We start from the raw sequence: 63250 nt of genomic DNA on the forward strand, positions 1-63250 counted from the left end.
GGTTCAAAATTGGCAACTTGACCTCTGGTTGCTCTGTCTTTTCTAAACCCAGCTGTGTATCTGGCATTTCTCAGTTCATGTACTACTGAAACCTAGCTTGAAGGATTTTGAGCATAACCTTGTTAGCATGTGTAATGAATGCAACTGTGCAGTAGTTTGAACATTCTCTGGCACTGCCCTTCTTTGGGACTAGAGTAAAAACTGATCTTTTCTAGCCCTGTGGCCACTGCTGAGTTATCCCAATTTGCTGACCTATTGAGTCTAGCACTTGAAGAGCATCACCATTTATGATTTTTAAACAGCCCAGTGGGAATACCATCACATCCATTTTGTCATCATGGCATCTGGTCCTATCACTTCATGGAAAATAGATGGGGAAACAGTGGAAACAGTGGCTGAGTTTATTTTCTGGGGCTCCAAAATCACTGCAGATGGTGACTGCAGCCATGAAATTTAAAAAAGACGCTTACTCCTTGAAGGAAAGTTATGACCAACCTAGACAGCATATTGAAAAGCAGAGACATTACTTTTGCCAACAATGGTCCATCTAGTCAAGGCTATGGTTTTTCCAGTGGTCATGTATAGATGTGAGAGTTGGAACAAGGCTGAGCACTGAAGAACTGATGCTTTTGAACTGTGATGTTGGAGAAGACTCTTGAGAGTCCCTTAGATTGCAAGGAGATCCAACCAGTCCATCCTAAAGCAGATCAGTCCTGGGTATTCATTGGAAGGACTGATGTTGAACCTGGAACTCCAATGCTTTGGCCACCTGATGTGGAGAGATGACTCGTTTGAAAAGACCCTGATGCTGGGAAAAGACTGAGGGCCTGAGGAGAAGGGGACAATAAAGGATGAGATGGTTGGATGGCATCACCAACACAATGGACATGGGTTTAGGTGGACTCTAGGAGTTGGTGATGGACAGGGAGGCCTGGCATGCTGCGGTTCATGGGGTCGCAGAGTCGGACACAACTGAACAACTAAATTGAACTGAAATGAACGTTTTCTAAGGCCCACTTGACTTGTTTATATATAACTGCTAATTGTCCAACACATTTTCTATAATCTAACCAGTTTCTATAATCTAAACAGAACTATAGTTGGATACATGCCTCTGCAACTAAATCATATTTCCCAATCTCTAAGCCATCTGTCATCAGAAAAGAAAATTCTAACAATACATGAGGTAGAGATTTTATGTCTTTTCAGGCTACTGCTGTTAAAATACAGAAACTTTGATAAATCCCACTTTTTGTTTCTTTTTGCTGTTGGTTCTAAGTAGCTATTTTCATTTTTTCATTCCTTCTCTAAGTAGTTAATTATTTTGGTGTATTCTTAAATTTTTATATTGGAGTCAGGAAACTGCTATGTTTTCAGTGTATTATTCATGTCAAATGATAGCATTTGAAGCCAGAGACTGTTATCTTTATCACTGTTACTCAAACATGCTGCTAAGAATCACTTTCAATTTAATTGATCCATTTTTTAATTAAAGGATAATTGCTTTACAATTTTTGTTCAGTTCAGTCAGTCGTGTGCAAGTCTTTGCGACCCCATGAACCATAGCACACCAGGCCTTCCTGTCCATCACCAACTCCCAGAGTCCACCCAAACCCATCTCCATTGAGTCAGTGATGCCATCCAACTATCTCATCCTCTGTCGTCCCCTTCTCCTCCCACCCTCAATCGTTCCCAGCATCAGGGTCTTTACCAATGAGTCAGCTGTTCACATCAGGTGGCCAAAGTATTGGAGTTTCAGCTACAACATCAGTCCTTCCAGTGCACAACCAGGACTCATCTCCTTTAGGATGGACTGGTTGGATCTCCTTGCAGTCCAAGCTTTCTGTCAATTATCAACATGACTCAGCATAGGTATGCATATGTTAACAATCTCCTACAGGCTAGGGATTCCTGTCTGAAAATATTGTAAAATTAATAGAAGTGAACTGAATTAGAATCAGCAGACATAAAAATACACTGCCAATGGCTATTACTTTCTAAACTCATAGTCTCAGTTGTTGCATAAGCTTGCCACTAGTGGACCAGAAGACTGTTCCCTATCATCCCATTAAATAGCGAGTTTCAGCAGCATCATTTAATACTAAATAATAAATTTAATACATTTAGTATTAAATGATGCTGCTGAAACTTAATACTAACTTATCCTGCATGATGAAAGTTAACAGTTTCTGCCATTAAGACCTCTTTAAAAAGTACAACACTTTTGGAAAAGACAATGACACTTATGCGTATTTCCTCCTTTCATTTTTATGAAACATGTCTTCATACTAAGAATAAAAGACCAAAGTATGGTTGTGGTGACTGTTCATATAGATGTGAATATACTAAAATACCACTTTTTTGTCTAATTTAAGTGGGTGAATCATATGATATGTTAATTTCAATAAAGCTATTTTTAAAAAGTTTCCTATGTCTTAAGAGAGGGGAAAATATGCAATTAGAAAAGAGACTTCAATATACCTCACAAAAAGTGATAAACAAGTAGGTAAAACATCTGTAAGAATATAGATCTGAATAGAGTTTTCAGTCAACTTTGACAAGTAAAGAATTATTTACTTAGGTTGTCAGCGTAAGTGATAACATCTGAGGGCTGTAGCTCACGCGTCTTTCTGCTCAACATGCCCAGGACTATACCATTCAGTAAATCACTTCTCTGTTGTCAGAAGCTTAATACATATTGTTTACAATGGCTCTTACAATGAAGACCTTTGCTGATGTATCCCCAGTACAAACCAGGTTAAGTTCAGTAGTTCAGTCATGTCCAGCTCTTTGAGACCCCATAGACTGCAGCACATCAGGCCTTCCTGTCCATCACCAATTCCATGAGTTTACACAAACTTATATGTCAATTGAGTTGATATGCCATCCAACCATCTCATCCTCTGCAATCCCCTTCTTCTCCAATCATTCCCAGGATCAGAGTCTTTTCCAATGAGTCAGCTCTTCACATCAAGTGGCCAAAGTACTGGAGTTTCAGCTTCAACATCAGTCCTTCATGAAGAGCCAGGACTGAGCTCCTTTAAGATGGACTGGTTGGATCTCCTTGCAGTCCAAAGGACTCTCAAGAGTCTTTCCAACACCATAGTTCAAAAGCATCAATTCTCTGGTGCTCAGCCGTCTTTATGGTCCGACTATCACATCCATACATGACTATTGGTAAAACCACATCCTTGACTAGACAGACCTTGTTAGCAAATAATGCCTCTGCTTTTTAATATGCTATCTAGGTTGATCATAAGTTTCCTTTCACGGAATAAACGTCTTTTAGTTTTATGGCCACAGTCCCCATCTGCAGTGATTTTGGAGCCCCAAAATATAAAATCTGCCACTGTTTCCACCGTTTCCCAACCTATTTGATGGGACTTAGTGTTCTTAATGTTGTGCTTTAAGCCAACGTTTTTACTCTCCTCTTAAACTTTCATCAAGAGACTCTTTAGTTCTTCTTCGCTTTCTGTCATAAGGGTGGTGTCATATGCATATCTAAGGTTATCGATATTTTCCTGGTAATCTTGATTACAGCTATGCTTCATCCAGCCCAGCGTTTTTCATGATGTACTCTGTATATAAGTTAAATAAGCAGGGTGAAAATATACAGCCTTGATGTAATCCTTTCCTATGTGGAACCAGTCTGCTATTCTGTGTCCAGTTCTAACTATTGCTTCTTGACCTACAAAGAGGCAGGTCAGGTGATCTGGTATTCCCATCTCTTTCAGAATTTTCCACAGTTTACTGTGATCCACACAGTCAAAGGCTTCGGCATAGTCAATAAAGCAGAAATATATGTTTTTCTGGAAATCTCCTGCTTTTTCAATGATTTAGCACATGTTGTCAACGTGAGCTCTGGTTCCTCTGCATTTTCTAAAACCAGCTGTATAATCGCAAGGTATTTGACTTAGGTCATAACTGCATGGTCCACTGGTTTCCCCTGCTTTCAATTTAAATCTGAATTTTGCAATAAGGAATTCATGATCCAAGCCACAGTCACCTCCCAGTCCTGTTTTTACTAACTGTATAGAGCTAATCCATCTTTGCCTGCAAAGAATATAATCAATCTGATTTCAGTATTGACCATCTGGTGATGTCCATGTGTAAGAGTCTTCTCTTGTGTTGTTGGAAGAGAGTGTTTCCTATGACCAGTGTGTTCTCTTCACAAAACTCTATTAGCCTTTGCCCTGTTTCATTCTGTAATCCAAGGCCAACAACCCGTTATTCCAGGTGTTTCTTGACTTCCTACTTTTACATTCCAGTCCCCTATAATGAAAAAAACATCTATTTTAGGTGTTAGTTCTAAAAGGTCTTGTAGGTCTTCACAGAACTGTTCAACTTCAGCTTCTTCATCATTATTGGTCAGGACATAAACTTGGATTACCATAATATTGAACAGTTTGCCTTGGAAACAAACCGACTGCATCCAAGTACTGCATTTCAGACTCTTCTGTTGACACACCAAGTTAGTCACCCATTTGTAAATACTGGAATCTGGGAATGAACATCCTGTTTCCAAGCTCACAGTCCTACCACCTAGATTTACTATAAAACTGTCCCAGTATCTCCTCAGGGGTGCAGCCTGCAGCTGCAACTGTTTCAGATCATTACTCATCTGATCCAGGCACCACTTTCTAAGTTACCCTACATAAACTTACCTACTGATGATTTTTCATGCGTCTCAGTTCAGTAGGCACTTTAGTTCCCCCTATTCATCAAATGTATTCCCGCCTAACAGCAGTAAACAAACAGTTTTTAAGTGCACATAGAACATACAAAATATATCAAATTCTAGACCATGACAAACAAAATTCACAATTAAAACTCAGAAAATGGACTTTCTTGGGCTACAAAAAAATGAACTGAGAAACCAGTAAAAGAAAGGTACCTGAAAAAAACTCAACTATGTGGTATCTAATCTAATACTGCTGAACATTCATTGATCAAAGTTTCAAAGGAAAAATTTTTATAAAAATTAAATATGAAAATAGTATGTTTTGCATCTGTGGGATCCAAGTAAAGTAGAACATAGAGGAAAATTTATAATACTAAATGGCTGTTAGAAAAAAAAAAAATTAAGCTTCCACCTGAAGAGAACAGTCACTTAGATTCAGAGACAGGAAATGGACCAAAGAAAATTATTTTTTAGTGCAGAGATCAATATTCAAAAAGGAAAATAGAGGAAAAACACTGGTCATTTGATAAGACAAATTCATAAACCCCTAGTCTAGCTGAGTATGGGCGGAAAAGGGTGGAAATTTAAAATTAAACATGTTGTAACACTGAAGACTCAAATGTAGTATGAAGATAATGGATCTCACAAATAGTTTTTGCCAACAAATCCACAAATTACATGAAATGAATAAATTTCTGGACACAAATTACCATAACTTCCTCATGAAGAGCTTATACTTAAGAAAGCAACTTAAGTTGAAGGTTAAAATATTTCCATAAGTGCAAAAAATAAAGAGCTTTTATGGCTTTAAGTAAATTCTTCCACTCACTTCAGCACAAAATACTATCAATTCTACACAAATTCATCAATTCCAAAATACTGCTAAGGGAATACATCTTCAGTTCATTCTAAGTCAGCATATCTAATTTTAAATTAACTGAACAAAATCATCATAATAAATAAAACCTCTCAATAAACTCCGCCCCAAATAAAAGTGGTCTAAATTTAGTCTAAATACTTAATTTACAAACAATATTTCTGAACTCTTGGTACTTCACAATTCTACTAAACTACATTTAGTTTTCCATTCTACCAAAGCACTTTTTTCCAGGAAGAACTTCTTGCTTCCACTTTTTCCTCTCCCAGTACTAAAATCTAGTTTTAGACTCATATCATTTAAAAGTAAAGTAATAAAGAAGTCCTTCTTGGTAAAATTTTACTACCCTGGATGGCTCAGAATCTAATTACCACCACTGCTACCATTTGAAAAAAAGAAGTGGCAACCCTCTCCAGTATTCTTACCTGGGAAATTTCATGGACAGAGGAGCCTGGAGGGCTATAGTCCATGGGGCTGCAAAGAGGTGGACATGACCTACACTTTCAATTTCATGCTACCATTAGCAGCAGAAATATCCTTTGTCTATTATTACTTTCTTTTACTTAATTCTTTGTGTTTGGGTCTTCTGCATGTTACCTGTATGAGCCCTGAAAGTTAGTGCTACTTATGTCAGAAACAGGCAAATGACACATTAGAAATCAACATCCCATGTATAATTTTCATCATTCATGACTTTCCAAAGAAAGCATTAAAGTATAAACGTTAGGAAAAGCTATTCCCCCCACCCCCCTTGATTATCCTTTGAAATTGCTCCTTCCAACCCACTTCATTTTAAACACTGGACTGCATGATTTTGCTTTAATTTTAGAAGGAGCAACAGACCTTTTGATTCCTGTTTCAACTGCACGAGTTTCTCAGACAAAAATAATACATACAGAATTAAATTCAGAAGAATTATTGAAAGATTATTTTTAAAAGTTTTGCATATTCTCCCAATGATCTTACTGGGCTAAGTATTACTTTAAATACTGAGCACCTGATCTATATAGCATGTCTGCAATTTGTTTGTAAAAAAAAAAATCATAAGCTATGTCCTAGTTATGATGTAGAAACCAAATTTAAAAGCGTTTGTTCATTATAGTCTGTGCTCACTCAAATGTGAGTATTCTCTGATCTTTTATGGAAATAAAAGTTGTAAAATCTCCTAAATGCTTTACTTCTGACTATAATTACAGTTGAAACCAAAGGCCAAAGTTATGCTAAGTAGATACGAATCAAAACTATGCTGATGTAACCATACTAACAGCAAATAAGTCTTACTAGCCAAAAACAGTATTACAGACATTTATTTCCTTAGTTAAATGATACACACAGTCTACTTTCCCTAAACTTACTCTCAATATATATAAAGCAAAGACAGATGACCGAAATAAGGAAATTGAGACTCCTCCCTCATAGAAGAAAATCTTATAACTAGCATTAATATAAAAAGCAAGTAAAATAGTATGAAAACTAATAAAATGAGCAGAGGAAAAAGACTGAAAAAATGAATACCTCTTGAAAGAGATTTAGGAAGTTCTATCTTGATACCATGGCACCCACAACTGGAAAATGTAGCTTCCAAAAGAGATGTGTAATTTCACAGTTAAGGGTATAAACTCTGAATCCAGATAATTTAGATTTGAATTCTAATTCTGCTACTTATTAGCTGCAAGGCTTGGAAAACTTTCTTAGATTCCTTATGCCTCAGTTTCTTCAACAGTAAAATGGGCATAACAGTGCCCAGGCTCAATGGAATTTTGTTAACAAATTGCTATATAGAGAGAATAGAACACACCAAAGCACAATCAAAGTACGCAATAAAAGTGTACGTTTTTCCTTATAGGCAAAGGTTAGTTTATAGGAATTGCTAAAATGAATTAAATTCCTTTTGAACTTTACCAGCTCCATGATGCTACTGAAATCATCACGTGCACAACTTTAAAGCTGTAGATAAACCTGTTCTTGATCTTAAATTTATGACCTATATGCCTCATCAGCTTAAATGTTAATATTGCCTTTATATTTCTTTAAAAACAACATATTCAATATTGTAATACATTTAAGTCTCCTAGCCTACTGTATCTCAAATTATTAATTTTTAAATATGATTGGCTTAAGTCAATTTAAAATGTATCTGGGCTAAGGAAACATCATTATTTGCAAACTGCTTACATCATCAGCTCTGTGTCTTCTGCAAGTTCTAATTTTCTTCAAAAGTGAATTAAAATCATGAGTATGCCAATTTTAACAATTATTACTTATAATGAATTTTTTCACACCATAAGGTAAATAAGATCTTACTTCTTGACTAGACTGAACTTAATGCCCCTTGTTGTGGGAATACTGAGTCTTAACCACTAGACCTTGGAAGCCCTTCTAGTGAGTATTTTAAGGAAGAAGGAAAAAGTGGGGGTGGGGAGAGAAAAACATGCTATTTGAAAAAAAAGGAAAAAAAAGGCTAGTAATTAGAATCCATATTATGCTATGCTATGCTAAGTCGGGTCAGTCATGTCTGACTCTGTGCGACCCCATAGACGGAAGCCCACCAGATTCCCCCGTCCCTGGGATTCTCCAGGCAAGAACACAGGAGTAGAAGTGGGTTGCCATTTCCTTCTCCAATGCATGAAAATGAAAAGTGAAAGGGAAGTCGCTCAGTCGTGTCCAACTCTTGGTGACCCCATGGACTGCAAGCCTACCAGGCCCCTCCATCCATGGAATTTTCCAGGTAAGAGTACTGGAGTAGGGTGCCATTGCCTTCTCAAACAACTGGGGTCAAACATAAAATTGGCTTAAGCTTCCTGTGTTTCAGTCTACGAAAATAGTAAAGGGTGAGAAAGGTCTGTCCATGTAATTAATCCCTTATGCTCAGTCACATCTGACTCTGCAATCCCATAGGACTGTATAGCCTATCAGCTTTTCTGTCAATGGGAATCTCCATGCAAAAGCACTGGAGTGGATTGCTATTCCCTACTCTAGGGGATCTTCCCCAACCAGGGATCAAACCTGAGTTTTTTGTACTGCAGGCAGATTTTTTACCATCTAAGTCACCAGGGTATCCCCTAGTTTAAGGGACAATTCAATTTGAACCTAATTCTCATTCTACATTTTAAAAAGAAGGTGACAAAATATGGGATTAAAAAGAAAACCTGGTTTTGAAGGAGACTATGTGTGAAGGTTTTGAATGGTGTGACAGCCCCCAGAAATACTCAAAGGCAAATCATGAAAAACTAAGAGAAAAACTTTATTTCAAACAGGTTCAGTGGTATGTGTACACTAGCAAAGGCTGGTTGTAACAGCACCTTCATTTGAAACCTGAACTGATACACAAAAGTGACATTGCTAAAATGTGGGTTGAACCCATCAACATGCTAATTCTGACATTTACCATAAACCTTATTATTTATTTTAGAATAAAAACTAATTCTTATTAGAAAAAAATGAAAACTTTAACAGCTCTACTAGTGAAATGAAATATATTTGCTGGTACTGCTTTGAAATTATACCACTAGCTTGTTAAGAGAAATTCTGACTTCATCCAAATATATTATTTAACTGATAATCTTCATTCATCATCTACTGTTGGCTTGACGGTTACTCCTCTTCTTATCTGACCCCAACCAATTAAACTGCAAAGTGAAAAATAAAAGAAATTATGAATTTTAAGTCCATTTCATTAGCATAAGTATAAAATTTTGACATAACTGTTCTTACTACATTTTCCTCTAAATTCAAAATTGCTGTTCTATAAAGAAAAGTCTGTATATTACCTTCTTAGAATCCCAGAGCCTCATACATGGATTTTGGCCACCACGAATGACAAGAAAAGCAAACAAGAATTTGCTATAACACATATACTAACGTCTCTCTAAAAACAACAAAACTACCCTTTCAGAATTAGGAAACAGGAGCACTTCAGGTCCCCCTAGGTATAATGTCCCAAGACAAAAAAAAAAAAACAAAAAAAACACACACACCAACTTATTTAAAAACAAAAGAAGTCATTACCAATTTTTCCCTTGAAAAATGTATCTTTTATAGCACCTCAAAGGAATATAATAGCTTTAAAGGAAAATAAATGAAGAGAAAAAAGTGAAGAACTGGAATAGAGAGTCTATAAACAGATTATTCTCAATAGCACAGTCAAACACCACACTGGATGATAATTAAAGTTTTCCTTCTAAAAGAAAACCACCTAACTATGATTAAAAAATATAATTCTAAAGAATATAAAAGAGAAAGTTAGTAAAAATGGGTGATATAGGTTTCAGATATAGAACATCAAGTAAGTAACATTCTGACCAAAGCAGCAGCTAAGGATAATACTAACAAAACAAAGCTACAATTATAAGAGAAAAAACTTTTGTGGCATTTTTGCTCACGCAGTACGTTATAGCCAAGTAGAAGCCAATCAATACACAGTTCCCCTCATGAGACACAAAGAAACAAACAGCACTTGTTTTCAAAGGTCTGTCCAGTTTCAGGGCTGCTCAAAAGACTAGTTTCTGCCTTATTGGACTCGGAATACCTGCAGAACTCTGGCACAGTTGTACTATGATGTTGAAGATGCCTGAAAGCAGTTGTGTGAGACCAGGTGAATAAAAGTTTCAGGAAGACTGTAGGCTAAAGGTGCCTGAGGGATTAAGGAATATGAGCAAAGGAATATAATAAAATGGGGGTCACAGAAGAAGCAAGAGTGAGACTCAGGGATATTAAGACATAAAACAGTTGTGTGCACAGACAAATCAGACAAAGGAACACAGCTCCAGGGAAGATGAAGCTTAGATACTAGGTTGATGTTTTCTTTCTGAAGTTTTTCAAGACTAGAAGAGATGCCTGTTTTTATGTTTTTTACTTTTCTTCAAATGCCTAATCTTAAATAAAACAAGGCATATAAATATACGGGGAAGCAAGATCACAGTCCATGTAACAGAACAAAATAAAAGCCAAGATATTAAATGCAGAGGCCCTGGACTTACTTCAGAAGGACTTTGAAGCAAATGTCTTGAATAGTTTCAAAGAGCTAAAGGAGAAACAGAGACCTAAAAAAACATTAGGAACATCATACATAAATAAAATAAGACTTTACACATAGAGAATTTCTAATACAAAACAAATTATAAAAAGTATTTTCAAAACAGGAAATGAATAGAAAACAACTATATTCAAGTTCTAAAGCCAGAAAATGCAAGCACAACTGGGAAATTCACTAGATTAATAAATCAGTAGATTCGAACAGTATCAGCAAAGACGAACAAATCTTGAAAACAGGTAATTTAAATTACTGACATTGAGAATAAATGAAAAAACAAAAAAGTAACATCAACTAAATAACCTAAAATATATCATTAGAATCATAATTATGAGAGTCCCAGAAAGGAAGAGATGAACAGTTTATCTGAAGAACTAATGACTGGAACGATACATGAATATGTAATACAAGAAGCTCAAAAATTTCCAACTAGGAAAACCCAAAGAGATAACAAGACAAACTATGATCTAACCATCCAAGGCAAAGACAAACATAAAATGTTAAAACAGCAAGAATAAACAGTCAGTACATAATAACAAATGTTCTATAAGATTATCTCTGAATTTCTTAGCAGATATCTTGCAGGCCAAAGGACAACAGGATGATACACTGAAAGTATTAAAGCAAAAAAACTACCAACCAAGAATGTTAACTTTAAAAATACTTCAATATTAAGAAATGAAGGTTTTTCACAGATAAAAGCTTCTTGAATTCATTCTCAGTATACTTGATTTTTAAATAAATGCTAAAGGAAATCCTTCAAGTTGAACTGAAAAAATAGTACATAGCAACAAAAGATCTCTGAAAACATACTGCCCTCTTGGTAAAGCAAAGAATATAGACAAAGAAAACTGCAATACTTCATTCTGGAGCACAGAATCTATATATTCAATATGTAAAAATTAATAAGAAATACCGTATACAAAGATATAATTTATCTATCATATCAAAAGCCATTAACTGCACAAATAGATCTTTAAAAGAGAGGGTGGCATGAATTGAGAGACTAGCAAAGAAAGATACACTACCATACATAAAATAGATAGCCAGTGGGTACTTGCTCTATGACAAGGGGAGCTCAAATCTGGTATTCTGTAACAACCGAGAAGGGTGGGTTGGGAGGGAGTGTGGGAGGGAGTTTACTGAGGAAGGGGACATATTTCTATCTATGGCTGATTCACAGTAATGTATGGGAGAAACCAGCAAAACACTATAAAAAAATTATCTTCAAAATAAATGAATTAAAAACAAGAAAAATGTGTGCTTTTGATGTTTACACCAGTTGCGATATAGAAGCAACCTAAATGGTTGTAGAAAAGGCAGAGGAACTAGAGATCAAATTGTCAACATCCACTGGATCATCAAAAAAGCAAGGAAAAAAAAAAAAAAAGCAAGACAATTCCAGAAAAACTCTTTTTCTGCTTTATTGACTATGCCAAAGCCTTTGACTGTGTGGATCACAATGAACTGTGGAAAATTCTGAAAGAGATGGGAATACCAGACCACCTGACCTGCCTCTTGAGAACCTATATGCAAGTCAGGAAGCAACAGTTAGAACTGAACATGGAACAGACTGGTTACAAATAGGAAAAGGAGTACGTCAAGGCTGTATATTGTCACCCTGCTTATTTAACTTATATACAGAGTACATCATTAGAAACACTGGGCTGGAGGAAGCACAAGCTGGAATCAAGAATGCCAGGAGAAATATCAATAACCTCAGATATGCAGATAACACCACCCTTATGGCAGAAAGTGAAGAGGAGCCAAAAAGCCTCTTGATGAAAGTGAAAGAGGAGAGTGAAAAAGTTGGTTTAAAGCTCAACATTCAGAAAACGAAGATCATGGCATCTGTTCCCATCAATTCATGGCAAATAGATGGAGAAACAGTGGAAACAGTGTCAGAGTTTATTTTGGGGGGCTCCAAAATCACTGCAGATGGTGACTGCAGCCATGAAATTAAAAGATGCTTACTCCTTGGAAGAAAAGTTATGACCAACCTAGATAGCATATTCAAAAGCAGAGACATTACTTTGCCAACAAAGGTCCATCTAGTCAAGGCTATGGTTTTTCCAATAGTCATGTAAGGATGTGAGAGCTGGGACTGTGAATAAAGCTGAGCACCAAAGAACGGATGCTTTTGAACTGTGGTGTTGGAGAAGACTCTTGAGAGTTCCTTGGAGTGCAAGGAGATCCAACCAGTCCATTCTAAAGGAAATCAGTCCTGGGTGTTCTTTGAAAGGAATGACGCTAAAGCTGAAACTCCATTACTTTGGCCACCTCATGCAAAGAGTTGACTCACTGGAAAAGACTCTGACACTGGGAGGGATTGGGGGCAGGGGGAGAAGGGGACGACAGATGATAAGATGGCTGGATGGCATCACCACCTCAATGGACATCAGTTTGAGTGAGCTCCAGGAGTTGGTAATAGACAGGGAGGCCTGGCGTGCTGCGATTCATGGTGTCACAAAGAGTTGGACACAACTGAGTGAGTGGACTGAACTGAAGTGTCCATCAACAGATGAATAATAAGGAAGCTGTACTGTATATACATATAAACATATGGGGAAGGGGAAGGAGAGGGTGAGATGAATAGAGAGTAGCAAGAAAACATATACATATGAAAGGGAAAACAGATAGCCATTAGGACAACCTAGAGGGGTAGGATAGGTGGGAAGTGAGAAGGAGAGAGGTCCAAGACAGCAGCGACATGTATATACCTGTGGCTGATTCATGTTGATGTAAGGCAGAAAACAATACAACACAGTAATTATCCTCCAATTAAAAAAAAAAAAAAGAGTAAGACATTCCAAGTGATTTAAAATTAAGCATATCATTTGGCATAAAATGTTCTAATGGTGTTATATGTAATTCCATAACAACAACAAAATACACAAATGAAAAGGATGGGTTACTTTTAAAAGAGTTTAGGAACAGGACTTCCCTGGTGATCCAGCAGTTAAGACTCAGTGCTTTCACTGCTGCAGGTGTGGATTCAATCCCTAGTCAAGGAATTAAGGACCCCACAAAGAACATGGAAATAGGGTGGTCCTAAGAAGGTGGATGAACAGGATGGGAAGGCCACTTTCTCCCCCACAGATTCAACAAAAGAGATCATCTGACTGCTGACCAACTTCCACAAAACAACTTCTGAATGCGAGCAAAAGACACCAGGCACCCAGAAAGGCAGTCCATTAGCTTTGAAAAGAGGTAGGACAAAATATAAAAGACAAAAACAGAGACAAAACAGTTAGAGACAGAGACCAGGCCCAGGGAAGGGGGTCATGAAAGAGGAGGTTTCCAAACACCAGGAAACCGTCTCACGGGCAGGTCTGTGGGAAGTTTGGCAATCTCAGAGGGCAACATAACCGGGAAGAAAAAAAAAAAACATGGATTATGGACCTAATCATAACTCCCAGTGAAGTAGTAGCCCAGACACTTGCATCTGCCACCAGTGAGTGGGGGCTGAACAGGAGGCTTAGGGTAACATCCTGAGGACAACTTGAAAGAACTAACGTGAGGTAGCAACCCAAACTGAGGTACAGCCAGAGAGAGGGCAGAAGAAAAGAAACAGAGAACTTTCTCCTAAAAAGCTCTAACCTGAGGTAGAGCCTGGCCTGTTCATAGAACAAAGGACTGAGTGAATACCAGAGGAGAGCTAGCCAGCTGTGGACATGCCCATTCCCACGCTCGAGGCAGACACACAGGCTGGCAACAACCAAAGCCAGAAGGCAAGGGGCAATCTTGGCCCCATAGATGTCATGCTCCACAAAACCATGAGCAGTCTCCCATTTGCTAACCAACTCTTGGGATCCTGGACAGTTGACATATGCCAGGAGGGCTGCAGCCAGAGATCAGCTCCCCAGAGAAGACATGTGAACACCTGAGAAGGCAGTCTTGTTGCGCACCCAAGCAAACAAGTGGCTGGGACCGGGGAGGTGATCAAGATGCACCACCCACCTGGAACAGTGCACTAGCCAAACACCAGGTCACCCGAGCTGCTCAGATCTGGAAGGGCACAAAATGCATGCCCAACTAAGTCTGTGCCTTTGTGGAGTACACAAGAATCTGAACTTGAGTATCTTAGATCTGAGAAGGGCACACAACCCAGGGCCTACTTTGGACAGTTCTCCTGCAGAGCAACCTGCAGCCTAAGCACTGTAGACAGGGAAAGTACACACATTGTGAGAGGGTCAAACCCAGTGTGGTCCATGTACGGCGAGCACTCCCCACACATTTAATTTTCATATTTATAACCTATTATGGCTTCCCTGGTGGCTCAGAGGTTAAAGCATCTGCCTGCAATGCAGGAGACTTGGGTTTGATCCCTGGGTCAGGAAGATCCCCTGGAGAAGGAAATGGCAACCCACTCCAGTACTCTTGCCTGGAGAATCCCATGGACGGAGAAGCTTGGTGGGCTACAGTCCACAGGGTCGCAAAGAGTCGGACACGACTGAGCGACTTCACTTTCTTTCACTTTTCTTTCTTATGGTTCTTCCAGTGGTCTTGTATAGATGTGAGAGTTGGACTGTAAAGAAAGCTGAGTGCCAAAGAATTGATGCTTTTGAACTGTGGTGTTGGACAAGACTTGAGAGTCCCTTGGACTGCAAGGAGATCCAACCAGTTCATTCTAAAGGAAATCAGTCCTGGGTGTTCTTTGAAAGGACTGATGCTAAAGCTGAAACTCCATTACTTTGGCCACCTCATGCAAAGAGTTGACTCATTGGAAAAGACTCTGGTGGTGGGAGGGATTGGGGGCAGGAGGAAGAGGGTAGGACAGAAGATGAGATGGCTAGACTGCATCACCAACACTATGGATGTAAGTTTGAGTGAACTCCAGGAGATGATGATGGACAGGGAGGCCCGAGGTGCTGTGATTCATGGGGTCACAAGGAGTCAGACACGATTGAGCGACTGAACTGAACTGAACTGAACCCTGCCTGACCCTATTTTTAAAGCAAATTTCATACATATTTTTAAATAGTTTTTGTGATTGATCTTGTTTTGTACTTTTAATATTGTGCTTTTTAAAGTCTAACCTCTAGATTTTTAATCTTTGCTTTTTGGTATTTCCTATCAATTTTCTACCCTTAAAAATCTAATCTTCAGTACCCATTTCTGCCTAGGGGTATGACTGCTGGCTTTATTCCTCTCTCCCCCTTTGACTCTCCCTTTTCTCCCCCAGGTCACCTCTATCTCCTCTCTCCCCCTTCTCTTCTCTATTTAACTCTGTGAATCTCTCTGGGTATTCCAGGCTGTAGAGAACATTTATGGAACTGATCACTGGCCAGACTGGCCTCTTCCCTTTTGACTCCACCCCTCTTCTCCTACTAGTTAGTTCATCTCCCTCCTCCCTCTATTCTTTTCCGTGTCACTCTGTGAACCTCTCTGGGTGTCCTTCACTGTGGAGAATCTTTTCATCATTAACCTAGATGTTCTGTCACCTGTGCTGTATGCATGGAGAAGTCTTGACACTACTGCAAGAGTAAGACTGAAAGTCAGAGGCAGGAGACTTAAATCCAAAACTCGAGGACACTAGAAAACTCTAACTCTGGGAACATTAATTGATAAGAGCTCAACCAAAAGCCTCCACACCTACACGGAAATCAAGCTCCATCCAAGAGCTACCAAGTTCTAGAGCAAGACATACCATGCTAATTCTTTAGCAACCCAGGAATATACACCTCAGCATTAAAATACAGGCTATCCAAAGTCATACCAAACCTACAGACATCGCAAAACTCACTATTGGACACTATCTGCACTCCAGCTAGAACAAATACAACTCCACCCACCAGAACAAAGACACAAACTTTCGTAACCAGGAAAACATGATAAGCCACTAGTCCAACTCCAACCACAGGGAACAATCTGAACAATAAAAAGGAACTACAAACTTCCAGCATACAAAAAGGCCACCCCAAACCCAACAATCTAAACAAAATGAAAAGGCAGAGAAATATTCAGCAGGTAAAGGATAAATGCCAACCAAACCAAACAAAAGAGGAGGAGACAGGCAGTATACCTGAAAAAATTCAGAATAATGAGAGTAAAGATGATCCAAAATCTTGAAAACAAAGTGGAGTTACAGATAAACAGACTGGAGAAAAGGATTGAGGAAATGGAAGGAATGTTTAACAAGGACCTCGAAGAAATAAAAAAGAGTCAATCAACATTGAATAATGCAGTAACTGAGATCAAAAGCTCTCTGGAGGGAACCAACAGTAGAATAAGGGGAAAGAAAATAGCATAACCGAGGTAGAAGATAGAATGGTGGAAGTAAATGAAGCAGAGAGGAAAAAAGAAAAAAGAATTAAAAGAAATGAGGACAACCTCAGAGACCTCTGGGAGGATGTTAAATGTCCCAACATTCGAATCACAGGAGTCCCAGAAGAAGAAGACAAAAAGTAAGGCCATAATAAAATACTTGAGGAGATAACAGTTGAAAGCATCCCTAAAATGGAGAAGGAAATAGCCATCCAAGTCCAAGAAACCCAGAGAGTCACAAACAGGATAAACCCAAGGCAAAACACCCCAAGACACATATTAATCAAATTAATGAAGATCAAACACAAAGAGCAACTATTAAAAGCAGTAAGGGAAAAGGAACAAATAACATACAAGGGGAGTCCCATAAGGATAACAGCTGATCTTTCAATAGAAACGCTTCAGACCAGAAAGAAATGGCAAGACATACTTAAAGTCATGAAAGAGAAAAACGTACAACCCAAATTACTATACCCAGCAAAGATCTCATTAAAATATGAAAGAAATCAAAAGCTTTATAGACAAGCAAAAGCTGAAAGAATTCAGCACCACCAAACCAACTATTCAAAAAATGATAAAGGATGTTCTCTAGACAGGAAACACAGAAGAGGTTTATAAACTCGCCCCAAATCACAAAAGGACTGGATGTGTAAAGATAAAAAAGCAAGACCCCTACATACTCTTTCTACAAGAGACCCACCTCAAAACCACAAACTATTACAAACTGAAGGTGAAGGGCTGGAAGAAGATATTTTGTGCAGATAGAAACCAAAAGAAGGAAGCAGTAGCAATAGTTATATGTTACAATAGACTTTGAAATAAAGGCCAAGAAAAGAAACAAACAAGGACACTAAATAATGATCAGAGGATCAATCCAAGAAGATATAACAATTATAAATACATATGCACCCAACAAAGGAGCACAGCAATACATAAGGCCAATGTTAACAAGTATGAAAAGGGAAGTTAACAGTAAAACAATAATAGTAGGAGATTTCTTTAATACTCACAATGTGGACAGAAAACCAAGAAGAAAACTAGCAAAGAAAGACAAAATTTAAATGACACAAAAGACCAGTTAGACCTAACTGGTATCTATAAGACACTTCACCCCAAAACAATGAACTTCACCTTTTTCTCCAGTGCACATGGAACATTCTCCAGGATAGATCATATCCTGTGCCATAAATCTAGCACTGATAATAAAATCATTTGAAGTGTAGTTTCTGATCACGATGTGGTTAAGATTAAATGTCAACTGCAGGGAAAAGACTATTAAAAATACATACATATGGAGCCTAAACATCAAGCTTGTGAAAAAAAACAACAACAACAAATCACAGAACAAATCAAAATATACATAGATCAGATGAAAATGAACACGATAACCCAAAACCTATGGGATTCAGTAAAAGCAGTGCTAAAAGGAAGGTTCGTAGCAATACAAGGTTACCTCTAGAAACAAGAGAAAAATCAAACAAATAACCTAACTTTACACCTAAAGAAAAAGAAGAAGATCCCTAGGGTTAGCAGAAGTTTCCTTCTAAAATTTAGTGAAGTTTCCTTCACTAAAAATTATAGCAGAAATAAATGCAAAAAAAAAAAAAAAAACAAGAACCAAAGGAAACTATAACAAAAGTCAACAAAGCTAAAAGCTAGTTCCTTGAGAAGATAAACAGACAAACCATTAGCCAGACTCATCAAGAAAAAAAGGGAGAAGAATCAAATCAACAAAATTAGAAATGAAAATGGAGAAATCATAAGAGATTAACACAGAAATACAAAGAATCGTGAGACTACTATCAGCAACTATATGACAATAAAAGGGAAGAATAAATAAAATTTCCAATAAAACTTGGCAGAAATGGAATTCTTGGAAAAGTATAACCTTCCAAAACTGAGCTAGGCAGAAACAGAAAATCTTAACAGACCTATCACAAGCACAGAAATTGAAACTGTAATAAAAAATCTTCCAACAAACAAAAGCCCATGACAAAATGCCTTCACAGGTAAATTCTACCAAAAATTTAGAGAAGATTTAACACCTATCCTACTCAATCTCTTCCAGAAAATTGCAGAGGAAGCTAAATTGCCAAACTCATTCTATGAAGCCACCATCACCCTAATACCAAAACCAGACAAAGATGCCACAAAAAAAGAAAACTACAGGCCAACATCACTGATGAACATAGATGAAAAATCCTCAACAAAATTTTAGTGAACAGAATCCAACTACATATTAAAGAGATCATACATCATGACAAAGTGGGTTTTATCTAAGGGATGCAAGGATTCTTCAATATTCATAAATAATCAATGAATATAGTAAAGTTGCAGGATATAAAATTAACATGGAGAAATCCTTTGCATTCCTATACACTAACTAAGAAAAAACAGAAAGAGGAATTAAGGAAACAATCCCATTCACCACTGTGATGAAAAGAATAAGATACTTTGGACTAAATCTACCTAAAGAAACAAAAGACCTATATATAGATATAAAATACTGATGAAAGAAATCAAAGAGGACACAAATAGATGGAGAAATAGACCATGTTCATGGATAGAAGAACAAATACAGTGAAAATGAATATAATACCCCAAAGCAATCTATACATTCAATGTAATCCCTATCAAGCTACCAATGGCATTTTTCACAGAGCTAGAACAAATAATTTACAATTTGTATGGAAATACAAGAAACCTTGAAAAGCCAAAGCAATCTTGAAGAATAAGCATGGAATTGGAGGAATCGACTTGCCTGACTTCAGGTTATACTACAAAGCTACAGTCATCAAGCCAGTATGGTACTGGCACAAAGTCAGAAATATAGATCAATGGAACAAAACAGAAAGCCCAGAGATAAATCTATGCATCTAAGGACACCTTAACTTTGACAAAGGAGACAAGACTATACAATGGAGAAAAGACAATTACTTTAACAAGTGGTTCTGGGAAAACTGGTCAACCACTTGTAAAAGAATGAAACTAGAACACTTTCTAACACCATACACAAAAGTAAACTCAAAATGGATTTAAGATCTAAATATAAGACCAGAAACTATAAAACTCCTAGAGGAAAACATAGGCAAAACACTCTCTGACATAAATCGCAGTAGGATCCTCTATGACTCACCTCCCTGAGTAAAAGCAAAAATAAACAAATGGGACCTAATTAAACTTAAAAGCTTTTGCACAATGAAGGTAACTATAAGCAAGGTGAAAAGACAGCCTTCAGAATGGGAAAAAATAATAGCAAATGAAGCAACTGACCAAGAATTAACCTCAAAAATATACAAGCAGCTCATGCAGCTCAATACCAGAAAAATAAAAGACCCGATCAAAAAATGGGCCAAAGAACCAGACATTTCTCCAAAGAAGACATACAGATGGCTAACAAATGCACGAAAAGATGCTCAACATCACTCATTATCAGAGAAATACAAATCAAAACCACAATGTGATACCATTTCATGCCAGTCAGAATGGCTGCTATCCAGAAGTTTACACACGATAAATGCTGAAAAGGGAATGCTCTTACACTGTTGGTGGGAATGCAAACTAGTACAGCTACTATGGAGAACAGTGTGGAGATTCTTTTAGATGTGGCATACGACCAAGCAATCCCACTGCTGGGCATACACACTGAGGAAACCAGAATTGAAAGAGACATGTGTACCCCAGTGTTCATCACAGCACTGGTTACAATAGCCAAGACATGGAAGCAACCTATGTGTCCATCAGCAGACAAATGAATAAGAAAGCTCTGGTTCATATAAAAATGGAATACTACTCAGCTATTAAAAAGAATGTATTTTAATCCATTCTAATGACATGGATGAAACTGGAGCCTATTAGACAGAGTAAAGTAAGTCAGAAAGAAAAACACTGATACAGTATACTAACACATACAAATATGGAATTTAGAAAGATGGTAACCATGACCCTGTATGTGAGACAGCAAAAGAGACACAGATGTAAAGAACAGACTTTTGGACTCTGAGAAAGCAAAGGTGGGATGATTTGAGAGAACAGCATTGCAACATGTATACTACCATATGTGAAATAGATTGCCAGTCCAGGTTCGAAGCATGAGACAGGGTGCCGAGGGCTGGTGTACTGGGTTGACCCTGAGGGATGGGATGGGGAGGGAGGTGGGAGGGAGGGTCAGGATGGGGAACACATGTACACCCATGTCTGATTCATGTCAATGTATGGCAAAAACCACCACAATACTGTAAGTAATTAGCCTCCAATTAAAATAAATTAATTTACCAAAAAAAAAAAAAAAAAAAGAACATGGGAACAAAGATAAAGAGAATCACAACAAAGTGAGTCATGATCATCAAAATGAAAAACAGCTAGGCGTTCCCAAGTGTTCCAGTAGTTGAGAGTCTACCTGGCAGTGTAGGAAAGACACATTCATCCCCATCCAGGAATTCACACATGCTGCAGAGGAACTAAGCCTGTGCAACATAACCACTTAAGCTAGTGGTCTAGAGCCTTCGAGACACTACTTAGCCCAGATATTGGAACTACTAAGCCCAAGCACCACAACAAAAAGTAGCCCCTGCTCACCACAACTAAAGGAACCTCCTGCACAACAAAAACCTAGTACAACAAAAAATAAATAAAATGTTTAAATGTATATTCAAAACCAAAAAACAGTAATGGATCGTAACCGACTGAGTAATGGATCATAACCGACTGAGTAACCTATACACCTTTGAGTCCACATTATAGTATCTAAATAAATAAAAAAAGAGAACTGGCAAATGATAAATGTGTAAAAGCAACACACAGTGAAGATCAATCCCAGAGAGATCAAACAAAAATAATCAGGTGGGAAAAGGGTAGGCAATTTAATGAGAAGCAGGCTATCTGCCATCCCATCAAAGGTTCTCCTAATAGACAATCAAGGAAAAAACAAAAAAAAAAAAAACAAAAAAAACCCTTACAACAGAAAAATCAGATGGCTTATAGGAACAAAATTAACCTCTCCAACCAAGTATAGCGGGATATTCTGTGCCTTTATGATAAAGACATAACACAAACTATAAACCAATATGGACTATGATATAATGTAAATGTAATATTATAAAGTATCAAACTGAAATTAAGAAAGATTGTATAAATTAACAGATCTGTACTACTGAAATTTTAATTCATGTTAAGACAAGAAAAAGTTCCATATTACAGAGAGTACAGGAGGGGATTCGCTGGCATCCACTGGTTAAGACTGTGCTTCCACTTCAGGAGAAGGTCCAGGTTTAATTGATCCCTAGTTGGGGAGGTTCCACATGCCATGAAGTACACAAGGTGAGAGGGAAAAAATGAAGGAAAGAAGTAACTCAAATGTGCAAACTTAAAAGAAAGAAAAAAAACTAAAGGAAAATGAAATGGAAATAAAAATGGAAAGGAAATACATGATACTGGGCTGAAGAAATGAAAAGTCAGTAAAGGACAATGTTAAGACAAAACTGAAAACAAAACTGTAGGTTTTATATTCTGCCAATGTTAAAATCTTTGAACTAGTTGAATAAGAGAATATCCTTATTCTTACTAAGAATTCCAGACTATACTACCTACTCAGTTATTTTGAAAAAACTAAGGTATATAAAAATATGTATATATATATATATATACACAAACACACACACACATATATACATATACATATGTATATATGTATAGACACATGCACATGTAGTAATATGAATATATGATATATATATGGATAATAAAATGAATATCTATTTAAAAAGTCAAAGAAAACAGAACAATTGATTCTGAATTGTTTGATTTTATACAAACTATGTTTGAGACTAAATGAAAGCAGTCTCAGTACATGGGGTAAAAACTGAAATGTAGCTTTACCCAGCAGGGAGAAGTACAGATTTTAGTGATTCATACACACTGCTGAGTTGAGCCTTGAGAAGCACTGAATTTAAGGAAAAAAGTTTGTACCTGTACATGCATACACCGTTAAGAACAATATACCACAACAAAATGCATATTGTTTTGAAATGAAAAGTGAAACGTACCGCCAATGTTTCTCCACTCTTCGGCTAAGGGCTATTTTTTCTCCCACTTCTGTGCACACAGGATTCGTGAGAACTATTTTACCCAAATCAGCTTTGACGGCACTAACTCTTCCTCCTGTTGAAAGGGATCCTATGTTCACCATGAGCACTTCATTCTTGGACAACTTTTGTACCTGGGGGGGGAGAGGGGGCGGAAAAAATCCTTAAATAAAGGAAGTACTTTACAAAATAAAGTGACAAATTACTAAATAAAATTCTGCACTATATATATCCTACAAGGGTCAAAAAAAAAGTTTATTATTTAGCACTTACTGAATACAAACAGGGTCTAAGTTACTCAGGAAAGCACAGATCAATGTAACAAATTCTGAAGAGACTTAAGACAAAAAGTATCTACCCATATTCTTAAAAAGTGTACCAAGATAAGACTAACATAACACATAGTTTAGCAGGTTCTGAAGGCCTAATTCCATTCACAGATAACTAGGCACTTAAACTTCCTGGTCTCTGTAAAACTGAGTAATACCTACTACCATAATTATTAGCAATTATACTGCTAAACAGGCTTTCCGGGTAACTTAAAAGGTAAAGAATTTGCCCGCAATGTGGGAAACCTGGCTTTGATCCCTGGATCAGGAAGATACCCTGAAGAAGGGCATGGCAACCCACTCCAGCACTCTTGTCTGGAAAATTCCAAGACCAGAGAACCCTGGTGGGCTATGGTCCATAGGGTTGCAAAGAGTCAGACATGACTGAGTTACTAACACTTTCACACTGCTAAACAACCTCTTCCAACAATACAAGAGAAGACTCTAGACATGAACATTACCAGACGGTCAATACCAAAACCAGATTGATCACATTCTTTGTAGTCAAAGACAGAAAAGTTCTATAAAATCAACAAAAAGAAGACCTGCAGCTGATTGTGCTCAGCATGAATACTTACTGCCAAAATGGGATTTAAACTGAAGAAAGTAGGGAAAACCACTAGGCCATTCATGTATGACCTAAACCAATTTCCTTAAGATTATATAGTGGAAGTGACAAACAGATTCAAGGGATTAGATTGGACAGAGTGCCTGGAGAACTAGAGACAGAGGTCTGTAACACTGTATAGGAGGTGGTGACTAAAATTATTCCCAAGAAAAAGAAATGCAAGAAGTAAAGTGGTTGTCTGAGGAGGTCTTACAAATAGCTGAGAAAAGAAGTAAAAGTCAAAGGAGAAACTGAATAGAAACTGAATAGAAACTTTAAGGGTGACACAGGCTAGGAATTTAAGAAGAAACACTTTAAGGGAAAATTATTGTTTTGGCTGGCCAACCTTTATCAAACAGAGGTCATAAAATATCAACAGGCCTCTGGGCCAGAAGATAATGTACAAAAAATAAGACTACTGCAGAAAGAAACCTCGTATCGATAAAAGTTAGTACTGATGGAATGTTGAGTTGACTGTGCATTTTTCACTTTCCTCAATGTACAACTCAGGGGTATAAAAGCCCTCTCTGAAAATAAAGTAAGAGGCCTAGCTAACTGAAGAAGCTTGGTCTCCCTGTGTCTTTCTTTCTTTCTTTCTCTCCTCTCTTTTCTTATCTACAACTTTCTTTCTTTATCTCTCTAAATCATTCTCTTCACCAACGCTGTCACACTTCGGATACCCTGGATCCAACCAGGGCAGGACCCCAGCAGGCTGGGACAGTGAACACTTAAATATGTTACAAATTTACACTAAGAAAATTTAAGTACTTAGTTCTCTGTGTTACAACCTCACCAGAGCCATGACAGGCTCAGAGAGGTGCACTAGGCCAAAAATAATTCCTGAGTCATGCTTCCGGGGCTTCACAAAGATGATAACTTTGGCCAATCAGAGGGATGATAAGTGGCCAATCAGTAAATACCAAGAAACCCCTGCAGCCAATCAACCCTTGCCAACTCCCTGTCTTTGTTCTAAACTTATAAATACTGCTATAAATCTGGGCTCAGGGCTCTTGTTCTACTCCACTGTGCTGAATGTGACAGGAGCCCTGGCTCGAGCTAGCAATAAACCCCTTTATGCTTTTGCATTGCTGTAGATGTCTTATTCTCTCAGTTTTGGGGACTCGGACTCTGGGCAAAACATCTGGGGGCTCGTCCAGGATCCCTTTAATTGGGAAGAATAACATTCTCCCGGTAGAAGGGGTTTCCTCACTAGGAGGAGAGATATCTGAGCACCGGTGTTAGTTCTGATTAAGTCCAGCATAAGGCCGAGGCCCGGTATCGTGCCAGGGAGGCAGCTGGCTCTGGTTACTGGATTAAGTCCAGCATAAGGCCAAGGCCCAGTATCGTGCCGGGGAGGCGGCTGGCTCTAGTTACTGGATTAGGTGCAGCATAAGGCCGAGGCCCGGTATCATGCTGGGGAGGCAGCTGGCTCTGGTTTCTGGATTAAGTCCAGCATAAGGCCAAGGCCCAGCATCGAGCTGGGGAGGCAGCTGGCTCTGTGAACATCCTGCAGGTAAGATTGAATGGAAATTCAAGAAGACCCAGTGTTGTGTTGTTGGTGGCCACTTGGCGTTTATCTGTTGTGTTTATCTGTTGTGTTTGCGTGACTGCCGTGCCATCTTTGCTTGCCATCTTTGCTCTTTGTGTGCTCTTTTGGCTCCCAGTGTACTTTTCTGTGATCATGGGACAAACAACTTCTACTCCTTTATCTCTTATGACTAATTTCTCTGATTTTAAGTCTAGAGCACAGAATCTATCATTGCTGGTGAAGGAAAGCAAGTTAGAAACTTTTTGTTCTGCCGAGTGGCCTGCTTTTGATGTCAGCAGGCCACAAGAGGGCACCTTCAGCCTGCCTACTATTCAAGCGGTCAGAGAGAGGGTGCTTGCCCCCTACCCTTTGGGGCACCCAGACCAAACTCCATACATTCTGGTCTGGCAGGACCTGGTGGAAAACCCCCTAGCCTGGCTAAAACGTTTTGTTTTTCAGCCCCTCACTTCCCTTCCCTCTTCCCCGTCCTTGGCTTCATTACGCCCACAGGTACTAGTTGTGGAAGCATCCAAAGAGAAAGAAGACAAAGAGCGCAACAACCGAGTAAAACCGTTATTCCAGGAATCCTCACTGTACCCCAATTAACTCGACCTGGAGACCAAACTCTCCCCACCCCCCTATGCGGATTCAACCCCCGCAGGTTCCTCAGGTCTCTTCTGAAAGGATACAAAGGGACACAGAGCCTTTGGCCCCAGCCCGGGAAGGAGGCCCCGCCCAAGGGACTAGGGGAAAAACCAGGGGCATCACCAATATGGCAGAAGAAAACAACCCGGAAGCCCCCTCCTCCACAGTCCAGGCATTTCCAGTTTGGGTGGGGCCTGCCTGAGCAGACGGAGAATGGACATACCAGTACTGGCCTTTTTCCACCAGTGATCTTTACAACTGGAAAACTCAGACCCCTTCATTCTCTGAAAAAACTCAGGGCCTCAATGACCTTTTAAAGTCTATCCCTTTCACTCATAACCCCACCTGGGATGACTGTCAACGGTTGTTACAAGTGCTCTTTACTACAGAGGAACGCGAATGGATCTTATCAGAAGCACGGAAGAATGTGCTGGGAGACCCAGTACACAGCCTAACCTGATTGATGAGGGATTTCCCCTGACGTGGCCCTGCTGGGACTTCGAGTACGCTTAAGGTAGGGAGCGTCTCAGAGTGTACCACCAGACTCTCATGGCCGGCCTCCGAGCGGCCGCCAGGAGGCCAACAAATTTGGCTGAAGTAAATCTGGTTAGACAAGAGTCAAATAAGAGCCCGGCAGCTTTCCTTGAGAGATTAATGGAAGCTTTTAGGCAGTAAACCCCCATGGACCCACAAGCTGATGAGTCGCACACAGCAGTCATGCTAGCATTCGTAAATCAGGCAGCCCCAGATATCAGAAGGAAACTACAAAAAAATAGAGAGGTTGGGAGAGCAATCCCTGCAAGACCTGGTGAGGGCAGCAGAGAGGGTTTTTAATCATAGAGAGACTCCAGAAAAAAGACAGGAACGCGTTAGGCGAGAGGAAAGAAAATTCAGGGCCGAAAAAAACCATAGGAAATCAGAAAGAATTAGCCCATATATTCTTTGCAGGGGTAGAACAGGGAGCTAATTCTCGGAAAACACGTAAAGTCCATTCAAAGGGTAAAGGGAAGCCAGCAAGGCAAGAACTTAAAAAGGACCAGTGTGCGTTTTGCAAAGAAAGAGGACACTGGAAAAATAAGTGCGCTAAGAAAAACCTAAGGGAGAGATCCACCAAGCAGGAGGTGTCCTCCGCGTCCTCCACGGGGCCCACATCCTATATGCAGGAGAGGATAGTAATTAGAGGGGTCAGGGCCTGGCACCTCTCCCCGAGTCCTGGATAACTATGCATGTGGAGGGGAAACCGGTTGGCTTCATGGTGGACACAGGAGCTCGATACTCGGTCCTTAACCAGAAAGACGGACCGATGTCTAAAAAGACCAGCTGGGTACAAGGGGCCACCGGAACTAAACGATACAGATGGACTACTAAACGTCACGTGAACTTGGGGGCCCAGCAGGTGACCCACTCTTTTCTTGTGATACCAGAATGCCCAGCACCCTTGTTGGGAAGAGACTTACTATCTAAAGTCAACGCCCAAATTCACTTTGACCATGGAGAGATATCAGTTCTAGATGGGACCGGACATCCCATACAAGTTTTGTTTCTGGCATTGAGGGACGAATACAGACTGTATCAGCCAAAGCTGCTCATGGCCAATGACCCCAATGTACAACCTTGGGTCCAAAAATACCCTCTAGCCTGGGCAGAAACTGCGGGGGTAAGACTAGCCAAGAAGAGGCCTCCCATCATTGTCAAACTGAAATCGGACACCACCCCTATCCGGGTAAAACAATACCCTTTTGAGCCTAGAAGCCCAACGAGGAATCGTACCACATATACAACGGCTTCTGGAGGCAAAAATTCTTAAAAGGTGTCGATCTCCATGGACTACTCCCTTGTTACCTGTGAGAAAGCCAGGGGGAACGGACTTCAGGCCTGTGCAGGATCTTCGTAAAGTCAACAAACGGGGGAATGGTATACATCCAACCGTCCCTAACCCGTATACCCTTTTGAGTGGCCTCGCACCAGACTATGTCTGGTATACTGTCCTGGACTTGAAAGATGCCTTTTTCAGTTAACCCTTGGCCTGCTTGAGCCAAAAGATCTTCGCATTCAAATGGACAGAAGAAGGCAACCAGACCTCAGGACAGCTAACTTGGACTCGACTTCCGCAAGGCTTCAAGAATTCACCAATGCTATTCAATGAGGCTCTGGGTGAAGACCTCCATGAGTACCGGGTTGATCACCCCAACATTGTTCTACTGCAGCATGTTGATGATCTTATGCTAGCCACAACCACTGAGGAAACATGCCTAGAAGCAACAGGCAACCTCCTTCAAACTTTGGGGACCTTGGGGTACCGGGCTAGTGCAAAGAAGGCCCAAATTGCTAAGCAGGAAGTCAAATACCTAGGGTATAAAATAAAACAAGGATGGAGGTGGCTGATGGAGGCCATGAAAGAGGATATACTGCAGATCCCTGAGCCGGCAACTCCTCAACAAGTGAGAAAATTTCTTGGGACTATTGGGTATTGCCGGCTATGGATCTTGGGATTTGCTAAAAAGGCCTGGCCACTATATGAAGGAAGTAAAAAAAAAAAAAACTGGACTTAGACTGAGCCACTGAAACGGGCTTTTCAAGAACTCAGACAGGCTCTACTGGAAGCCCCAGCCCTTGCTCTCCCTGACCCGTCCAAGCCCTTCTAATTGTTCATAGATGAAAAAACAGGAAATGGAAAAAGGAGTCTTGACACAGCAGTGGGGGCCTTGGAGGCGACCAGTGGCCTACCTATCCAAACGACTGGACCTGGTGGCTGCGGGATGGCCTCCTTGCCTCCAAATCATTGCCACTACTGCCCTCCTGGTCCATGGTGCTGACAAGCTGACTTATAGACAGTGACTCCTGGTCTACACTCCCCATGCCATCGAAGAGATTCTGAAGCAGCCACCAGGTAAATGGATCTCTAACACCCGTTTGACCCATTATCAGGCTTTGCTGCTGGACACCCCACGGATACACTTCCAGATGCCCTGCTTCCTGAACCCGGCTACTCTCTTACCCAACCTGGAAGAAGACAGCCCCCTCCACGACTGCGGTGAGATACTGGCTGAGACAAAGGCAATACGAAAAGACCTAACAGATGTGCCTTTAAATAACAGTGAGCTGATATGGTTTACAGATGGAAGCAGTTTTATGAAAGATGGACAGAGAAAGGCTGGAGCCGCAGTAGTTGATGACTCTGGAAAGAATATGGGCTGAAGCCCTTCCCCCAGGTACCTCTGCCCAAAAAAGCAGAATAGCCTTAATACAGGTTCTGGAGAGGGCAAAAAACAAAAGAGTCACTATTTATACCGATAGTCGGTATGCATTCGGCACCGTACACATTCAGGGCCCAATATATAAAGAGCGGGGATTTTTGACAGCCAAAGGAAAAGAAGTTAAAAACCTGCCTGAGATCCGCAGACTCTTAGCAGCCAGCCATCCAACAGCCTCGAGCAGTGTCAATAGTACATGTCCCTTGACCTCAAAAAGGAAGAGACATCAAGGCTCGAGGCAACCGAGCCGCTGATATGGCGGCTAATGAGGCGACTGACAGGGACTGCACAGCCCCTATACTAACTGTGGGGCTACCACCCCCAGGTATGGGAACTTTGCCCCCAACCCCCAAGTATTCCTCTTCTGACATCAACTGGATTCAAAAAAATGCCAGCCCTCAGGAGGGCGAAGACGGATGGTATCGGGACCAAGATGACAACTTGATACTTCCAACCAACTTGGGTCAACACCTCTGTACACACCTGCATCTGACCACCCATCTAGGAAAAAAAAGACTCTAACCCTCTTACAGACAGCACATTTGTGGTTTCCCCAACAACAGACGACTGTACGAGACATAGTCCAGGCCTGCAAAGCATGCCAGATGATGAAGCCAGGAAAAGGACAGCATATGGGAATGAGGTACTGGGGAGAGAGGCCAGGGCAACCCTGGGAGATAGATTTTACAGAGGTACAGCCAAGTATGGGTACCGTTATCTGTTACTTTTGGTGAATACTTTTTCTGGGTGGGTGGAAGCATGCCCTACTAAGGGAGAAACAGCAACGATAATAGCTAAAAATATCCTAAAAAAAAATACCTAGGTTTGGGCTGCCGGTGACTCTTGGCTCTAATAACGGGCCTGCCTTTATGAGTCAAATTGTACAGAGACTGGCCTTAGGTCTGGGGACCAAATAAAAGCTGCATTGTGAATACAATCCCCAGAGCTCAGGACAGGTTGAGAAGATGAATCGGACTCTAAAAGAAACTTTGGCAAAATTGGTAATAGAGACTGGCGGGGACTGGGTGACTCTCCTTTCCTTTGCTCTCTTCCGTGTGCGTTAATACCCCCTACAAGCTGAACTTAATCCCTTTTAAAATTATGTATGGGAGGTCCCCTCCTTACAGCCATCACCATAGGGACCATGTTCATCCCTGGGATCGCTGGGGCAGAGACTGGGATAGCAGCCTTGTCCCTCCAAGGCCAGGGATTTACTTCATTGCAGGCAGCCATAGATAAAGACATTACCCGCCTACAAGAGTCAATTAGTCACCTACAAAAATCGCTGACCTCCCTGTCCGAGATGGTCTTGCAAAACCGAAGAAGGCTAGATCTAATTTTTCTGCAGCAAGGGGGGCTCTGCACGGCCCTGGGAAAAAATGTTGTTTCTACGCAGACCACACCGAGCTAATAAAACAGTCTACGGCAGAAGTGAGAAAAGGACTAGCCCAGCGAAAGAGCGAAAAGCCCAGCAGAGATGGTTTAAATCTTGGTTTCAACAATCTCCAAGGTGGACAACATTAATTTCCACCCTGGTGGGACCTCTTATGGTGCTTTTACTAGTACTCACCATTGGCCCATGCATACTCAACAGGCTCATACGTTTATAAAAGAGCGTATTAATACAGTTCAACTATTTGTGCTTAGACAACAATATCAAACTGTACCCCAGAACAAAGAGGAAGACTCCTCTATATAATCTAAAGACAGGGGGCAATGTTACAACCTCACCAGAGCCATGACAGACTCAGAGAGGTGTACTAGGCCAAAAATAATCCCTGAGTCATGCTTCCGGGGCTTCACAAAGATGATAACTCTGGCCAATCAGAGGGATGATAAGTGGTCAATCAGTAAATACCAAGAAACCCCTGCAGCCAATCAACCCTTGCCAACTCCCTGTCTTTGTTCTAAACTTATAAATACTGCTATAAATCTGGGCTCAGGGCTCTTGTTCTACTCCACTGTGTTGGATGTGACAGGAGCTCTGGCTCGAGCTAGCAATAAACCCCTTTATGCTTTTGCATTGCTGTGGATGTCTTATTCTCTCAGTTTTGGGGACTCAGACTCTGGGCAAAACACCTTGTATCTCTGTCAACAAAGTCTGACTCTTCTTTTATAAAAAGTCACATGTTTTCTGCCTGGAAAATTTCATGGACAGAGGAGCCTTGCGGGGTGCAGTCCACTGGGTCACAAAGAGCCAGACATGGCTGAGCACGCACATTAGACATATGGGCACAAACACTTTTTTCCATTAAATAACAAAACAAAATTCTGCCTTGGTTTATGGCTCGTTGGTACACAGAAACTTCCAAATTATTCACTCCCAAATACTTTTTTTGTAATTATATTGTCACTGTAACAAATGAACAAAACTGCTTGAAACATCATGCTTTATCTGTGCTTCTGAATTACAAAAACCACGCATGGTGGATTCATGTCAATGTATGGCAAAACCAAAACAGAATTGTAAAGTAAAATAAAAGAAAAAGGAAAAAAAAAAAAAAAGCACTTACCTTTGCTGCTTTCTTGTCTCCTTCTGTTCGTACACCAAGAAGTCGTCTAAGTAGAAAATAGGATATTTCCAATTCTGTGAAAATCTCTGGTAAAGCTCCAACTGCACCAAGCACCTGCCCCACCATTCTGTCAGCCCGGCACAAAGTGGGGTCAATTTTTGTTCCAACTCCTAAGATATAAAAAATACATATTCCAATTTGCTATTTCTTAAAACATTTGCAAAGGTAGTCATACCAGTACAACTTCTATCTACACATTCTAACCCAATTAACTCATAACATGTAACAACTACATAATCAAAATGCCATACATTTCTAATTGAAATCCCTGCTTTATCCATAAATAAAAGAATGAAAAAAAAAGCGTTTATAGAAATTAAAGAATTTAAATTTAAACTATGAAGGTAAATAAATGTCATGTAATAAGATATTCTGTCTTAATTAAGTCTGAGAATTACAAAGTTTATAATGATTGTTGTTGTTCAGTCACTCAATTGTGTCTTGATTCTGACTCCATACACTGTATACAGCCACTAGTATCCTCTGTTCATGGGATTTCCCAAGTAAGAATACTGGAGTGGGTTGTCATTTCCTTTACAAAGGGTCTTCCTGACCCAGGGATTGAACCCATCTCTCCTGCATTGTCAGGTGTATTCTTTATCAGTAAGCCACCAGGGATATTACTTTGCAGAAATATAATACATAATTGTTAATGCTGGTTGGCAGGTATACAGGGTTCTCATTATACTATTCTGTTTGTACACTAATGCAACAAAGTAACAAGAAAATCTCATCCTCTGTCGCCTCCTTTTCTTCCTTCAATTCTTCCCAGCACCAGGGTCTTTTCTAATGAGTCAGCTCTTCACATCACATAGCCAAAGTATTGCGGTTTCAGCTTCAACATTTGTCCTTCCAAAGAATACCCAGGACTGATCTCCTTTAGGATGGACTGGTTGGATCTCCTTGCAGCCCAAGGGATTCTCAAGAGTCTCCTCCAATACCACAGTTCAAAATCATCAATTCTTCAGCACTCAGCTTCCTTTACAGTTCAACTCTCACATCCATACACGACCACTGGAAAAACCACAGCCTTGACTAGATGGATCTTTGTTGCAAAGTAATATCTCTGCTTTTGAATATGCTTTCTAGGTTGGTCATAACTTTCCTTCCAAGGAGCAAGCGTCTTTTAATTTCATGGCTGCAGTCAACATCCGCAGTGATTTTGGAGCCCAGAAAAATAAAGTCTGACACTGTTTCCACTGTTTCCCCATCTATTTGCCATGAAGTGATAGGACCGGTTGCCATGATCTTAGTTTTCTGAATTTGAGCTTTAAGCCAACTTTTTCACTTTCATCTTTCGCTTTAATCAAGAGATACAAACCTTTGTTAAGCAAGTGCTGTCTCTGCTTTTTAAAATGCTGTCTAAGTTGGTCACAGCTTTTCTTCCAAGGAGCAAGCCTCTTTTAATTTCATGGCTGCAGTCAGCATCTGCAGTGATTTTGGAGCCCAAGAAAATAAAGTCTGTCACTGTTTCCATTGCTTCTCCACCTATGTGCCATGAAGTGATGGGACCAGATGCTGTGAACAATGTGAATCTGACCAGTTTAAGTAAGGATGTATTACATTTAATATTAAATCATTAAACTTTGTTATTTAACTTATTGTTTTCAATAAACTGAACAAACTGGGCTTCCCTGGTAGCTCAGCTGATAAATAATCCTCCTGCAATGCAGGACACCTGGATTCAACTCCTGGGTTGGGAAGATTCCCTCGAGGAGGGCATTACAACCCACTCCAGTATTCTTGCCTGGAGAATCCCCAAGGACAAAGGAGCCTGGGGGGCTAAAGTCCATGGAATCACAAACATTTGGACACAACTGAGCGACTAAGCATACCACATTCAATAAATTAGTGTTCTGTGTTTTTACAGTGTAACTGCCTTAGCGCTGTAGTGATTTCTGTTGTACAATGTGAATCAGCTTTATGTATATGTAAAGCTTTCCCTCTTGAGTCTCCCACCAACACTCCACCCCTCTTGGCCATCAAAGAGCACCCTGTGTTCTAGAGTGGTTTCCTAATAGCAATTAAAATGTATTCTTTACATATAAAACTCCTGCCACCACAAAAAGAGCATGGCTTATGGCATTTTAGTCTCTTAATGAGGGATTAATCAAGGCCTGCTGCTGCTGCTGCTAAGTCGCTTCAGTCGTGTCTGACTCTGTGCAACCCCACAGACAGCAGCCTATCAGGCTCCCCCATCGCTGGGATTCTCCAGGCTGAGTCCTAACCACTGCACCACCAAAAAAATTCCCTACAAGTTTCTTTTAACAAACATGAAATTGTTTTATACTACAGTGAACAATTAAATTATGTGTATACCTGTGCATCCCACTCCTTCATATTCACTTAAAATACCTAATTAGAGATACAGACAGTGTATTTCACAAAAAAGTGACATGAACAGGTGCTATCAGAAGCCTGCAGATGTTAAGCGAAATTCTTACCAATAAGACCACCTGGAGCAGCATACTGAAGATCATTGTGTTCTGCAAAAAGTGACACAATTTTGGAAAAGATTGGTTTACACTTGAGTTTTCCTTCAGTGTCTTTGGAAACAATGCCAGGTCTGACTTCTATTTCCTGATTCACCTGAAACATTGAATTATAAAAATATGTGGGACAAGATAATTACCTTTACATATTAAGAGTCCTAACTAGTACATCTCTAAACACAACCACTATTTAGTTACCTAGCTTATAACATATGCATAATTTAAAGACAATGTGTTTTAAAGTTAATTTTGAAATTTTATTTTTACCATCTTTAAAATATGTTCTAGTTAAGAAAAGTTCAAAATCAAGTTCACCTTTAACACTCCTTTTAAAATACTACCACCAGCCACACCACCTTTAAGATCATTAACTTCACAGCCAGGTTTGTTGACATCAAAGGACCTAATAACTGGGAAAGGGAAAAGGAAAAAAGGAAATAAACCATAAAGTTCATCCTGTTAGTTAAATCAGACACTTACTCATGCTAACTTTGTGAGTGGAGTGTGTTCAGAAGTAGCTAAGATCTATACCTCAGAGTTGAGTTTGTGGAAAACATCATTATTCCAAATCTTATTATGGTCTTAACTATTGGAAAAGTGAAAATAAGTCAATCAATTAAGTGACATGTTGAAGCTCTATTTATACTATGGAATTAAACAACTATTACAAAAGAAAAGACAATCAATACTTCATACAGATAAAATTAAGTGAAGGGTTGACTATTCTAGGCTAGATAAAGTGTGGCCTCCTTCCCCACAATTCATGCTAAAGCCCTAAGCTTTTGACCCAGTACCTCAGAATCTATATTTGAAGACAAGGCCTTCAAAGAGGTAACTCAAGTAAAATTAGCTCACTGAGTGGGCCGTAAGCCAGTCTGACTCATGTCCTTACAAAAACAGGGGATGTGGACAAAGAGGTAGCAAGGATGCATATATACAGAGAAAAAATTGTGTGACAAAAAGCACCATCTGGCCATCTGCAAGTCAAAGAGGAGAGGCCTCTGGAGGAAGAAAATCTGGAAGGACCTTAATGTCTGGCCCATGTATATGTGAGAAGTAAATCCATTATGTGATGTTTTATTACGGCAGCCCTACCAAACTATTACAGTGATCCTCACATACAATTAAAAAAAGAAGTAGCTATGGAATTCATTTCCAGAGTACAATCCTACATTCATTAAATGACTAAACACGCACCTGGGTTTATATAATGATATGAACAAAAAGACATTTGGAAATACACATGTATCAGTTCTGTGGAACTGAATTCTTCTCTCATATACCTTATATTTGAACTTATGTGACAAAAACTTATTTTTAAAACTACAAAATAATTCTAAGACTGTATTAACTTATAAAAAGTGGCACTTATCAGAGAGTGTGCTTCATAATCACTCAAAAGAACACTCTCCATAAAACATACAGGATCCCCAGAGGAGTGTACAGAAAGGTTCAAGTTTTCTGCAAACTTGTTTACAAAAAACACAACCTTAATGTAATCATCAGTACTGGTACTACAAAATTAAGGCAGAAGAACATGAAAATCTTCATAAACAGTATGCTAAAACAATTTGTACAGAGGTTCTATTTTCCTGTTCTTGTTCAAAACAGTATCTCTATATAAAAGAACACTATTGTTACTCTAACAGTATATTACTCTAATCCTGATTACCTAATAAAAATTAACTTTTCTATTCCATTCATGATTCTGTTCTTCAATCTAGCATTTTAGAATCGATCTATCTAATACATAAAACTTTAAAATTCACTCCGTTGACTTATATATGTGTGTGTGTATATATATATATAAATACATATATATGACTCATATATATACACACATATAAATACATATATATGATTCATATATATACATATACATATATATATATATGTTGCCTGTGGTATAATAAACTCATTCCCTATGTTAAAATTCAAAATAGCACACAAACATTCTAATATATCATTACCTCTGTGCCCTTAAAAGTAAGTCTACAATGTAGAAAAACTCAGTCAACAGTTAAAGGCTAACAGCTTAAGTCCTTACCAATAAGTCGGGGTTCTGAAGTAAAGTCTCTTAGAGGTACTGGAATTTTCTTAACAATGTACTCACAGACAACTTCAATATTATATTTTAGTTGAGCAGAAACTGGAATAATAGGAGCTCCTTCTGCTACCGTACCTGTATGACAAAATTCGGAAAGATCAAAATTCACCTCTTTTTCAAAATTTGCTCCACAAATTACTAAAGATAACTAAAAGCAGATATCCAGACATCATAAACAGATGTCAGCAAAATATGGAAAGCTACCATCCTGTTCGAAAAGCACAATATTTTTTTTTCTAATGCTAAAAAAGGAGTCAACAGAATGGACCAAATAGAGAACTTACAGGTATAACTTTTATCACACAATCTGGCTAATTAAGATAGACCATCTAACAGGTAAAAAAGTCAGATGTAAAAAATAATATGTATTATGTCTTGCCCCAAATAAAAACCAAATGTTTTAAAGAGAAGAACATTACAGATTAAAGAAATGATTGTCACTTGCAGTATTACAAAGAGATTCTTAAGAAGACAGTGTAAATAATCAGAAAACAGACTAACATATATATAGATATATAGATATAAAATTTTACTATTACTGGGAAAGAATTTTAAAAACTGCCCAATTTTAAAAAATTGGCCCTCATTCTGAAAACACATATACTGAGATTAGAATTATACAGACAATACTAGCATGACTTCAATGCAAGGATGACACACAAATATTAGCTCTTACATATTTTCACTGCCATGATGATTAAGTTAAACAACAGTCGTTTTAAAATAAAACAAAAGTAACGTGCTGCCATCTGGAAGAAACCAAACTGGTAATATTCACAGACTATTAGCTTTTTCCTATCTAACATGAAAGTCAAACTCTAACAACCAACTCAAATTTCACTACTTCTATAAACTGGCTAAAACGCATTTAGTAATATAGAGAAACAGGGATTAGAAACTATACATTCATTTTTGATGATTACATGTTTACCTTAAAACTTGATTCATATACTTATTAACTATTACAGCACCTTACCTTGTACAAATGCAAGGATCTGTTCATACTGTTCTTTAGCCTGGCTTTCTTTTACCAAATCAATTTTATTTTGCAAAATCAAAATATGCTTTAGTTTCATAATTTCTATGGCAGCCAGGTGTTCAGACGTCTGAGGCTGAGGACAGGATTCATTACCAGCTAAGGAGAGTATGAAGAATTAAAACACAAAAAAAGATGTGTGATCAGAGTTAGTTCACAAGTTTAAACCCAACATTTGACTGCCCTGGATCCCCTCACCTTTTAACTCCTCTTCCTGACCCTACACACAATACTTGGAATCAACTAATTTGATTTCCTTCAGGCTATACGTAGGTATTAAATATACCCATCTAGTTCTACGTAGTCTGCAGCATATTCTGGCCTAGTGTACCTCCAAAACAGTTAAGAGTAGAAAAGTTGCATAGTGCAGTCTATGAACTGTAATCAACCAACCATAAATGTAGACAACCACAAAAATGTTCAGTGATGCCCCTCTCTGGCATTCACACCCTTGTGAAATCCTTACCTTTAAATGTGGGGCAGATCTAATGAAGAGAATACTACAAAAGGAATGGAACAACAACTCTCAGCTTACAAAGACAGTGATTTCCAACCTGGAGGCTGTTTGTTTCCTCTCAACACAGCTATCCAGTCACAAGGACAGATGGGAAGGTTATGTAGGATCACTTGATGAGAAATGAAGGTCTGACAATATATTATTAAAAAGTATATTTTGTCAGGATCCCAATAATCATTTCCCTTTAACTGTGATATTTAGTTGCCTTGTCCCATACTTATTCTGCAGGCTTGCTGAAAAGCACAGTCTTACATCAGTGGAGTTCTCATTTCCAGAGTCTCCCACCATAAATCACATGGTTGCTCTTTTTGGCATGGCCACCCTCTTTAAGGGTATCTGGTGTAGCAATCTTACTCTTAATATTAGATGTACTCAACTCCTGCCCTGAATAAGGACAATTCTGTCAGAAATGACATGGCTTATAGTCAAGAAGCCCAAATGCAAGGACTAAACCTTTTTTGGGCAGAAGCTTAATGCTTTTTATAAAAAACTGTCTTTGCTGGCCTCTGCCCCTTTATACCCTTCCTTTCACCGAACTTAATTTTGCACCTTTCCCTAATTCAAAAACTCACCTTTCACTGAGTTCTTTTAAAACTCTAATAAGTTATCAAACTTAAAGATGATGTAGAGAACTCCCTGAATTTGTACCCTGGGTATCAGAAACAAAAGTGGTCTTCTGTGAAGACAATGCCCTTGAACTGTACATCTGACCCTTAAAATTCACCTTAAGATCTCACAAAAGAAAGCACAACTCCAGTTCTGAAAACATTCACACAGCCCTTGACTTCAGTATTTCACATGACTGTGCATGTTTAAAAAGCCCATTCCATCAATACTGTACTGAATAGCTCACAGCCATTTCTAAAATACCTTTTCCTTGCCCCCAACATACTACTATTTTAAAAGCCTAAAACAACAGTAAGAAAAAGGCATTGTCTTAAAAATAAAAAGTTTCCACCACATTTCTCTTAAAATTCTCACAAGGTAACAGCCCCAGTACAACTTACCTTACTATTTCATGATAGCTAACAAGCACTCATCTATACTAATTTGGATAATCTACCTATTCTCAATTATGGACATGAGAGACTCTACCTCCCCTTTAAATATTCCATGCTGAATGGACTCCACACTTATTTGTGAAACCAATTCTAATGTTACTTACCAATTAACAGAAGAGCTGCATCCATCACTGCTGCACCATTCAGCATAGTAGCCATCAAAATATCATGTCCAGGACAGTCAACAAAGGAAACATGTCTAATAATCAAGAAATAATAACCAGCTTTAATATCAACTAGTACTTGAACATCCATAGACTTCTAATTGCTAGATTATTCTGAAAGAAATTAATCCTGCTACAGAGTGGCTATATACCATGATGCTTCCAAAAGTCTGAAATGACACTACCATCTTTGAAATTAAAATGACTGAAGACCTATTACAAAACAGATAAAATTAACTATATAACCAAAGATTAGGCTCTAATCAGCTTGAGATATGTCCCAAGGTGAAAAAGATACTGACTTTATAGATTCATAAATGGGAATAGTAAACTAACAATAATAACAAACTAGGCATATTCTGGATTTAAAGTCAAATCATGAATTATAGGAAATATGCTTATTTGCCTGCAAATATGATCTCCATACCTTTAGACTATTGTCTTCTGGTAGCTCTACTGGTAAAGAACCTGACTACAATGCAGAAGACGTGGGTTTGATCCCTAGGTTGGAAAGATCCCCTGAAGAAGGGAATGCCAATCCACTTCATTATCTTGCCTGGAGAATTCCATGGACAGACCATGGGGTCACAGAGCGGGACATGACTGAGCAACTAACACATTCTACTTTGATCAACTGTTTTCAACTGCTGAGTTGAGATTTATTTGTTCTAGTCACTTCTGGACATGTTGTCTGCAAATATTATCTCTGGGTCAATAAAAGTCTTCTGACCCTTTCAACAGATCTTTTGCAGGGTAATTACTTCTAATTCTGATGTACTGCAACTTACCTATTTTTTTTCCCATGGAATACAACATGCCATAATATTTGAAAGATCAGAGTAAATCCCAAGTTCTAAACTTTTTTTGCCTACATTTTCTCTTAAAGGATTCTTATAGTTTTATCTGATCTGTTTAATATTCAAATGTGGCTGTATTTCAAGTATGTACTCAAAATAGATGAGCTCACACTAATGTTCAAAGAAAATATACATTTTGAATGCAAACTATTACATTTAAAACTAGGCTTATTTTTTGCCTTTAAACAGATGCTCCATCACCTGTTTGTTGAATACCCTATTCTTTTCTGAAGAAGTCCTTCCACACATTTGCCAAAACTCAGCTGGGACATAGTGGAGGGAGTCTAATTCTCCGTTTCCTAACTTTGCTGGGATTTTGATAAAAGCTGCATTAAACCTGTGTGTATTGGTTGGGCTTTCAATCCATGCAGATTATATTTATAATTTCCTTGACTTCTTTCAGAGCTGTGTAATTTTCACATATTTTAGCTTATATGCTCGTAAGAATTGTTTCCCCTTACTTTTCCTTTTGTGTAATGTCTTTCTGGTTCTGATAAAAGGTGAAGTTTTCCTCATAGAATGAGAAAGTATTTCTTCTATCTTCTAAAGCAATGGTGTTTTATATCTAAAGTATTTCATCTTTTGGAGACTTTAGTAGTTTAAATTGGAGTGGGTATGTAAGTGCTCATTGCTAGTACACTGAAATACAGTGAGCTATTGTATGATCAACTTGTATACTGCAACCATACTTATGAAGCAACATTTCTTTCTGATCTGTATGCCTGATATTATCTTTTCTTAAAATAGTATATATACAAACAAACAAACAAAAAAACTGTGCTGGTATTTTGACATGGTTAGCATTAAGCCCATACAGCAATTTGAACAATCTGATTAGGTTTATATTAATTACAGAAATTCAATCAACAAATAACCTCTGCCAGCAGAAAGCACCAGGCCTAAATGGGCTCACTGAGTTCTACCAAACATTTAAGATATTATACTGATTCCCTGCTGGATCTTTAAGGAGATTAACAGCAAATGAAATACTTCCTCATTTTATAAGGCACACATTACTCTACACCTAAACCAAACAAAGACACTGCAAGGAAGGAAAACTACAGTAAAATTTCTCATGAACATACACATAAGAATCTTCAACAAAATATTAGCAAATCTAATCCAACAATATTACCATGTGGGATTTAACTAAGGTATGCAAGGCTGATTCAATACCTGATAATTCATTAATGCCTTCCAGCACATCAACAGGTTAAAGGAAAATCACATAATACTATCAAGAAATGCACAAAAAGCATAAACTCATTTGTAAACCCTTACCAAACTAGGAATAGATGGCAATCTCACGTAATAAAAAGTAGCTACAAAAACCCTACAGCTAATGTCATACTTGATGGTTAAGAAATTCAATGCTCTTTACTAAGATAAGGAAAAAGCAAAAAAGTCTCTTTCTCTCCATGCTTTTGAACACAATAATGGAGTCCCAGCTTATATAATAAAAATATGAAAATGAAATAAAAGGTATACAGATTAGAAATGTAGATATAAAATTGTCTTTGTAGATAACATGACTACCTATGCAGAAAAACTGTTCAAGACAACCAAAAAAAACACCAAAGGTAACAAGTGATTAATATAAGATTATAGATTCAAGGTTAACTTATACAACTCAATCACTTTCCTAAATGGCTGCAAGGAACAAGTAGAATGTGAAATTAAAAACACAAATCATTTACATTGTCACCCCCCAAAATAAAAATGCTTAGGTATAAATCTAAGACATATGTGTAATATCTGTATGAGGAAGACTACAAAATTCTGATGAATGAAGCCAAAACATTAAACAGAGATCCCATGCAATGAATAGGAAAACAATACCATCAAGATGGTAGTTCTTTTCAAACTAATCTAAAGATATGATCCAATCTGAATGAAAATCCCAGCAAGCCATTTTATGCATATCAGCAAACTGATTCTAAAGCTTATATGCAAGGCTTCCCTGGTGACTCAGTAGTAAAGAATTAACCTGCAAATTCAGGAGAAGTGGTTTTGATCCGGGCCCAGGAAGACAGTACATGCCACAGAGCAACTAAGCATAGGCACTACAACTACTATGCTCCAGAGTCTGGGAACCACAACTACACAAACCACAACGACTGAAGTATATGCTCCATAAAAGACACCCCAATAAGAAGCCTAAGCACCAAAATAAACAGTGGCCCTGCTTACCACAAGTAGAGAAAAGCCATGCAGCAACAAAGACCCAACAAAAACCAAAATTTAAAAAGATTGGTGTTTTCTCACAAAAGCAAATATCATTTTGCCACTTGGTCCAGCAAATACAATTATTTACTCAAATCAACTGAAAATTTATTTGTGTCTACATACACAAAAAATGTGCATATTTATAACAGCTTTATTCATAACTGCCAAATCTTAAAAGCAATCAATTATCCTTTCGTGAGTAAATAGATATATACGTATGCTCAGATACACCCAGAGAACAAATTATTCAATGCCATTAAGCAAGTTACCAATTACAAAGTGATGAAAAACATTCAGTTCAGTCTCTCAGTCACGTCTGACTCTCTGCGACCCCATGAACTGCAGCACGCCAGGCCTCCCTGTCCATCACAAATTCCTGGAGTTAAACTCATGTCCATCAAGTGAGTGAAGCCATCCAGCCATCTCATCCTCTGTCGTCCCCTTTTCCTCCTGTCCCCAAACCCTCCCACCATCAGTCTTTTCCAATAAGTCAACTCTTCGCATGAGGTGGCCAAAGTGTTGGAGTTTCAGCTTCAACATCATTCCTTCAGTATCACCCAGGACTGATCTCCAGAATGGCCTGGCTGGATCTCTTTGCAGTCCATGGGACTCTCAAGAGTCTTCTCCAACACCACAGTTCAAAAGCATCAATTCTTTGGCACTCAGCTTTCTTCACAGTACAACTCTCACATCCATACATGACCACTGGAAAAACCATAGCCTTAACTAGATGGACCTTTGATGGCAATGTCTCTGCTTTTCAATATGCTATCTATGTTGATCATAACTTTCCTTCCAAGGAGTAAGCATCTTTTAATTTCATGGCTGCAATCACCATCTGTAGTGATTCTGGAGCCCCCAAAAATAAACTCTGACACTGTTTCCCCGTCTATTTCCCATCAACTGATGGGACCAGATGCCATGATCTTTGTTTTCTGAATGTTGAGCTTTAAGCCAACTTTTTCACTCTCCTCTTTCACTTTCATCAAGAGGCTTTTTGTATATCATTAAGTAAAAGAGGTCAATAGAAAAAGGGTAAAATAGCAACTATTTACTATTCTAGAAAAGGCAAAACTAGATAAATAAACCTGGAGAAGAGAAAGGCTACCCACTCCAGTATTGTGGCCTGAGGAATTCCAGACTGTATAGTCCATGGGGTTGTGAAGAGTCAGACAGGACTCAACAAATTTCACATCACAGAGAAACAAATATCAGTAGTTGCCAGGGGTTACAGAGGCGGGAAAGATGAATATGCAGGATACAGAGGATTTTACGGCAATAAAACCACTCTGTAACACAGTATAAGGACGAACACACAGTAACAGGACAAATACATCATTATAAATTTCTGCTGATTTGTAAAACATAAAACAAGAGTGAACACTAATGTAAATCATGGATATTGGATAATGCTGTGTCAAAACACATTCATCTGAAAATGAGGGGGGCTCTGCTTGCAAGCTATAAGAGAAATCTGTACCTTCTACACAGTACTCATTTGAACCTTTAAATATAAAGCTTCTCTAAAAAAATAAAGTCTACCAAATAAAAAAAAAAAACAAAAGAATGAACTACTAGTAAGCTCAAAAGCCCTGACGGATCTCTAAATACTGTAATGAGTGGAAAAGTCAATTTCAAAGGCAATATACTGTGTTCTGGTGGGCTGCTGTCCATAGGGTCGCATATAGTCAGAAACAACTGAAGCAACTTAGCATGCAAGCATGTACTGGAGAAGGAAATGGCACCCCACTCCAGTGTTCTTGCCTGGAGAATCCCAGGGACGGATAAGTCTGGTGGGCTACCGTCTATGGGGTCACACAGAGTCAGACATAACTGAAGCGACTTAGCACCAGTAGCCGCAGCAGATACTATGTTCAACGTACACAACATTTCTGAAATTTAAAAACTCAGATAATAGACTAGTATTTAGTATTTGCCAAGGATTAAGAACAGTGGGGGATAATGGATGAATCTTTGTGGTGAAATAATGTTTCTGTTATCCAGGAACACACATATCATAAAGTAGATGTATATATGTACATCAACAGAGAGTGCCTTGTTATGGTATTACACTGAACTCTGTAGTAGTACTGTGAATACTGGAGAAGGAAATGGCAACCCACTCCACTATTCTTGCCTGGAGAATCCCATGGACAGAGGGGCCTGGCCAGCTAGAGTCCCTGGGGTCTCAAAGAGTCGGACACAACTGAGTGACTAATACTTTATGACTACTGGGGCAAAATCAATTAAGGCTTGCCAACTTTCGGTTATTCTACAATTACTTCAAAGTTAAAAATGAAAACATTTGGAGCAGAGCAGTTGGAAAATCAAATATTACATTTGCAATTATTAATAATTTTAGGTATAAAATGACCAAAAAAATTTAAACCATGTATTAAAAATGTAGATTTTAAAAATAATTTTAGCTTTTAAAACTTTTATTATAGAAGCTTAAGAGATTTCTGATGTTTTCAGAGTATAACCGTAACCATATAATGTGAGATAAACTATTTAAACAAGCAATAATATACATTAAACAAACTACAACTGCATTATCAGAATGGAAATTTTCACTCAAAAAAGGAATTTACAGAAGGATCTCCACTGTCTTGGAAGACTGAGTGAACTTGCCAGCCTAATGCAAGGAACTCAGCACTTAAGAAGAAAAATTACTATGCTTTTAGAATTATTACCATTCTCAAAAATTGAATATTAATATCCTTATGATGTAAATTTTCTTTGGGTATTCCTAACACCTACATATGTTAGATGACATGTCAGTGTTCTGAGGAATCAAGAGATGCAACATTCCAAAAATGGATACCTACAGGCAAAACTAAGACAAATATGTAACAATATTGGAAGACTGAACAGAAGGACCCTTATGCTTGTATTTCTTTAGAGAACCCATAAAAACACATTTTACCTTATATTTAAACAGAATCCTTAAAAAGGTTATCAGCAACAAGTATAAGCTCTAAATTTTATTAGAAAATGTTTTGGCAAAAATCCATCTGCATCAAGCTTAGATTTGAATCACTAACTTTTCAATTAAATAATTCAATAAGCACAAAGGAAAAAATGTGTATTTAACATAAAGTAATCACCTGACTAGTTTGAAGTTCCCTTTGGTCCCTGGAATGTCTGTAGGAAACTCATCAGGTGTACTACTCCCACAAGATCTGTAACATTCTGGCCGAGGACAATTTGCATCATCAAGTTTGTAAATCTAAAAATTTTAATGAAAATAAATTTAAATTCTCAACTGCATATTTGACATCCAAGTAAAATCGTTTCTCCTTCCACAACATACTATGTACCTTGGCATTAGCATACCCAAGCTTGATTGTAATATTTCTTTCTAGTTCATTTTTGAATCTGACAGTGTGAACTCCAGAAATAGCTTTCACCACAGTAGATTTTCCATGAGCAACGTGACCAATTGTACCTACAAAGGCCAAAAAACACTTAATTTATATGCATACTATTATACCCAAGTATTTCAGTAAAGTTAGAAAAACAAAAGGCCTAATTCACTATAAATATTTCAAACTACAACCAACAGAGATTTCATTTATGCCCTCCATATATTCTTTCAACACAAAATTTTTTCTCAAACATGACCAAATGTAACTCTCCATGTAACTGAAAATTTTATTTAAAAATCATATTTTTAAATCATATTATTCAACTTGTTATCAATCTGAAAAAAGGAGTTCACCTGAAATAAACATTCATCTAAAAACACAAAATTTTGTATATTAATAAAGTTTCCAGTATTTTGATTGAGGTAAACATGCATGAAGTGAAGTGAAAGTTGCTCAGTGGCATCCAACTCTTTGCAACCCCATAGACTATACAGTCTATGGAATTCTCCAGGCCAGAATACTGCAGTGGGTAGCCTTTTCCTTCTATGCATCTTCCCAATCCAGAGATCAAACCCAGGTCTTCCACATTGCAGGTGGATTCTTTACCAGCTGAGCCACAGTGAAGCCTAAACATGCATGAATCCATGAAAACAAGTAAACAACTCCAATTTGATTACAGTAAACAACTAAATGTTCAGAGTGAGCATCCCAAGTGGCTCAGCAATAAAGAATCTGCCTGCAACCCAAGAGATGGGGGGGTCCAATCCCTGACGTAGGAAGACTCCCTGGAGAAGGGAATGGCAACCCCCTCCAACATTCTTGCCTACAGAATCCCAAGGCAGAGAAGATTAGCAAGCAACAAGTCCACGGGGTCACAAGAGTCCACACACTTAGCAACTAAAACAGCAGCAGCAAGCAGTATAATGTCTTACAATTTTTCACCACTCTAAGGTGTAAGTCTTATTAGGCTTTACTGCTAACAGACGCTAAAATATCTACACTCAATCAACTTCTCCCAAATTATGTGTCAATTAAGAAAAGAAGTAAAACACTATTCTAAAAGATTAGATACTAAATAAGACATTTCAAATTCTGTTAAGAAATCTGTTCTTAAAATATTCTCTACAAAAGGAATTTTCACCTCTTCTTTAACATTCTGCTATACATGCATACACCGTACTCTCTTCATACACCTATGTCTTTCCCTGCATCCAAGTGAAGAGTACTGTTTCCCAAGAAATCAAGCAGGTACTTTGCTCATAATGTCTAAAATCTATCCATTATATATCTGAGTCTTCCTAGAGTTCAATTAATTGAACAAGAGTTTAAAAGTCATCGGAGAGCAATCAATCCTCAAGAAGGACAGCAGTGTACACAACAACGTATTCTTACCTATATTAATTGTGGCTTGTCTGCTGATAACTTCATGAGAGAGTGGTGTCAACCTGGTAACATCCTGCAATTAAGCATTTTAGTTTAAACTACCTCACAAAAGACAAACCGTAGTTTATATCTCGTTTTGTATCTACAGTTTACCATTATCTATTCAGCGCTCCACTGTTTATCAAAAGCACCTTTCTTGCAAAGGCAGTCTTGATTCCCAGTCAGAACAGGGATGCCTGGCGTGCTGCAGTCCATGGGATCGCAGAGTGAGATAGGACTGAGCGACTCAACAACAAAAGTCAAGTCCTAAAAGCCCTTTACATTTACAAAAGAACCTATATTTCCACTAACTCTAGAAGATTTGGAAGAGCAGGTCCTCAAATTTCAAGAAAATTAACACTAACGACAGCGTAAAAACTCCTTCCAGAACTGAAGGTATTAACAGTCTTTCCCGGATCTTCAGAGGAAAAGACCTTAATGGCACTTAATATCTTGACTTTCCTGCCCAAATATTCGCGTTTCGAAGCTCCATGATTTCACACCGCCAGGCTCAACTCGCACACCTGGATAAACGCTTCAAAGAACGCCCGGGTCCAAGTTTCGGGAGTTAACTCAGGCTGTCGGCAGCCCGGTACTACCGGGATTCAACGCTTCCCAAAGGCAGGTCATACCCACTCCTGAACTCATTCCAATCAGCCTAAAAGAAAACCTTACCAGTGTGGAGAGATCCTGGCGAGAAAGATGTGGCTGACCCAGGGTCACACACGACTCCTCACCCAGCGCCATTTTGCCGAGCGAGCAACGAAACCGTCCGCTAAGCTTCCTGACCGTTCGTAGGCCCCCTTGTGCCGGCGGGGCTGCGCAGGCGGGAGAGCGACTACGTCTCGCGCCTGGGAGAGGAGAATGGTTGTGTACCAGAGAGGTCACTAAATGGCCTTATTTCTCCTGGCTTTACGTATTACTTGCAGAAAGCCTGACTCTAATAAACAAGCCAAAGATTTAGGGGCCTATTCATTGGCGACCTAATGGACATTTGTGCAGGCAACGCTAAGGGCAGCCCCACAAAAGGACGCTTGGTAGGATGACGCAACCCCGCCTAGGGATGGGTCGGCAGTAACTGTTTCCGTTTCCCTAGCTGATCGCTTGTAAGGGTTTCCAGGGACATGCTACCTGTATTTTTTGGTTGCAGTTTCCACAATTTATTATGGTGAGGTTGCCTGTGGTCTGGGCCTGTCTTCCCCGAAAGGACGGCTTGTAGTAAGCCACACTCAGGCTCAGCAAGTTCCTTTTGGGGGATTGCGGAGTGGGAGAGTGAAGGCTTCCTTAATAGCTTGTTAAAGAATACGCGTGCAGTGCAGGAGACCCGGCTTCGATTCCTGAGTCGCGAATATCCTATGGAGAAGGGATAGGCTACCCACTCCAGTATTCTTGGGTTTCCCTTGTGGCTCAGCTGGTAAAAAATCCGCCCGCAATGCGGGAGACCTGGGTTTGAGCCCTGGGTTTGGAAAATCTGGAGAAGTTAAAAGGCTACCCAATTCCAGTATTCTGGCCTAGAGAAGTACATAGACAATAGTCCATAGAGTCGCAAAGAATCTGACGGGACTGAGAGACTTTCACTTGTAGGGAAGAAGGGAAAAGCGCCTTCTGGGGAAACTTAGATGGAGGGCTCAGGTGTCCGGATGTGGCAATAGCGTTTTTGCGGTACCTTTAGGGTTCTCAGAGTTTTTAGAAAACAGATAAAGGGAAATATACTTGTTTGGAGAAAATCTAGACGAGAGATTTTACCAGGTATTTCAGTAAACAAAGACTGCTAAGGGAATCAAGTCATCACCATCTGCATTCACCTGCAAATATGTGCCCTGATGCGGTTTGAGATGGGGTGGAGAGAAATAGGAAGTCGGCCCAAAATGGTTAAGATGCACAATCTGGGAATGATTTTAATGAGTTCAAACTTTATTTTCCCTTTCAAAGAAAAGCTCTATATTCCTTAATTCAGAAGGGTGTATTTCTTTGGTTAGAAATTGATGTTGTGACTATCTCTGGTTTGTTTGGTTGGCTTTTTTTTTGGGGGGGGGGGGGCGGCGGGGCAAAGCGTTCTGTATACCTTGCTCTTCCTTTCCCTCTCTGTAACAATTCCTCAGAGCTAATAATATCTCCTGGGTTATAATCATAAGTGCTGCTGTGTTTAGTTGCTTTAGTCATGTCTGATTGACTATGATGCCTATGGCCCATACCTCACCAGGCTCTTCTATCCGTAGGAAGGCTCCAGGCAAAAATACTGGAGTGGGTTACCATGCCCTTCTCATAGTCCTCAGTAAGTTAGCCAAATAAAACGTTCTCAGCTTTTAGGTTGTGCCTTTTTTTCCCCTTTTTGTTCAGTTGTGACAGTAGTAGCCACCGACAGTGGCACACAGAGCAGATTTTTTTTCTTTGCTGAACTCTGGATCTGGATCCTTAGTACCAGCAGAGGCCACTTGTGCTGTCCAGCCCCTTGGAGAGTCCAAATGAATTAGGGTCCTTCTCTTCTGGTACTCAGATATGCCATTTTTGGAAAATCCAGTGATGTAGAACTCCTTGGATGTGTTGGTTACCCTTGAAACCTTTTTAAACTTGATACTTTGACTAGTTCATTTGAAAGACACTGGGAAGATTTTTGCTCCGTTTACTGCTAAGTCGCTTTAGTCGTGTCTGACTCTCTGCGACCCCATAGACAGCAGCCCACCAGGCTCCCCTGTCCCTGGGATTCTCCAGGCAAGAACCCTGGAGTGGGTTGCCATTTCCTTCTCCAATGCATGAAAAGTGAAAGTGAAGTTGCTCAGTCGTGTCCGACCCTCAGCAACCCCATGGACTGCAGCCTACCAGGCTCCTCCATCCATGGGATTTTCCAGGGAAGAGTACTGGAGTGGGGTGCCATTGCCTTCTCTGTTTGCTCAGTTTAAATATGGGTAATTTGACCCAGCTAAAAGACTCAGAAGACTTACCTCAGCTGACTTGAGTAGGGGTTGGAGTGGGTATTTTGGTGGGAAAATAGCCTGTGATTTTCCATTGTTTACTTTAAAACAACTTATTGAAAAAGTGAAGATATCTCAGCGTTTTCACCACAAAAGAAGGGATACTCCTGGTTTTCTCAGATTCAGGAATGGTGGATACAAGTATCTTTAATTAGCTACTATACCTAAAAGGGAAGGTCACTAGTTTTAATTAAAAAGTTTCTCTGCTGGGGACACATATAAGATCTGTCCTCTCTGTGATCTGAGCACTCACAGTGGTTTTACATTACCTGGGTGAAAAGCTCAAACAAGTAACAGAGTTGAGGGACTCTGTGGTAAAATCTAAAGTTTAAGAGTTAATGTCACAAATCATGCTGTAACCCATTGCATGATTGCTACTGGTGTGTTTTTATCTTGATAAATCTATTGGGGAACTGACCTTTCAAATGAAAGAAAGGCAGTGACAAAATGCCGTCTTCAAACTAAGACCCCATCTAGTTTTTGGTAAGCCATTGGCACTTGCTGTCTACCTCTATAAGAATTAAATCAGATGTTGCTGCAGCTGCTGACCTCAACACCCCACTGAAAGTAATTCAAGTTGGGGGCACAACTGAGGCAGCTGTGCTCTGGGAAAAGCTGGCAAGACAGGTCTTCACATAGATATTTTCAGGAGCCAATCTTAGGAGTACAGTTTTTGTATGTCCTCAAATCTAGAAAAGCACACATCCTCCATGGGTATGACTGTTCTTTATAACTAGCAGAAACTTCTTGCAGAAAATACATGCTTGATTGCCTGAACTCCCCTTTCAGCAAAATCGTATATATATGGACCTCCCTCATCTACCTTGGAGCAGTTTCAAAGCCATCTGCAATTTTGATCTGGGGCTGCAGTCCTCATTTGGCCCCAAATAAAATGTGATTTGCAATTCTCAGGTTGTGCTTTTTTTTTTTTTTTTTTTTTTAAGTTGACAACTTTATGGCAACCACAAAGGGACACAGAGTAGTCTTCTTTCACCTGAACTCTACAAGTACCGGGAGACTTGCCAGAGGCCAAGTCACCAGAGGCCCTTTGTGCCCATCTGCCTCAAGGTTCTTGCCTGTAGAATCCCAGGGACGGGGGAGCCTGGTGGGCTGCTGTCTATGGAGTTGCACAGAATTGGACACGACTGAAGCTACTTAGCAGCAGTAACTGCAACAGCCTCCTTAAGAGTCCAGATGAATTGGGAAAGTCTCTTTGTTCTCAGATCTCTTGTATCTGGATGATCTTAAGTTTTACTGGTAGTTGAGCAGGTACTTGCCCCCTCTGAAACCCTGAAGTTACTGGAGTTTGGGGGGCCCAAGTGAGAGAGACTGGAGCAAACCAAACCAGTGGAAAGATAGGGAGAAGGGCTCAGTTGAAAAACACCAAGGAATGTCTGGGGCTCTGTTGAAAGATTTCATGTTCTTCCTCAATTTAGCCACCTTAATAGAATTTGTTGTGATGAAAGTGAAGACACCACATGAGAGCTTTGCTCTGAAGAAAAGGGACAAGACACGTCAAGGGACAAGACACTGAGAAATTTATAGAAGTGGTGGTGCCCAAGTACTCATACTGTCCAGTGGCCCCATAGGAAAACCCACTCATTAATTAAAATGCTTGTCAAGGGGTCACATAAGAATTGGCCACTCAGGCGGCTCTCAAAAAGTCTACAAACAATAAATGCTGAAGAGCCTGCATAGAGAAAAGGGAACCCTCTTACACTGTTTGTGGAATGCAAACTAGTACAGTCACTATGGAGAACAGTGGAAATTCCTTAAGAAACAGGAAAAAGAACTGCCATGTGATCCAGCAATCCCACTGCTGGGCATACACACCGGGGAAATCAGAATTGAAAGAGACACATGTACACCAGTGTTCATCGCAGCACTGTTTACAATAGCTAGGACATGGGAGCAACCTAGATGTCCTTTGGCAGACTAAGAAATGGCTAAGAAAGCTGTGGTACATATACACAATAGAATATTCAGTTCAGTCACTCAGTCATGTCCTACTCTTTGCAAACCATGAATCGCAGCCCGCCAGGCCTCCCTGTCCATCACCAACTCCAGAGTTCTCCCAAACTCATGTGCATTGAGTTGGTAATGCCATCCAGCCATCTCATTTTCTGTTGTCCCCTACTCCTGCCCCCAATCCCTCCCAGCATCAGAGTCTTTTCCAATGAGTCAACTCTTAGCATGAGGTGGCCAAAGTATTGGGGTTTCAGCCTCAGCATCAGTCCTTCCAATGAATACCCAGGACTGGTCTTTAGGATGGACGGGTTGGATCTCCTTGCAGGCCAAAGGACTTGCAAGAGTCTTCTCCAGCACCACAGTTCAAAAGCATCAATTTTCGGAACTCAGCTTTCTTCACAGTCCAACACTCACATCCATAAATGACTCCTGGAAAAACCATAGCCTGACTAGACGGACCTTTGTTGGCAAAGTAATGTCTCTGCTTTTCAATATGCTATCTAGGTTGTCATAACCCTCCTTCCAAGGAATAAGCGTCTTTTAATTTCATGGCAGCAGTCACCATCTGCAGTGATTTTGGAACCCTCGAAAATAAACTCTGACAGTTTCCACTCTTTCCCCGTCTATTTCCCATGAAGTGATGGGACCAGATGCCATGATCTTCGTTTTTTGAATGCTGAGCTTTAAGCCAACTTTTTCACTCTCCTTTTTCACTTTCATCAAGAGGCTTTTTAGTTACCCTTCACTTTCTGCCATAAGGGTGTTGTCCTCTGCATATCTGAGGTTATTGAGATTTCTCCCAGCAATCTCGATTCCAGCCTGTGCTTCTTCCAGCCCAGCATTTCTTGTGATATACTCTGCATATGAATTAAATAAGCAAGGTGACAATATGCAGCCTTGATGTACTCCTTTTCCTATTTGGAACCAGTCTGTTGTTCCATGTCCAGTTCTAACTGTTGCTTCCTGACCTTCATATGGGTTTCTCAAGAGGTGGTCTGGTATTCCCATCTCTTTCAGAATTTTCCAGTTTATTTTGATCCACACAGTCAAAGGCTTTGGCATAGTCAATAAGGCAGAAATAGATGTTTTTCTGGAACTGTCTTGCTTTTTTGATGATCCAGTGGATGTTGGCAATTTGATCTCTAGTTCCTCTGCCTTTTCTAAAACCAGCATGAACATCTGGAAGTTCACAGTTCATGTATTGCTGAAGCCTGGCTTGGAGAATTTTGAGCGTTACTTTACAGGCATGTGAGATGTATGCAGTTGTGTGGTAGTTTGAGCATTCTTTGACATTGCCTTTCCATGGACTATTCAGTTCAGTCGCTCAGTCATGTCCAACTCTTTGCAACCCCATGAATCGCACCACACCAGGCCTCCCTGTCTATCACCAGCTCCCGGAGTTCACTCACACTCACGTCCATTGAGTCAGTGATGCCATCCAGCCATCTCATCCTCTGTCGTCCCCTTTTCCTTCTGCCCCCAATCCCTCCCAGCATCAGAGTCTTTTCCAGTGAGTCAGTTCTTCACATGAGATAGCCAAAGTACTGGTGTTTCAGCTTCAGCATCATTCCTTCCAAAGAACACCCAGAGCTGATCTCCTTTAGGATGGACTGGTTGGATCTCCTTGCAGTCCAAGGGACTCTCAAGAGTCTTCTTCAACACCACAGTTCAAAAGCATCGATTCTTCTGCGCTCAGCTTTCTTCACAGTCCAACTCTCGCAGCCATACATGACCACTAGAATATTACTCAGCTATTAAAAAGAACACTTTTGAATCAGTTCTAATGTGGTGGATAAGACTGGAGCCTATTAGAGTGAAGTAAGTTAGAAAAACATTGATAAAGTTTATTAACACATACATATGGAATTTAGAAAGATGTTAACAATCACCATATATTCCAGGCAGCAAAAGAGACACATATAAAGAACAGACTTTTTGACTGTGGAAGAAGGCAAGGGTGGGATGATTTGAGAGAATAACATTGAAATGTATATTATAATATGTGAAATAGATCGCCAGTCCAGGTTTGATGCATGAGACAGCATGCTCGGGACTGGTGCACCAGGACGACCCTGAAGGATGGGATGGGGAGGGAGGTGGGTGGAGGGTTCAGGATGGTGGACACATGTACACTCAAGGCTGATTTGTGTGAATGTGTGGCAAAAACCACTACAATATTGTAAAACAATTTGCCTCCAACTACAATTTAAAAAAAGAAAAGAATTGGCCATTCCACAATCAAAGCAGTGGTCTTACACTGCTGGAAGCAGAAACTGAGACACACAAGAAAGCTAAAACAATTGTTGAGTTTTAACTCTTCCAGGGGTTAAAACTCACAAGCAGAACACTGGCCCACTACACAATTTCACTGGTGAATTTAATCCATGACAAATTCAACTTAAAATGGAAAACAAACTCTCAAACACAGAACATGGAGCATAAGAAAGCCAGCCTCTAACAATACCCCAGCTTTAAGCCAACATTTTCACTCTCCTGTTTCACTTTCATCAAGAGGCTCTTTAGTTCTTCACTTTCTGCCATAATGGTGATATCATCTGCATATCTGAGGTTATTGAGATCTCTCCCAGCAAACTTGATTCCAGCTTGTGCTTCATCCAATGCAGTGTTTCTCATGATGTTCTCTGCATATAAGTTAAATAAGTAGGGTGACAATATACAGCCTTGACGTACTCCTTTTCCTATTTGCAACCAGTCAGTTCTTCCATGTCCAGTTCTAACTGTTGATTCCTGACCTGCATACAGGTTTCTCAAGAGGCAGGTCAGATGTTCTGCGATTCCTATCTCTTTCATAATTTTCTACAGTCTGTGGTGATCCACACAGTCAAAGGCTTTGGCATGGACATTAATTAGCCATGGGTGTACATGTGTCCGTGATCCTGAACCCCTCTCCATCATCACTCCTTCTGCCATCCCTCAGGGTTGGCTCAGTGCACGGGCTTTGAGTGCCCTGTATCATGCATCGAACTTGGACTGGTAATCTATTTCACATATGGTAATATACTTGTTTCAGTGTCTTTCTTTCCAATCATCCCACCCTTGTCTTCTCCCACAGAGTCCAAAAGTCTGTCCATTGTATCTGTGTCTCTTTTGCTGTCTTGCATATAGGGTCATTGTTACCATCTTTCTAAATTCCACATATATGCTTTAATATTCTGTATTGGCGGAGAAGGCAATGGCAACCCACTCCAGTACTTTTGCCTGGAAAATCCCATGGACAGAGGAGCCTGGTAGGCTCCTCTCCCCTCCCAAAGTCCATGGGGTTGCAGAGTCAGACACAACTGAGTGACTTCACTTTCAATTTTCAGGTTCACACATTGGAGAAGGAAATTGCAACCCACTCCAGTGTTCTTGCCTGGAAAATCTCAGAGATGGTGGAGTCTGGTGGGCTGCCGTCTATGGGGTCACACAGAGTTGGACACAACTGAAGTGACTTAGCAGCAGCATACTGTATTGGTGTTTTTCTTTCTAACTTACTTCATGCAAATAGGCTCCAGTTTCATCTACATCATTAGAACCAACTCAAATGCATTCTTTTAAATAACTGAGTAATATTTCATTGTGTTTATGTACCACAGCTTTCTTATCCATTCATCTGCCAATGGACATGTAAATTGCTTCCATGTCCTGGCTATTATAAACAGTGCTGCTATGAACACTGGGGTACATGTGTCTGTTTCAGTTCTTGTTTCCTCAGTGTGAGGCCCAGTGTGGGTCATATGGCAGTTCTATTTCCAGTTTTTTAAGGAATCTCCACTCTATTCATCATCGTGGCTATACTAGATTGCATTCCCACCAATAGCAATAGGGTAAGAGGGTTCCCTTTTCTTTGCAACCTCTCCGTTGTTTTGTATCTCTGCCTCTGTTGTCATAGAGGATCTTGCAGTGATTTATATCAGAGAGTGTTTTGCCTATCTTTTCCTCTAGGAGTTTTATATTTTCTAGGCTTACATTTAGATCTTTAGTCCATTTTTAGTTTATTTTTGTGTATGGTGTAACAAAGTATTCTAGTTTCAGTCTTTGACAGGTGGTTGACTGGTTTTCCCAGCACCACTTTCTAAAGAGATTGTCTTTTCTCCATTGTATATTCTTGCCTCCTTGTCAAAGATAAAGTGTCCACAGGTGCCTGAATTTATCTCTGGACTTTCAAGTTTGTTCCATTTATCGATATCTCTGACTTTGTGCCAGTATTGTACTGTCTTGATGAAGGTTGCTGTGTAGTATAGTCTGTAGTCAGTCAGGTTGATTCCTTCAGTTCCATTGTTCTTCCTCAAGATTGCTTTGGCTATTGGAGGCTTTTTGTATTTCCATACAAACTGTGGAATTATTTGTTCTAGATCTGTGAAAAATACTGTTCTTAGCTTGATAGGGATTACATTGAATGTATAAATTGCTTTGGGTTGTATACTCTTTTTCACTCTACTGATTCTCATGAACATGATATAGTTCACCGCCTATTTGTGTAATCTCTGATTTCTTTCGTCAGTATTTTATATTTTCTATATAAAAGTCTTTTGTTTCTTTTGGTAGATTTATTCCTAAGTAAATCATTCTTTTTGTCACAATGGTGAAGGAATTGTTACCTTAATTTCTCTTTCTGTTTCCTCATTGTTGTGTAGAAATGCAAGGGATTTCTGTCTGTTAATTTTATACCCTGCAACTTTACTATATTAATTGATTAGCTGTAGTAAGTTTCTGGTCGTGTCTTTATGGTTTTCTATTTAGAGGATTGCATCATCTGCAAACAGTGAGAGTTCTACTTCTTCTTTTCCAATTTGGATTCCTTTTATTTCTTTTTCTTCTCTGATGGCTGTGGCTAAAACTTCCAAAACTATGTTAAATAGTACTGGTGAGTGTGGGCATCCTTGTCTTGTACCTGACTTTGAGGGAAATGCTTTCAATTTTTCACCATTGAGGATAATGTTTGCTGTGGGTTTATCATATATGGCTTTTATTATGTTGAGGTACGTTCCCTCTATGCCTGCTTTCTAGATGGTTTTTATCATAAATGGGTGTTGCATTTTGTCAAAGGCTTTCTCTGCATCTATTGAGATAATCATATGATTTTAATCTTTCCATTTGTTAATGTGGTGTATCACAATGATTAATTTGTGAATACTGAAGAATCCTTGCATCACTGGAATAAAGCCCACTTGGTCATGACGTATGATCTTTTTAATATGTAGTTGGATTCTGTTTGCTAGAATTTTGTTAAGGATTTTTTCATCTATGTTCATCAGTGATATTGGCCTGTAGTTTTCTTTTTATGTGGCATCTTTGTCTGGTTTTGGTATTAGGGTGATTGTGGCCTCATAAATTGAGTTTGGCAGTTTACCTTCCATTGAAATTTTTTGGACGACTTTAAGTAGGATAGGTGTGAGCTCTTCTCTAAATTATTGGTAAAATTCAGCTGTGAAGCTGTCTGATCCTGGACTTTTTTTTTTTGTTGGAAGATTTTTGATAAAGGTTTTAATTTCCATGCTTGTGATGGGTCTGTTAAGATTATTTTCTATTTCTTCCTGGTTCAATTTTGGAAGTTATACTCTTCTAAGAATTCGTCCATTTCTTCCAAGATGTCCATTTTATTGTCATATAAATATGCTGATAATAGTCTTTTATGATCCTTTATGTTTCTCTGTTGTTTGTAGTGATTTGTCCATTTTCATTTCTAATTTTTTTTTATTTGAAACTTCTCCCTTTTCTTCTTGAGAGTCTGGCTATTGGTTTGTGTATTTTATTTATCTTCTCAAAGAATCAGCTTTTAGAGTTGTTGATTTTTGCTATAGTCTCTTTTGTTCCTTTTTCATTTATTTCTACCATAATTTTTATGATTTCTTTCCTTTTACTATCCCTGGAGTTCTTCATTTCTTCTTTTTCTAGTTGTTTTAGGTGTAGAGTTAGTTAATTTATTTGATTTTACTCTTGTTTTTTGAGGTAAGCTTGTATTATTATGAACCTTCCCCTTAGCACTGCTTTTACTGAATTCCATAGATTTGGGGTTGTTGTGTTTTCATTTTCATTTGTTTCTATGCATATTTTTATTTCTTTCTTTATTTCTTCTTTGATTTTTTGGTTATTCAGAAGCATGTTATTTAGCTTCCATATGTTTTTATTTTTAATAGTTTATTTTCTCCTACAGTTGATAACACATAGTTACCACATTATGATCAGAAAAGATACTTGAAACAATTTCAGTTTTTTTGAATTTACCAATGCTAGATTTATGGCTCAGGATTGATTACCCCGGAGAATATTTTGTGTACACATGAGAAAAAAGGTGAAATTCATTGCTTTTGGGTGAAATGTCCTATAGATATCAATTTTGTCTAATTAGTCCATTGTATCATTTAAAGTTTGTGTTTCCTTGCTAATTCTGTTTGGTTGATCTATCCATAGGTGTGAGTGGGGTATTAAAGTCTGCCAGTATTATTGTGTCAGGGTTAATCCTCGTTTCATACTTGTTAAAATTCCCTTACATATTGCAGTGCCCTTTGGTTGGGTACAGATATATTTATAATAGTCTTATCTTCTTCTTGGATTGATCCTTTAATCATTATGTAGTATCCTTCTTTGTTTCTTTTCAGTTCATTCAGTCCCTCAGTCATTTTCAACTCTGTGACCCCATGGACTGCAGCACGCCAGGCCTCTCTATCACCCACTCTCGGAATTTACTCATATTCATGTCAATTGAGTTAGTGATGCCATCCAACCATCTTATTCTCTGTCGTCCCCTTCTCCTCCTGCAGCAGAGTCTTTTCTAATGAGTCAGTTCTTTGCATTAGGCAGCCAAAATATTGGAATTTCACCTTCAATATGAGTCCTTCCAGTGAAAATCCAGGACTTGTTTTCTTTAGGATGGACTAGTCAGATCTCCTTTCAGTCTAAGTGACTCTCAAGGGTCTTTTCCAATACCACAGTTCAAAAGCATCCATTCTTCAGCACTCAGCTTTCTTTAAAAAAAAAAAAAAGAAAGAAAGAAAGAAAGAAATGAAAAAAAAAAAAAAAAAAACACAAAAGTTGCCCTGCACCTTGCTTTCCCTCTCCTAATGGGAACATCGAACAGAATGATAGGGCACACTATCACAACTAGGATGTGAACCACCGTTCAAAAACATCACGTAAAAAAAGCACAGAATCCACGTAAACCTACTTCGAAAAAACGGTAGCCGAAATACGTTCACAAACATGTTCAGGCACAGCTGAATCCATCTAGTAATCTCAGGGCTACAGAACCAAATTCTGTACCTGGAAAACAAATGCATCCTTGTCAGTCAACTTGAATAGAACAGGAACTTTTACCTAAGATAAAATCTAAGAGTGAGGAGACATCAGGTTTGGTGGTATCCTCTGGCTCGTCTTACTCTAATGTACAACTATGCCTGACAAAACCTTTCAGACATCAGAGGCCACCCTACAAGAGGAGGGAGTAAAGAATCCTTGCAGCATGAAGGCTTTTCTCTGTAACCGCAGCCTTCAAACTATTGCTGATAGACATCTGACATTCACAAGGCCGCTGGACTCGACATGACACCTATCCTTGTAGATGTTAACAGAAAGAAAGTGCAAAAGAAAAACCAGGACACGCTCAGGAAGAAAACATCAACAGTTAAATACAGCTCAAAGAAAGTGCTTTCCAAAAAAAGCCAAAAGCAATGAATATCCCCAAGGCTGGTGGGGATATTTCAAAGATACCTAGCCTTCAAAACTTGCTAACAGTCTCCCGGGCATTGAAAATGTCAAATAGCGCACTGTATCTGGAATAAGTTAACAGCACTATTATTTCTTCAAAAATATATTTAGGATTTTTTATTTTTGATATAAATTCTTTTATAGAAATTGGAGGTTAACGACTTTACAATATTGTATTGGTTCTGCCATACCTCAACATGAATCCGCCAAAAGCACGTGAAGTTCACTCCTTTCCGTGAGTTACTGTGAACTCTTTTGTGGTCAACATTTGTGATGCCAGCAATGGGATCCCACGAGGTTCCTCTGTCCGTGGAATTTTCCAGGCAAGGATTCTGGAGTGAGTTCCCATTTCCTCCTCCAGGTGATCTTCCCAGCTCGCATCTCCTCTGACTCCTGCCTTTGAAGGCAGATTCTTTACCAGTGTGCTGCCTGGGAAGCCCGGTGTATTGTTAGAGATCGAAAAACTCTCCCAATGTGGTATCACCTATGAGTAGTGAAAAAGTATCCAATATTGTACAGAGAAGACATGGTAGAATAACATTTTTAAAAGGGACTCTGAACGGTACTAGTGGCATATATATTGTTAGGAGACGTTATCCACATCACTACAGAAGTGCCTTCTGATGAGAACAAGAAACCCACCATATGATCTGGCAGTTCCACTGCTAAGAGGATTTCAGAGAAAAACAGAAAGAAAAAACAAAAATCCCCAAGATTTTGAAAAACACAAGTACGGCAACCACCCACTGGAGGAATGAACAACATCCTAGACAGGAAAGTCAAGAAACTGATGCAGCCCCTATGGAAAGCAGAATGCAGCTCTTTTTCAATTCATTAATTTCTTATTGAAGGAGAATTGCTTTAGAGAATTTTGTTGTTTTCTGCACACATGAGCCCAAATCAGCCATAGGTATACATATATCCCCTCCCTTGGAACCTCCCTCCCATCTCCCTCGCCGGTATGAAGTTCAAAACCAAACAAAACAGTTGCCATCACTTCAGTTCAGTTCAGTCGCTCAGTGGCGTCCCACACCTTGCCACCCCGTGAATGGCAGCACGCCTGGCCTCCCTGTTCATACCATCTCCCGGAGCTCACTCAGACTCACGTCCATCGAGTCCGTGATGCCACCCAGCCATCTCGTCCTCGGTCGTCCTCTTCTCCTCCTGCCCCCAGTCCCTCGCAGCATCAGAGTCTTTTCCAATGAGTCAACTCTTCGCATGAGGTGGCTAAAGTACTGGAGCTTCCGCTTTAGCATCATTCCCTCCAGAGAAATCCTCGGGTTGATCTCCTTCAGAATGGACTGGTTGGATCTCCTTGCAGTCCAAGGGGCTCTCAAGGGTCTTCTCCAACACCACAGTTCCAAAGCATCAATTCTTCGGCGCTCAGCCTTCTTCACAGTCCAACTCTCACACCCATACCTGACCACAGGAAAACCCGTAGCCTTGGCTAGACGGACCTTAGTCGGCAAAGTGATGTCTCTGCTTTTGAATATACTATCTCGGTTGGTCAGAACTTTTCTTCCCAGGAGTAAGCGTCTTTTAATTGCATGGCTGCAGTCACCATCTGCTGTGATTTTGGAGCCCCCCCAAAGTAAAGTCTGACACTGTTTCCACTGTTTCCCCATCTATTTCCCATGAAGTCATGGGACCAGATGCCACGATCTTTCTTTTCTGAATGTTGAGCTGTAAGCCAACTTGTTCGCGGTCCTCTTTCACTTTCATCAAAGAGCCTCTGTAGTTCCTCTTCACTCTCTTCACTCTCTGCCATAAGGGTGGTGTCCTCTGCATATCTGAGGTTATTGAGATTTCTCCCGGCAATCTGGATTCCAGCTTGTGTTTCTTCCAGCCCAGCGTTTTCTCAAGATGTACTCTGCATAGAAGTTAAATAAGCAGGGTGACAATAGACAGCCTTGACATACTCCTTTTCCTATTTGGAACCAGTCTGTTGTTCCATGTCCAGTTCTAACTGTGGCTTCCTGAGCTGCACACACATTTCTCAGGAGGCAGGTCAGGTGCTCTGGTATTCCCATCTCTTGAAGAATTTTCCACCGTTCATTGTCGTCGGCACACTCAAGAACTGTACAAGGATCACTAATCGAGAGCCAGACCTCTTGGAAAGTGAAGTCAAGTGGGCCATAGAAAGCATCACCAAGAACAAAGCTAGTGGAGGTGATGGAATTCCAGTTGGGCTGTTTCAAATCCTGAAAGACGATGCTGCACTCGATATGCCAGCACCTTGGGAAAACTCAGCAGTGGCCACAGGACCGGAAAAGGTCGGTTTTCATTCCTATTCCAAAGAAAGGCAATGCCAAAGAATGCTCAACCTGCTGTACAATTGCACTCCTCTCCCATGCTAGGAAAGTCATGCTCAAAATTCTCCAAGCCAGGCTTCAGCAATACGTGAACCGTGAACTCCCGCATGTTCAAGCTGGTTTTAGAAAAGGCAGAGGAACCAGAGATCAACGGGCCAACATCCGCTGCCTCATGGAAACAGCAAGAGAGGTCCAGAAAAACATCTATTTCTGCTTCATTGACTAAACTCATGCTCATGTCTGGGCTGCGTGCCACATTCCTCAGTTTAATTCTGACCTTTCTATCTTCTGTTTGCCCCTAGGATCTTAAGCTCACTATTTCTGAGAAAGGGCTTCTTGCTACAAACATCTCTAAAGTCCCTAATCTCTCGAAGACAGTAGACTATGCTCACATTGCCACGTGCCTTAAATCTTTCGCTTCTACTTATTTTAATTATTCCTAAACCTTAATTCCTGGGAGAATCCCGCCTGGAGAATCCCGGGGACAGCAGAGCCTGGTGGGCTGCCGTCTATGGGGTCGCACGGAGTCCGACACGACTTATGTGACTTAGCTGCAGCAGCAGCAGCAAACCCGAAGTTCAGGAAACTCCTTTGCCATAAACACTTGCTTCATAAATGGCCTTCAGATAGGAATCCCTCCCATGGGCTCAAGCTGCGGCCTCTGTGCTCAGCCTGGAACACTCTTTTGGAAAAGTCCTTGAACAAGTGTCAGTGATTAACTTTCTGAATTATTCTTTGAGCACAGCTGCAGAAGGCTTTATGCCTTCTCATGCTCCTCTCGGAAACTATAAGCACCTTAAGATTCTCTTGAGTCAGCTCAGCCGAGGAAAGGAAAAAACAGGTCCGAATCACAAAGCCTAACTCCTTCCTTGCGGTCCGTGCCTTGGGAACAAAGGGAGGGGGTTTAGGGCCGTGCCTCCCTTTTGTCAGTAACGCCTATTGCGGCCCCCAACAACCTACTGTTTCAGATTCTTGTTTTGTGTGAACCCTCATTGTCCGTTTAAGCATTCTGTAGATGTAGTCTAGGTAGTTAATCATGTATAGAATGTGCAACTTGTGTTGCTTGAAAAGATGAGCCACTCAGCCCCGCGCCCCTGCAGGTCACCGCTAGCCGCTAGCGCAGCCTTAGGCCGCAGCTCCCTACTCCCCAAAGCGGCGGGAGGTC

At 39.6% G+C, this 63250-nt stretch overlaps 1 protein-coding gene across 2 annotated transcripts; it reads right to left on the reverse strand.

The window, feature by feature from the left end:
• Positions 1 to 8784: 8784 nt before the first annotated feature.
• On the reverse strand, positions 8785 to 47910 carry LOC120859167 (eukaryotic translation initiation factor 2 subunit 3, Y-linked-like). Of its 2 annotated transcripts, none has more exons than XM_040235371.1 (12): positions 47802 to 47910; positions 47097 to 47160; positions 45657 to 45784; positions 45444 to 45565; positions 39194 to 39288; positions 37452 to 37610; positions 36416 to 36550; positions 34684 to 34778; positions 34321 to 34465; positions 31817 to 31986; positions 22902 to 23074; positions 8785 to 9187 (listed from the first exon to the last, which is right to left on the reverse strand). In XM_040235371.1, exons 1-12 carry the CDS (start codon positions 47871 to 47873, stop codon positions 9124 to 9126), a joined length of 1422 nt encoding a protein of 473 aa, XP_040091305.1. In that variant the 5' UTR covers positions 47874 to 47910; the 3' UTR covers positions 8785 to 9123. The 2 variants fall into 2 exon arrangements, with proteins under 2 accessions (XP_040091305.1, XP_040091306.1); XM_040235372.1 differs by having other exon boundaries at positions 8788 to 9187; positions 34321 to 34456.
• Positions 47911 to 63250: the final 15340 nt, after the last annotated feature.

The sequence above is a fragment of the Oryx dammah genome, unplaced genomic scaffold (assembly GCF_014754425.2).
Source record: "Oryx dammah isolate SB20612 unplaced genomic scaffold, SCBI_Odam_1.1 HiC_scaffold_40, whole genome shotgun sequence".
In the NCBI taxonomy this organism is placed as follows: Eukaryota; Metazoa; Chordata; class Mammalia; order Artiodactyla; family Bovidae; genus Oryx; species Oryx dammah.

Bases quoted from the DNA above. Each gene is read 5' to 3' on its own strand.
- LOC120859167 (XM_040235371.1), bottom strand. From the start codon at position 47,873: ATGGCGCTGGGTGAGGAGTCGTGTGTGACCCTGGGTCAGCCACATCTT. The intron at 39,289-45,443 runs GTGATTACTTTA...CTTGATTATTAG, and splicing joins GGGAACTTCAAACTAGTCAG to ACATGTTTCCTTTGTTGACT. The intron at 23,075-31,816 runs GTAAGTGCTTTT...CTCCCCCCCCAG, and splicing joins GAGACAAGAAAGCAGCAAAG to GTACAAAAGTTGTCCAAGAA.